The following is a 72,089-nucleotide window of genomic DNA, read 5'->3' on the forward strand; positions in this document are numbered from 1 at the left end:
ATGCCGACTGGTAACTCCTGCAACACTGCTGGCACCAGACTGTATGGGTCTGTGCAGTTCATCAGCTGCAGGGAGAGGAGGAGCGGAGCCTGCCACATGGGCAGCACCTTGCTCTCCATATCGTACTGCCTCGGCTTCTGAATCACATAGACAGCTGGCACACAACATGCATGGTCAAGTCCAACCAATGGAGGGCCTCAACATGAAGACTATTCAGGAGAGCAGTACTGATGGGGAGACTCTTTCAAAGTTCTGACTTACAGTGGGTATAAAGGTTGGACTCACTGCCTCGTATGCTGGAGGGTTTGCATGCCTGAATAACCAGCCGTCCAACGGATCTGTCTATAGCAGAGGGGCTGCGTGTGACATTATGCCAGCCTTTCATGTCTTGTCCAGGCAATCTGGCCCTGACTGCATCAGTAATTTAGTGATGTCATGATCAAAGGTCAAAAGATCTTGTAAAGCTGTAATGTCACTCTGCTAGTGAACCCTAAGTGGGGGATTCTGGATCTCCCACTCTACTCATTGGCTTCAGACAGGTTTCTAGAAATCTGTCTTACTTTTCTGCATTTCCCTTTCCTCTTAAGCATCTACATCTTTAAGAAATGTGTCCCTAATCTTGGTGTTCCTCTTTGGTTTAATTACACTTGTTTTGAGCATTTGGGACATCCTACATAAATGCAACTTTTTGATGCTTAGTGAGTGACCTGCCCTTAACAATGTCATAACCGTAATTCCCTCTGTCCCCTGCTTTGATGAAGACATGCCTCAGATTTTTTTTTTGAATCTACATTTGTGACAGGTTTTCTCTGTGCGAAAACGTTTTATTCCCAGGAGCTACACAAAGCCAAAGCTACGCAATCAACTTCAAGGATCCCGATTCTCACGACCTTTTCTAACCTGCAGACAGAGAGATGCATGCTTATTTATAATTGAGCTGCTTTCTCTAGATCAATGTGCTCAGCTTGTGCCTTAGTGGGTGGGACTGAGAGAGAGAATCACGCACAAAGTGGGCCACCAGTCCCAGTACAAACGGAAGCAAAGGGACAGTCAGAGGTTCTGGTATCAGCAGTTTGTGAATGATCTCATTGAGTTCATTTGAAAAGTAGCAGGAGAACTTTCTCCCTTTTTTTTAACCAATAGCTGTACCTCTAAAATAGATTATCTGACCATTATCACATCAGTATCATCTGGCTGTGCATAAACTGGATAGTTTCCTTTCCTCAATCAATACAATTTCATAGACTGGAAAGCCCTTCGGGATATCCTTAGACTGTGAAAGGTTCTATAGAAAGGGAAGCCTTCTCCTTTCTCAATAACGGTTGGTGTGTGGACTACACTTGCATTACTCTCGGAAGCTCCTCATTTCAAACCTTCTCAGTTCTAGGAGACTGGTGAGAATTCGATTACTTGTATTACTATGGACTCAGCAATGTCCTTTCCCCTGCCCTGACCACCAGGTGAAATAGGGCTGGTGACTCTCAAAGAAAGGTTTGAAAGCAGCTGAGAAGTCTACTGCCCATCCGATGTGAAGCTGACTGCTGATTAGCTCTCCCAGCTCACTGCTTGACGATGTCAGACAAAAAGGAACTATTTTTGTTTTCGCCGCATGGTCTCTGCTCTTTTGACTCACTTTCCTCCAGGCTTGCTGAGTTTGCACTGGTTGGAGCATCTTTAGCTTCCTCCTATTCTGCACAGCTGTAAAAGCCACCATCTGGTAGCTATACACCAGAACAGAACCTACTGCAGCCGTGATGACAAATGTTTTTGTAAGTAGAGGATGAAATGGTAATTGTTACTATTGTAGATGACAAGTCTTGGGGAAAATAAAGCCCCATTGCAATTATTTCATCATGGTACTGCTCTCAGAGGAACTCTTAGTTAACCTGCTGTGACACTTGTGCTCTGCTCCATTTGTTTTATTGTTGTTGGAACATTTGAAACCAGCATGGGGCGAGCCCATGTTGCCTCTTCTTTAAAACTGCTGAGAGTCACTCTATTCAAGAATATTTAAGGGATGTTGTTATCTCTTCATAACTCTATTCAAATCTAATGGGCTGCACTGAGTTCCTGCTCCAAATCGTTCTTTGCCTGCACTTCAGTACTGTTGATTTGATGTTCCCATTTGCAAGCTAAAACACAGATCATCATTTCTATGTTTTGGTTTATGCTGTGGGTTTAAGGAGAGATCATTTAGCTAGATAGGCTCTAAACTCTGGAATTTCCTTCCTAATCTTTCTATTATCTGTACTTGTCTCCCCCTTTTCAAGTAAGCGCTATATAATTAGCACTTTGACCAAACTGTTCATTCATTGGTTCTATTATCCAAATGGAACAGCCTGAAACCTTATGTTTAGACTACCATGCAAACGCACATGATTACTGCTGTTTCTGTCTCGAGTCTTTACAACTAAGGCTTGTAACTCTTGGGGTACAAATTCGCTAACCAAAATGCTGGATGAACTCAGCAGGTCAGGCAGCATCTATGAAAAGGACTAAGGCTTCAAAATTTTGGGCTGAGGCGCTTCATCAGGACCGATGAATGGTCTTGGCCTGAAACATTGACTCTTTATTCCTTTCCAAAGATGCTGCCTGACCTGTTGGGTACCTCCAGCATTTTGTTTGTGTTACTCTAGATTTCCAGCTCTGCAGAATCTGATTGGTGTTGTCCAACCATCATTTGGTTTGGTCAACACTGATAACAATTCCCCATTCCCTCATTAAAGACCAAAGTAAAGCAACCAACTTTAAACCAAAGACAGCCTTAGCATTTTAGCCAATCATATCGGTGGTCCACACTATTAGGGAGTCAGTGTTAATCTGGCAATGGAAGTTGCCTTTTCACATTCAGATGTTTGCCCAAGCAATCAGGATGAATTCCTTGTTTCCATCAATACCCACTGAACACCTTCTGAAACATGTGAAATCTGAAACTGAGTGGGGACTGAGTTTGTGTGAAATATTATCCTTCACCAAGGATCAACAATCCTCATCACAGTGGTGTCTAGAATGATGAATATGGAAGTACATTAAAAATTAACAAGGAAACAACAAGGTTGTAAATATTTAAGCAACAGGATGGAGTGGAAATTGTCCTCAGTCACCAATACTAAATGCACATCAGTGGAAGCAGATTTGGGAAATAGAGTGCAGTATGTAATAGTTTTAGACTTTGCCATCAATACAAATGACTGGGAGGAGGGTAGCCAGAGATCAGCTCATCGCTGCAGGCAATCAGATGGTGACAGCCAAATCCTTTGAGAAATTTGTGTAATGGAACCCGTCAAAGCCTTTTTGGCCCAGCTATTTTGTTGGTCACCTGTACCAACATGTGGCTCTACAGTGCTTACTGTTTTTGCAGTGTTAAAGATACTGTATATTTACAAATAAAAGTAGGAAATATGAACTCAGTTTCTCTCTCCACAGATGCTGTCTGACCTGCCGACTATTTCCACGTTTTCTGCTTATATTTCAGGTTTACAGTATCTGCAGTGTTTTAGAATCACAGCATAGAAACAGGCCCTTTGGCCCATCAAGGCTATGCTGATCTTCAAGCATTCATTTACAATGATCATACATTAATCCCATTTTATTTGCACCTTATTGGGGGACTACAGTCAGTATGGTTCGGTAATAACATCTCCTCCTTGCTGATTATCATCTCAGGCACACCTCAAGGATGCCCACTGCTCTACTCTCTACACTCATGACTGTGTGGCTAAGCACAACTTAAACACCATTTATAAGTTCACCATTGACACCACTGTTGTTGGCAGAATCTCAGATGGCGATGAAGAAGCTTAGTGGAGTGAAATAAATTGGCTGGTTGAGTGGTGCCACATCAATAATCTTGCACTCAATGCCAGAAACTGATTGTGGACTTCAGGAAGGGAGAGTCACACCAGTCCTCATTGAGGGTTCGACAGTGGAAGGGGGAGTAGCTTTAAGTTTCACAGAGTCAGCATCTCAGGGGATCTATCCTGGGCCCAACACATGATGAAGAAGGCATGCCAGTACCTCTACTTCATTAAGAGTTTGATAATTTTTGGTATGTCACCGAAGGCCGCTGGAAATTTCTATAGCTGTACAGTAGCGGGCATTCTGATTGGTTGCAACACAGTCTGGTATGGAGTCTCCGGTGGACAGGATTACAAGAAGCTGCAGAGGATTGTAGACTGGGCCAGTTCCATCACAGACACAAGCCTCCCTATGTCGAGGAAACCTTCAAGAGGCAATGCCTCAAGGAGGCAACATTTATCACTTATAACCTCATCATCTGGGACATGCCCTCTTTTTGTTAACCAAAGAGGAATTTCTTTAGCCAGAAGTGGTGAATCTGTGGAACTCATTGTGGAACAGCTGTGGAGGCCAAGACTTTGGGTACATTTTAAGTAGAGGTTGATATGTTCTTAGTTAGCAAGGGCATCAAAGGTGCAGGGGGAAGGGGGCTGAGAGGAAAAATAAGCAGACTCGATGGGCCAAATGGCCAAATTCTGCTCCTATTTCTTATGGAACTATGATTTTCTCATTAGAGAATCTCATCTCATCTCATCTCAGGGAGGAGATATAGGAGCCTCAGGAGCCATAATCATTGATTTAGGAACATCTTCTTCCCTCCTCCATCTGAATGGTCTGTGAACCCATGAATACTAACTCATTATTCCTATTTACACTGTTTATTTCTTTTTTGTGATTTATTGAATTTTATGCCTTTACACTATCGTGCTACTGTGAAACAACAAATTTCACATCATATGTCCGTGATACTAAATCTAATTCTGATTCCACGTTTATTTTGTATTTTTTTTCTCTCCTACATTATGTATTGCATTGAACTGCTGCAGCTAAGTTAACAAATGTCATGTCACGTGCTGGTGATAATAAATCTGATTCTGATTCTGGCATTCCCATCAACTGCCCCCAGATTCAAAAGACTCAACTATACAAAAAGAACAATGTACAGTGGCCAACTAATGCAGCAGCTTGCCTTTGTGACGTGTGATGATACCAAAGCACCTGGAGAAAATCCACACAGTCACAGGGAGAGTGTGCAAACTCCAGGCATGAAGTACCTGAGGTTAGGATTGAACCTGGGTCACAGAAGCTGAGCAAGCAGTTCTACTCACTGCACCATGGTGCCATCTTCAGTTTCCACCAGTCCACAGTTCCAGTATTGTTCTCTCTTCTGCTTTTCTTTATTCTCTTCTATTCACATCTCCTCCAGGCAGATCATAGAAACATAGAAAACCTACAGCACAATACAGGTCCTTCGGCCCACAATACTGTGCCGAACATGTACTTACTTTAGAAATTACCTAGGATTACCCATAGTCCTCTATTTTTCTGGGAGTCTTGCACAAGGACACCTAACTCTCTGCACCTCTGATGTTTAAACCTTTCCCCATTTTGATAATAGTCCGCACTATTGTTCCTTTTACCAAAATGCATTATCATACATTTCCCAACACTGTATTTCATCTGCCACTTTTTGTCCATTCTTCCAATTTGTCTAAGTCCACCAATTCAGGCAACATCCTTGTAAATCTCCTCTGCACCCTTTCTATAGTTTCCACATCCTTCCTGTAGTGAAGGGACCAGAAATGAGCACAGTACTCCAAGTGGGGTCTGACCAGGGTCCTATACAGCTGTAACATTACCTCTTAGCTCTTGAACTCAGTCCCTCAGTTGATGAAGGCCAATACATCATATGCCTTCTTAATCACACAGTCAAACTGTGCAGCAGCTTTGAGTGTCCTATGGACACAGACCCCAAGATCCCTCTGATCCTCCCACTATCAAGAGTCTTACCATGAATACTATATTCTGCCATCATATTTGACCTACCAAAATGAACCACCTCACACTTATCTGGGTTGAACTCTATCTGTCACTTCTCAGCCCTGTTTTGCATCCTATCGATGTCCCACTGTAACCTCTGACTGACCTCCACACTATCCACAACACCTCCCACCTTTGTGTTATCAGCAAATTTACTAACCCATCCCTCCATTTCCTCATCCAGGTCATTTATAAAAATCACAAAGAAAAGAGGTCCCAGAACAGATCCCTGAGGCACACCACTGGTCACCGACCTCCATGCAGAATATACAATTAGGAAACCTTCTCCACCCTCTTTCAGCCAACCCCGCCACCACCATCTGTCATTCAGCTTTTCTTGGTCTTTGCTCTCTCCTGGACATTCCCTATTCTCTCCATCTTTGCCTTTTTCTGCAGCTTAAACTTTCCCACTTTTCCATTTGTGATTAAAGGGCATTGATCTGAGATCTTAACGGTTTTTTTCTCCATGGATGCTGCCTGATCTGCTGAGCATTTCTAACATTATCTGCTATTATTTCATATTTCTAGCATCAGCATTTAAAAAAAATCCATGTAATGACAGGTTGTTGGCATTCTTGCAACAGATGGCTGTCCAAAATTCTAAAGAGGCAAAGATTGATGTTAACCCTGGATGTTGTGCAGGACTGGTGGGATCTAGTATGGTGTGGCACCTACACAGGAAATAATAGCAGGGGTAGGCCATTCACCCCCTCATAGTTGAACCATTATTTCATATAATCAGGACTACTGTTTTAGCTTGGCACCACTTTTCTGGAGCAACCTCTCATCTCTTGATTCCCTTGGTGTCTAAATCTGTAATGATGTGTGGTCCTGACTGTTCATGGTGTCATGATTCACATTACTTTTAATTTATAGCAAAGGGAAAAGAGGGTATGGGTGATGAGGAAACCAGACAGGGTGGAATATTGAAAAAGAAAAAAAGTGTGGATGGATTTTTCCTTTGAACACTTGCAAACAAATGGTTACAGAGAAAAATAAATGATGCATCATGCAAACTATATCCTGCACTTGGTTGCAACTAATAATCCACTAGGCAAACACAGCTCTGGGGCAGGTCAGGCAGTATCTATGGAATTGTTGATGTTTTCTTTCCTCCCACAGATGCTGCCTGATCCACCGAGGTTTTCTGGCAGATTGTGTTTTGCTCTGGATTCCAGCTTCTGCAGTCTCTTATGTCTTCATTCTGTTACCTGTTTTCCTTTTTATTACCTCAATGCCCTTATGTATGGGATGGTCTACCTAGACAGCATGTAAACAAAAGCTTTTCACAGTATCTCAGTACAAGCAACAATAATAAACCAATTCCTATACCTGCCTGAATCACCAAGGTGCAGAGATCTAGGACCAAGTCAGAGGCAGATGGTAATGGTCTTTTCTGCATGGTAGGGGAGGATAGGTTTCGAGTGAGATGGGAAAGATTTAAAAAGGACATAGGGGAAAAGTTGTCATGCATGTGGTGGTGAATATGAGGAATGAACTACCAGATGAAGCAATGGAGGCAGATGCAATAGTATCAGTTAAAAAGCACTTGAACAGTTACAGGAAGGGTGGGGCTTAGAGGGATAGAAAATGAAGACATGAACTAGGACTAGCAGGGTGGCGACAGGCTGAATGGCCTGATGGCCCTGTGTCTGTGCTGTGTTACTCTGTGATTCTGAGTGCTGGCAGAAGAGACTCGCATATATGGGCATTTGATGGGATGACATGGACCAATTGGGCTTAAGGGCCTCTTTCAGTGCTACGCAATTGAGTCTATGACTTGGAGTTATTAGCATATTATGACATATTCGGAAGACAAAGCCCCCCAGTTTCGTCTCCTGGCTCAGTTTGTGCTGACAAGATCCCATAATTTTATCATTTATTGATAACCCACAGACCTTACGCATGTCAGTAGACATTAAAATAAATGCAACAGAGGGAACAGACTGTTCTGCCTGAAATGTTCAATTGTGTGTGTTAAGCATTAAAGATATATAATGTGGGTTCCTGGAATTCCATTGCTAGGGAAGTTCCCATGGCAATATGATCTGGTTGATTTGTTTCAGAGGACTGCTAGCAAGGCCAGCATTTATTGGTCATCCCTAATTGCTCTTGAGCTAAATGCCTTGCCAGGCCATTTCAGGGCAGTTATGAGTTTGGAGATTGGATCTGACTGGGTGAGGACAGGCAGTTTCTTCTCCATGATGGTTCAGAGGTTTTATGGTCTGTGCTACAGATTTATTATTAAATTTCAGTTTTATGAATTAATTGAATTTAAATTGCTCAGCTGCTGGGTTTGGTTTTAAAGCTGTTGTTGAAATTCTAGCCCGGTAACAGAACCATGATGTCACTTTAGACTACACTGTGTTTTGTATGTACTTGGTACTCAGCTGGAATAGATTCAGTATTGTGTAATTTTAATTAGGTATTCTTTACCTCCACAATGTTTAAAAGTTTAAACAAATGAGTCAAGAGTGTGTGTATAATAAACATCCTGCCTTCTCTGCATCACCTGTTTGGTAGGTTTGAACATAAGAATTAGCACCAGGAGTATGCCTTTCACCCCCTCCCCCCTTGTGACTGCTCTGTAATTCAAGAAAATGGCTGATATTTTACCTCAGCACCACTTTCATGCACTAACTCCTTATAGCAAATAATCCCCATTAACAAAAGAGGTTCCATGGCCCTCTATGGAAAAGAATTCCAAAGATTCATCTCCTTCTAGGTGAAAGAGTTTCTTCCCATCTCTGTGTTGGGAAAGCCCACCCTTTATTTTGAAACTGTGACCTCTGGGTCTGGATGACTGAGTTAAGGGAAATATCCTCCCCACTTCAATCAACTATTTCATGCTTCATTAAGAGAACCTCTCATCCTAAAAGGTCCAGTCTCCTATCATCTCAGAAATCAATCTGGTGAACCTACAGTGCATCCTCTCTGTCACATGGATAACACATGCGATGCAGGGAAACCAGACCTGAATACTAAATTCCAAGTGTGGTCTCACTAGAGCCCTCCAAAATTGCAAAAAAAAACATCTTTAATATTGTACTGAAATCCTCTTGCAGTACAGGCCAACAAACCATCAGTCCTCATAAATACTTAGTCCGATTTCATATCAGCATTCAGTGCTTCAAGTACAGGGACACCAAGGTCCCATTGAACACCAGCACCTTTCCGTCTCTCACCACTTAAATGATCCCTGTCCTTTGAAGATCCTCAGACAAGGGGACATTGTTACAGTTAAATGGGGCCAGTCACTTAAAACTGAGTTGTGTAGGAATTTCTTGCAGAAGTAACACGTTTCTGGGAATTCTCAAACCAGAGAGTTGTAGAGGTTGGAGCTTTTGAAATATTTTAAGAGGAGGCAGACCGGTGTTAAAATAATGGGGAATTGAAGTAATGAGGAACTGGCACATAAGAAAAGCCAAGATCTGCAACAGGTCAGCCATGATTGTGTAGAATGGTCGGGCAGGTTTGAGGAGGTGATTGGTCAATTCCTGTTCCTATCTTCTTGTGTTCTTTCTACATTTTTAATTAATGTGAATGATTTCATATTCTTCCGTATTTTATTCTATCTCTTGTGTTTCGCCAGTTTACTTAATCTGTTCTGAAGTCCTCCTCAACATTGTTGCTAAATGATTTTATACTGTCTATATCTAATCCGAAACCTTTAGGATTCTTGTATTGTGATTGTGATACTTGCCTCTTTTTTTCTGAGTTACACCCTGCATTGCCATGGTTTGGGACCAATTGATAATTCTTATCAATGCTTCCTATACCTTTTTCTTTCTTTACTCCACTCCAGCAGATTGATTTTCTGATCTATGATCCTTGTTCTCTATAACCATTATCACATCTTTTTATTATTAGAGCCACCCTTCCATTCGCCTACTTCTTCTAAAATGAATATCCTGGAATATTTAGTTCTCCATCTTGGTCACTTTACAACCTCATCTCTGTGAATGTAATGAGATTATATGTATATCTGTGCCATTAATTATCCTGAAGAAGGGCTCGGCCTGAAATGCTGACTGTTTATTCTTTTCCATAGATGTCACCTGACATGCTGAGTTCCTCCAGCATTTATTTTGTGTATGTTGCTTTGGATTTCCAGCATTTGCAGATTTTCTGTGTTTGTGATTAATTATCCTATCTTGTTTAAGTGCCATATGCATTCACATAAGCTTTAGTTTTGGCTGTTGACCATTTGTTCTTGCACTGACTGCAGGTTAATTGAAGGTGTTATCGGATGTTAGTTATGCTCTGTGTCTACCTGGTACTCTCTGACTATCCCTTCTTTATTTACTTATTGAGATACAGCATGGAATAGGTCCTTTCAGTCCTTCTAACCACGCTGCCCAGCAATCCCCCGATTTAACCCCCTAATCATGGGACAATTTACAGTAGCCAATTAATCTACCAACCAGTATATCTTTAGATTGTGGGAGGAAACCAGAGAACGTGGAGGAAACCATGCGGCAATGGGCAGAATGTACAAACTCCTTACAGTCAGCAGCAGAAATGAACCCTAGCTGCCTGTACTGCAAAGCATTGTGCTAACCACTACACTATCATGCCATCCTAATCAGGACCCACCAGCATAAAATCTCCGACTTCCCTTCCCACTCCAGATTCCTTTCTGAGGAGAAGTATCCTTGACTTTGGCATTGGCTAGGTGAGTGGCAAATCCAGAAAGGAAAGAGACTGAGAACATTGTTCTGTGGGGAGCTGCCACGGCCCTGATGGGTCAGCTGGCTCTCTTCTCCAATTTAGTTGGTACCTATACCCTCTATGTCCACTGTCCCCTGTTGGTTCTACATTCATTTTAATTCTCCAAAACTTAATCCGAATGGTTGATTGATTCTTGAAGGAAGTGTCCAGGTACCCTTCTCTGGAATGTCCAAGTCTCAGAGTTTAACTCAACACTCTAAACTGAAGTCCGTTGAGCTGCAGACTCTTATTACAGATGTTTCAATCAGTTAGCACACAAAGCAGCTACAACACATCACCTATTTTGTCATACCAATTTTAACTTATCTTTCCATAACTTTAGTTATTTAATTATTTTATCTTTACGGATACAGCTGCAATGTGTAACTTTACTGAAGTCCCCTCACTCAGCAAAATCTGCACTGTTGACTTTGTACTTAGTGGGCCCTGCCTGATTTATAGTAGCAGCACTTACTGACTTAAATTCTCAGTCGAAGGGTGCTTGAGAGAGGAGTGGAGAGCATATTGTAGGTACCTTCAGGCTATTTATGATATGTATCTGAGTGGATAGTTGTGTGTGTGGGGGGTGGGGACAATGGGAGAAATCAAAGTAAAGAAGCAGGAAACAGTATCAGCTTGTTGTCTCACATTCCCAATGTGGTTCACCTGAAACTTCCACAGGCTGGACTTGAGTCATTACATGATCATCACCCTTCACCCAGCAAGGAATGTCTGCCAAACAGAACTTCTTTCTACAGGAGTGCAGGAGTCTACAGAGAGTGGTGGATTCTGCCAGTCTCATCATGGGTGCAGTTCTTTCCAGCATATCTCCCAGAAGATAATAACCTTCAGTCAGGTACCCCCACCATCTGGGCTTTGATCTCTTCTCAATACTGCATTCAGCAAGTTTACAGGAACCTAAGGACGACACCTCAAGGTTCGACAACTGCCTCTTCTCCATTGCCATCCAGTTCTTAAACTGACCCAGGAAACCGCAACACTTCCTCTGATTACTTTAGTTTTCTCTCTCTCAATCGTGCACTAGTGCTGTGATTTTTATTTTTTGGGGATGTATATATTATGCATAATTTATGTTAATTTAATTTTTTTAACTTATAAGATGCCTCAAATGAAGAAAATTTATGTTGTTGAGTGACCCAGTCAGAGTCCTGAAAGTAACCTGATCAACATCTCTGGAAAGAACCCAGGATTGATGTCCTCCACCACTCTCCAACTAACCTGGCACAGCCTGAGCAATTTGGCAAGGCAGAATGGGCAAATTTTGCTCCATCACCTTGTGCAAAGCTAAAAGAGACTTATCCAAAAAGACTACTGGCTGTAATGGCTGCGAGAGGTGGTTCGACTAATATTGAACAAAGGGGAATGAACGTGTTTGAACTGCTCACGTTACAGGTTTTGAATTTTTAGTTTTTCATGCTTTACAATTTTCTGTGTTTTTGGGCTGTACTGTAAAAAAAAGGTGCATGTGACTCACAAATAAAAATTCTCAGTTAAATTGATCAAAATACCTGTTTGTAATATTCATTTATGTGAACAAAGGGTTGGGGGCTGAATACTTTAATGAGTCACTGTATATTGTATATCCTGTGTATGTATTGTATACCCATAACAACAATAAAGTTGACTTAGACCTCCCTGTAGAAGCACTGTCAAAATATCAGTGTTTTATAAATGTTTCTTTTACCTCAAACTTTCTCTCTTTCTCTAGCCTCACTACTTTTTTTTTCCTGTGTACCTGTTGGCAGTACAGACCTTCCTCTCATTGAGAGAGCCAGCGAGTTGGACCAGCGGGAGCGCGACAGAAGAAACCATTCAGTTCGTTTTTTTTTGCCAGTCCAATTTTATCCAATGCTTGTGGTCAGTGGACATCAAACAACTGCTCTGTAAAACCCGCGATTAAAACCTGATACAAACAGGCGGAAAAACCCAGGAACATCATTGCAAATATAGAAATTTATCTGTACATAACTGCAGGGAGGAGGTGTTTTTACTGGTAAATATTACTGTACAATGCAGGGTGTGAGCAGCATGTGAGCTACAATGACACAGTACAGTCCAGTCACAGTGTGCACTGTACAACAATCAATGCCCCGTGTACACCACAGTGAGACACAGTCACAGGATAGAGTCATGCGATAAATAATATCTGATATTCCAAGGCTTCTGGGTGTCCTTATCTCCAACCGTCTATCTTCATAAATATATATTATATTCTTTTATATGTATGTATATATACATACATACATACATGCATATATCTAACTATCTATATATATGCATGTTTGTATACATATAATATATATTTGTAAAGAATTCCTTTATACATTTTAGATACCAATTTCAACAATATTTTCTTTCCAATAAAAAAGAGACACTTTTGAACTTCTCCATTGTTGTGCCCAATGTAGTCCCGGCAAACTAGGGATCAGGATTTATGTTGGCTGGAAACCCCTTTCCAGTAATCTAGAATATCATGCAAATCCTCGTCCGTCGCGAACTGGACTTTCTTTCTCAGCGCGTACCCGGCCGCCAGGTATTCCTCTTGCCTGCGCCACTTCTCGTGCGGTTTGTAGCGCTCCCACACGCCCTTGGAGGGTTTGCTGGAGTACTCGGGGCTGGAGGCGTAGCTGACGCTGTGGTACTGGGGGGAGAACTGAGTGTAGGCCAGGTTCCTGCGGGAGCGAGATCGCGGCGGCGCTTCGATGACACAGGGACTCGGACTCCTGGCTTGCTTTTTCTCCCCGGGGTGCAAGCCGGCGTAGAGGTGCGAGTGGTCACTGTTGGTTTGCATTTGGCCCGCTTCTACTCTCCCAATTCGGCACGGAGTCGCGCTCAGGACGGCACTACGTGCCGGAGAGGTCCTTTCAATATATTTACTTTCCGGCTTGTACCTGGGGCAAGCATAGATGTCGGAGCGCACTGATCTGGGACTGCGCACCGAGCAGTTGGACGCATTGCTGGGACACCTGGGCGCCGCGTCCATGCTGCTGTGCCTCTTTAGTGGGTGGTAACTCTCCCGGTACACCGGCGACAGGAACCCCGATTTGCCCAGGGCTTGATCGGCCCTCAAGAAGCCTTGTGATTCCACAGAGGGACCGGATCCGGGTCCGCAGAACGAGCTGCTCTCGGTCTGTAGAGCGTCGATGCAGTTATTGATGATGAGATTGACCTGGTCCACCTCCTTGGCTATGGTGGAGATCTCGGTCGCTGAGTCGTGGCTCTCTGCGAACATACTCTCCAGGATGTCCCGGTGGTACGGGTGCTCTCCTGTCCTCACGTCCATATAGCTACCCCGGCTGGTGTTGGGACTGTCGAGTTCCTCCTGCACATCATACTCGTCCAGTGCCCTTGGCGAGGGCAGGTACGGTAACCTAGAAGACATGATATCGGAAGGCGGTGGGGGTTTCTGCGCCATCTGGGTAATAGTGATTGTCTCCAACTCTGGGGCGTATTTCAGCTCAATGATTGTCTTCTTTGCGTCTCCTGGTCTTTTGTCCTTCACCCGCTCTTCCTTCTTCTTACGGAGACAGTAGTAGATCACACTGAGGAGGATCGCAGCTCCGAGCAGGCAGCCCAAGATGGTCATGATGTAGTGCGTGGTGCTGGAAGCGGCCGGTAGTGGTTTGCTTCTGATCCTAGCCCTGGTAGAGAAGCTAATGCACGTCTGGTTATAACGCAGGGAGTTGCGCACTGAAGCCACGCAGTAGGTGTAGTTGGTGTTGGGGGCTAACTCTTCCACTTTGATCTCCTCTTCCTGCGTATCAAGGCTCTTCACGTCCTTGGATGCACTGTTACTGTACTGAACCAAAAGGCTGGGCATAGCGGCGGAGGACGGGCTGCGGACCAGTAGGGTCACCGTGGTGTACGACACCTCCTTCAGCTTTAGCTCCGGCGTCACATCCATCGTGATGACTGGCGTCTGGAAGGAGATCAGTGGGGTGGACTCCTCGCCCGATGGACAGTCTTCGGCCTCGCACGGGCTCTCGGAAGTGGCGGTGGTGGCCGTGGGTTTTTGCGTGAAGAGGAACCTGGGGTCGATGGAGTGGAACTCCTCATTGCACAGGAGAAGCAGGGAGCTCAGGGCGTCCTCAGAGCCAGACTGACCCTGTCCCAGCAACGGGCTTCCAGCAAACTCGGCCGGAGTCGAGCACTGAGTGCGGTCATAGTTCCTAGTGGTGTTGTTGAACTGCACCAGCCACTTGAGGAAGCCCAGCAGCTGGCAGGAACAGTCAAACGGGTTGCCGTAGAGTTCGCAAGTCGAGAGTTTGCTAAGTCCCAGGAAGGTGGAACTTTCCAGCGACTGCAGCCGATTCATGGATAGGTCGATGTTCATCACGTTCGGGCACTCCCAGAAGGAATTAGGACTCACCACCTCGATGAGGTTGGCCTGGAGGTACAGGTACTCCAGCCTGCCGAGACCCCGCAGGATCCCCTCGGTGATATTCCGGAGCTTGTTGAACCCCAGCTGTAGGACGCGCAGGTTGTACTGTGCAGAAAAGGCTCCATCCTCAATGTAGGAAATCTGGTTTTTGGTCAGATTGAGTTCGGTCAGGTTGCCAAACCTATTGAGCGAGGAGTACTGGACGCTTCTGATCTTGTTCTCGTTCAGACGGAGGTCGACAATTGTGCTGTTGATGTGCTGAGGAATGGATTCGTAAGGGGGCTGGTTTTGGCTGCAGATTGCTAACCAGACAAATCCCTTCTCTCCTTCAATGAGCCAGCAGTCACCAGAAACACCAACAGCATTCATCAACGAGGCAAGGCAGATCCAGAGACCAAGGTTGTGTAGAGCCATCCCCTTATGCTCCAGGGGTTTGTGGGCAACGACGTTTTGAGAGCACCAAATGCCAAACTAGTGCAGACAAAGAATTCTGTTGACCTGCAGGGTGATGCACTCCTGAACTGCTAGCATTAGGACTGAATTGCCATTATTTCCCCGTCCATTCCTCAGCTCCTGGTTCGCCGTTGCTTGCTGTGTTCTCCCAGAACATTTCTTCAAATAATTTCATCCGCCTTTCTGGAAAACAAAACACCGAGATAGTTGGACATTTGTTTTCATTAGGGCACTTTGCTGGTTAATAATTCTGTCTAAGTAAGAGGCAGTACTCAGGTAGTTTATAGCCCACCTCAGAAACACAGTTACTAACCCAATTTATGCTAACCCTGACCTGCTTCTGTAAACACATCCCAACCACAACCCTTCTCCATAACCAGAACCCCTCTTCAAGCCTTTACTCGCCCTAACCTTTCTAATCATTACCCTAACCCTAATCCTATCTGCTTCCTAATCCTAACCTCTTTCCCTACCTTTTACTTGCTAAAACCCTAATTTTCTTTCCTACCATAACCTGCAACCCTCTTGCAGTGACCCTTCTTCTTAACCTCAGCTTTGCTTAGTCAACCTAGTCCTAAACTTCTCTTTATCCTAACAGGAGGCATGTTTATACCCACGGTGTCTGATGAGGTAAGCAAGGAGTACAGTTTCTGCTGCAGGGAGGGTCAGTAACTGGAGGTCACCAAGTGTTACATCACAGAATAAAGACAGTCAGCAAAAGATCATGAAAATTTCCGAGCACAAGGCGTGGCCTAAAAAGTGGAAACTTTCATAACTTTCAATAGAGAATCATAACTTTCAATAGAGAATTAGATTCAAATTATGACTACATCCAGGGTTATTGGTAAAGGAAAGTCGACAGTGGAATTAGATGGATGGATGGTTCTCTCAAAAAGGCAGTAGGTGACTTGTTTTTACAGAAGGTATGGAATCATATGTTTCTCTCTCTCTCTCTCACAATGTCTAACATTCCTTTGTGTTTAGGGTGAGTTTTGAATCCAGTGGCAGAGAGAATGATGATGCTGCCTTGCTTGAAGGGCCTGTGAGGTTTAACCTTGTATGTTGTTCTTTGTGAAGTATGAAATTGCTTGCATTATTTACCTGTCATGAAATGCCTGACCCTCTGTTCATTACTATCTCTGATGGAATTCTGCCTATCATCCCTGCACAGCACTGAATGCACATATTGTATCTGCGAAGGCTGCAGGTGAAGTCAGACTGAAACAGTGTGAAGGAAGGGTCAGCAAATAAAGTTATACAAATATCGCCACACCCCTGCTTATACCCCATACACCTGAATATAAGTTTGTCACATATTCTTGTGAAATTCCTGTTGTCTGTGAGCTTGTATGAGTGTGTGAGAGAAATTGTGAGTATGTGAGACAGCAAGTGTGTATAGACACACCTGTGAGTTGGTGTGGGTGATTCTGTGTATGTGAATGTATCTATGTATGAGTATGTGTCAATATCTTTGTGTGCATTTGAACTTTGAGCTGTGTGTGAGTGTGTGTGTAAATGTGAGCATGATTGTTTCTATATACAGATGTGTAGGAAAAAGAAAAAGAGAGCAAAACTCATTCCTCCCTCCTAAATGGTTTTGAAACTTGGACTATGCATTTCAGATGTCTCTGGAACAAGGGAGATACCACAACATCCTCCAGATTCACTGGGAAGACGAGAACTAATGCCATCACGCCAGCACTGAATTGCCAGATACAATTAATTGTCATGCTGGCAATATTGCTCACTGGACTCCTGAAACAGACATTTTATATTCTGAACTCTGTCATGAGAAGAGATTAGACCATAAGATATAAGAACAGAATTAGGCCATTTTGCCCATTGAATCTGCTCCGCTATTGCATCACGACTGATATATTATTTCTCAACCCCGTTCTCCTGGCTTCTCACCAAAACCTTTGTCACCCTCACTAATCCAGAACCTATCAACCTCCCCTTTAACTATTCCTAATGACTTGGCCTCCACGGCCATCTGGCAATGAATTCCACTGATTCAACACACTCTTGTTAAAGAAATTTCTCCTAATTTCTGTTTTAAAGAAACATCCTTCTTTTCTGAGGTTGTGCCCTTTGGTCCTAGATGCCCCAACTATAGGAAACATGCTCTCAGTAGGCTTTTTAATATTTGCTAAAATCTCCCCTCATTCTTTAAAACTTTAGTGAGTATTGGCCCAGAGCCTTCAAACACTTTCAATCCAGGGATCATTCTTGTGAGCTTCCTCTGGACTCTCTCCAACATCAGCACATCCTTTCTCAGAAAAGGGACCCAGAAGTCTGGTCTGTCGAATGCCTCGTAAAACTTCAGCCTTACATCCTTGCATTTATATTCCAGTCCTCTTGAAATGGATGTTAACATTGCATTTGCCTTCCTCACAACCGACTCAACCTGCAAATTAACCTTTAGAGAATCCTGCATGGGGACTCCCAAGTCCGTTTACACCTCTGCTTTCTGAATTTGCTCTCTGTTTAGAAAATAGTCTCACCTTTATTCCTTCCACCAAAGTACATGGGCAGACATTTCCCTACACTGTATTCCATCTGCCACTTCTTTGCCCATTTTCTGAATCTATCCAAGTTCTTCTGCAGACTCTCTGCTTCTGCAACACTACCAGCTCCTCCACCTATCTTTGTATTGTCTGCAAACATGGCCACAAAGCCATCAATTCCGTCTTTCAAAACATGAACATATAACATGAAAAGAAGTGATCCCAACACTGACACCTGAGGAACACCAACAGTCATTGGCAGCCAGCCAGAAAAGCACCCCCTTTATTCCCACTCTGCCTGGTGCCGGTCAGCCAATCTTCTATCCATGCTAGTATCTTTCCTGTAATACCATGGGCTCTTATCTTGCTAAGTAGCCTCATGAGCCGTACCTTGTCAAGGGCCTTCTGAAAACCTAATTAAACAACATACAGTGATTCTTCTTTGTCAATCCTGCTTGTTATTTCCTCAACGAATTCCAAACATTCCAGAATCTAAAGTTTCTTAAAATGCTTTCACAATCTCTTCAGCTACCTCTTTCAGAACCCTAGAGTGTAATCCATCTGGTCCAGGTGCCTTTAGATCTTTACAACCTCTCCAGCATCATTTTCCAGTAGCCTGATATCCACTTTCACCTCTCTTTTACTCTTTACATTGGAAGAAACCTTTGATATCCTCTTTTATATTCTTTCTAGCTTAACTTAAGAGTTCAACTTTTCTCTGTTTGTTGTTTTTTCAGTTACTTCTGTAGGTTTTTAAAAACTTCCCAATCCGCTAGCTTCACACAAGTATTTTCTATATTATGTCCGTCTCGTTTGCCTTTATACTGTCTTTGACTTCCCCTGTCAGCCATGGTTTCCCCACCCCCTCTTTACGATACTTCTTTGGGATGAATCTATCCTGTGCATTCTGAATTGCTTCCAGAAACTCTGGCCATTGCTGTTCTTCCATCATCTCTGCTAGTGCTCCTTCTAATCAACTTTGGTCAGCTTCTCTCTCATGTCTCTAGTTCCTTTTACTCCACTGTATTACAGATACATCAGATTTTACCTTCCCTCCCTCAAACTGTAAGGTGAATTCTATCATATTATGATCACTACTTCCTAAGATTACCAGCTAGTTAGTAGAAATGATTGAAGAATGGCGCAAAGTGTCCTGGAGGAAATGTGACAATGCCTCAAAAGAGCATTTGGGATGTATTGAGAACCTCCAGCCTTGCAGTAGTTAGTAAAAAGGCTGGACCACCTCAGAGATGACCCACTCAGTGGTCTGTCAAGTACCACCTAGCCCATTGTGAAGAAGTTAATGGTCTCACAGTGGCCTCATCAGCCACCCCAGACCCTCAAGCTCAGAGTGGAAACGTCATCTATGATCCAGAAAGAGCATGTGTAAGTGTGCATGTGCGAATGTGAGATTGTGACAGTGTGAGTCTGTGTGTGTAGATGTGTCTGTGGTTGTGTGCATGTGAATGTGGTTAAATGTATAAGTGTGTGCTTTCACAGGTCCAGGAGGCTGGCAGCCAATGGTTCTGTGTGAGCTGACTGCCTGCCCATCCTTAGGGGTTATGTCAATGCCCGGGTGTCCCTGCAGAAGGAGCATGCAATCTCTACGGGTACAATGGGGGATTTCTGGGAATGGTGGGAACCTTGGGGCTTGAGCATGTAGTAGATAGTAATAAGAGTATTTCCATTTGAAACTGTAAACAGTGTGTTTTATGTAGTCTAGCATGTTGTATAGAGATTTTTGTAGTGGTAGTGCAGTTTTTGAAAAATTAATTTTAAAAAGTGTGTGTGTGTTTCTGTATTTGTTGTGTGTGAGTGTGCCTGTGTGTGAGTGAGTGTGTGTGTGTGTGTCTGTGTGCACGTATGTGTGTTGTATGTGAGTGTGTGTGTGTTGTGTGTGTGTGTGTTGTGTGAGTGTGTGTGTGTGTATGTTTTGTGTGTGTGTAAATGAATGCTCAAAATTCAAAGTTCAAATTTATTATCAAAGTATATAAATTCCCCAACTGTAAATATGTAAGTTCTTCTTCTTGCAGACACTCACAAATCAAAGAAACACAATAGAATTCACTAAAAAACACACACAACAAAAGTGCCACATAACCAATTTGCAAAAGAAGACAAATTGGGCAAATAGTGAAAAAAAAGTCAAGGAAGCCATGGAGCATGAACTGCAGAGCCCCTGACAATGAGTCCACAGCTCAGTTCAGCACTCAGTGAGTGAAGCCCATCCAGGAGCCCGATGGCTGCAGGACAACAAATATTCCTGAATCCAACAGTGTGGAACACAAGACTCCATGAAACCATAAGACACAGGAATTAGGCCATTCAGCCCATCGAGTCTGCTCCACCATTTCATCTTGTCTGATCCATTTCCCTCTCCTGCCTTCTCCCCATGACCTTTCATGCCCTGACTAATCAAGGACCCGTCAGCCTCCGTCACAGATACAACCCAACGTCTGGCTTACACAGCTCCTTGTGGCAATGAATTCCACACATTCACCACCCTCTGGCGAAAGAATTTCCTCCTCATTTCCATTCTAAATGGACATCCTTCTATTCTGAGGCTGTACCATCTGGTCCTAGACTCCCCCACCATTGGAACCATTTTCTCCACATCCATTCTATGCCTTTCAACATTTATTAGGTTTCAATGATTCCCCACCCCTCATTCTTCTAACGGTTGTATCATCCTGCTTTTAGAACACTTCTTTTTTGGGATGTATCTATCCTGCGCCTTTTGGATTTCTCCCAGAAACTCCAGCCATTACTGCTCTGCTGTCATCCCTGCTAGTGTTCCCTTCCAATCCACTTTGCACAACTCCTCTCTCATAGAACATAGAACATAGAACATAGAACAGTACAGCACAGTACAGGCCCTTCAGCCCACAATATTGTGCTGACCCTCAGACCCTGCCTCCCATATAACCCCCCACCTTAAATTCCTCCATATATCTGTCTAGTAGTCTCTTGAACTTCACTAGTGTATCTGCCTCCACCACTGACTCAGGCAGTGCATTCCATGCACCAACCACTCTCTGAGTAAAAAACCTTCCTCTAATATCCTCCTTGAACTTCCCACCCCTTACCTTAAAGCCATGTCCTCTTGTATTGAGCAGTGGTGCCCTGGGGAAGAGGCGCTGGCTATCCACTCTATCTATTCCTCTTATTATCTTGTACACATCTATCATGTCTCCTCTCATCCTCCTTCTCTCCAAAGAGTAAAGCCCTAGCTCCCTTAATCTCTGATCATAATGCATACTTTCTAAACCAGGCAGCATCCTGGTAAATCTCCTCTGTACCCTTTCCAATGCTTCCACATCCTTCCTACAGTGAGGCGACCAGAACTGGACACAGTACTCCAATTGTGGCCAAACCAGAGTTTTATAGAGCTGCATCATTACATCACGACTCTTAAACTCTATCCCTTGACCTATGAAAGCTAACACCCCATAAGCTTTCTTAACTACCCTATTCACCTGTGAGGCAACTTTCAGGGATCTGTGGACATGTATGCCCAGATCCCTCTGCTCTTCCACACTACCAAGTATCCTGCCATTTACTTTGTACTCTGCCTTGGAGTTTGTCCACACTACACTATCTACAACACCACCAACCTTTGTGTTGTCTGCAAACTTGCCAACCCACCTCTCTACTCCCACATCCAGGTCATTAATAACAATCACGAAAGGTAGAGGTCCCAGAACAGATCCTTGTGGGACACGACTAGTCAAAATCCTCCAATCTGAATGTACTCCCTCCACCACAACCCTCGGCCTTCTGCAGGCAAACCAATTCTGAATCTACCTGTCCAAACTTCCCCGGATCCCATGCTTTCTGACCTTCTGAATAAGCCTACCATGTAGAACCTTGTCAAATGCCTTACTAAAATCCATATAGATCACATCCACTGCACTACCCTCATCTATATGCCTGGTCACCTCCTCAAAGAACTCTATCAGGCTTGTTAGACATGATCTACCCTTCACAAAGCCATGCTGACTGTCCCTGAACAGACCACGATTCTCTAAGTGCCCAGAGATCCTATCTCTAAGAATCTTTTCCAACAGCTTTCCCACCACAGACATAAGGCTCACTGGTCTATAATTACCCGGACTATCCTTACTACTTTTTTTGAACAAGGGGACAACATTCGCCTCCCTCCAATCCTCCAGTACCATTCCCGTGGACAACGAGGACATAAAGATCCTAGCCAGAGGCTCAGCAATCTCTTCCCTCGCCTCGTGGAGCAGCCTATGTATTTTAACAACTCCAACACCTCCTCTCCCTTAATATCAACATGCTCCAGAACATCAACCTCACTCATATTGTCCTCACCATCAAGTTCCCTCTCATTGGTGAATACCGAAGAGAAGTATTCGTTGAAGACCTCGCTCACTTCCACAGCCTCCAGGCACATCTTCCCACCTTTATCTCTATTCGGTCCTACCTTCACTCCTGTCATCCTTTTTTTCTTCACATAATTGAAGAATGCTTTGGGGTTTTCCTTTACCCTACTCGCCAAGACCTTCTCATGCCCCCTTCTTGCTCTTTTCAGCCCCTTCTTAAACTCCTTTCTTGCTTCCCTATATTCCTCAATAGACCCATCTGATCCTTGCTTCCTAAACCTCATGTATGCTGCCTTCTTCCACCTGACTAGATTCTCCACCTCACTTGTCACCCATGGTTCCTTCACCCTACCATTCTTTATCTTCCTCACCAGGACAAATTTATCCCTAACATCCTGCAAAAGATCTCTAAACATCGACCACGTGTCCCTAGTACATTTCCCTGCAAAAACATCATCCCAATTCCCACCAGCAAGTTCTAGCCTTATAGCCTCATAATTTGCCCTTCCCCAAATAAAAATTTTCCTGTCCTCTCTGATTCTATCCTTTTCCATGATAATGCTAAAGACCAGGGAGCAGTGGTCACTGTCCCCCAGATGCTCACCCATTGAGAGATCTGTGACCTGACTCGGTTCATTACCTAGTACTAGATCTAGTATGATATTCCCCCTAGTCGGCCTGTCCACATACTGTAACAGGAATCCGTCCTGGACACACTGAACAAACTCTGCCCCATCTAAACCCTTGGAACTAATCAGGTGCCAATCAATATTAGGGAAGTTAAAGTCACCCATGATAACAACCCTGTTATTTTTGCACCTTTCCAAAATCTGCCTCCCAATCTGCTCCTCTGTATCTCTACTGCTACCAGAGGGCCTATAAAATACCCCCATTAGAGTAACTGCTCCCTTCCTGTTCCTGACTTCCACCCATACTGACTCAAAAGAGGATCCTGCTACATTACCCACCCTTTCTGTAGCTGTAATAGTATCCCTGACCAGTAATGCCACCCCTCCTCCCCTTTTTCCACCCTGTCTATCCCTTTTTAGGCACTGAAATCCAGGAATATTCAGAATCCATTCCTGCCCTGGTGCCTGAAATCCAGGAATGTTGAGAATCCATTCATGCCTGTGTAATTTCTTTTACTTCAGTGTAATACTGATACATCTGACTTTAGCTTCTCCCTCTCAATTTGCAGGGTGAATTCTATCATATTATGTTCACTGCCTCCTAATGATTACTTTACCATAAGCTCTCTAATCAAATCTGGTTCATTATACAATATCCAGTCCAAAATAACTGATCCCCTGGTGGGCTCAATTACAAGCTGCTCTAAAAAAACATCTCATAGGCACTCTACAAATTATCTTTCTTGGGATCCAGCACCAACCTGATTTTCCCAATCTATCTGCATTTCGAAATCCCCCATAACTATCGTAACATTGCCCTCTTGATATGCATTTTGTATCTTTTCTATTTATAGCTCACATCCTGGCTATTGTTCAGAAGCTTGTATATAACTCCCAGCAGGGTCTTTTTACCCTTGCAGTTTCTTAACTCTACCCACAAAGATTCTACATCTTCTGATCCCATGTCACCTTTTTCTAAGGATTTGATTGCAATTTTAATCAACAGAGCCACGCCACCACTTTCGCCCAACTGCCTGTGCTTTCAGTAAAATAGGTATCCTTGGATTTTAAGCTCTCAACTATAACCGTCTTTCAGCCATGACTCACTGATTCCCATAATGTCATACCTGCCAATCTCAAACAGTGCTACAAGATCATCTACCTTATTCCATATACTGCGTGCATTCAAGTATAATACCTTCAGTCCTGCATCAATCACCTTTTTGATTATGTACCCCGTTAACACAGTAACTCATCCCATTGTCTATATGAGGGGTGATTGATATGTTCGTGGCCTAAGGTAGGAGGAGTCAATTTTAGAAAACCTAGTACATTTATTTTTCAACATAGTCCCAACCTACATGTACACACTTAGTCCAGTGGTCGTGGAGCATACGGATTCCGTGTTTGTAGAAGTCTGTGTCTTGGACCTCCAGAAGTGGTTGACAGCTGGAGTGATTGATAAGTTCGTGGCCTAAGGTAGAAGGAGATGAGTTATGCAGCTCTCATTACATGCACGTGCAGTTCAACTCTTTGAGTGATTATGCAGAAAGTTTGAAGTTAATAACTCATCTCTTTCTACCTTAGGCCATGAACTTATCAATCACCCCTGCTGTCGAAACACTACTGGAGGTCCAAGACGCCGACTTCTACAAAGAAGGGATCCGTATGCTCCACGACCGCTGGACTAAGTGTGTAAATGTAGGATAGGACTATGTTGAAAAATAAATGTGCTAGGTTTTCTAAAATTGGCTCCTTCTACCTTAGGCCACGAACATATCAATCACCCCTCGTAATTTTGCACTATCATCTGCCTGTACTTCCTGACAGTCTCGCTACACACTGCCTCTGCTTGTAAACCAACAGGCCTATCCTCAAAACTACCACTTCGGTTCCCATTCCCCTGCCAAATTATTTGAAATCTTCCCCAAAATAGCCTTGGCAAATCTATCTGCAAGGAGTTTGTCCTCCTCGGGTTCAGGTGTAACCTAGCCCTTTTGTACAGGTCGTACCTTCCCTAATTATCCCAATGATCCAGAAATCTGAAACTCTGTCCCCAACATCAGTTTCTCAGCCACACATTTATGACTGTAAGACCCATGGACAGAGGAGCAAAATTAGGCTATTTGCCCATCGAGTCTACTCCACCATTTCAACATGGCTGATCATTTTCCCTCTCAGCCCCAATCACCTGCCTTCTACCCTTATCTCTTCATGTCCTGACTATCATCCTTTGCCATAAACATATCAAATGACTTATCCTCCGCAGCTACCTGTGGCAAAGAATTCCACAGATTCACCACTCTGTGTAAAGACATTCCTCCTTTTCTCCATTCTAAAAGGATGGCCCTCTATTTTGTGGCTGTGTCCTCTAGTCTTAGATTCCCCCACCATAGGAACCATCCTCGCGACACCCACTCTATCGAGGCCTTTCAACATTCGATAGGTTTCAATGAGATCACCCTCATTCTCCTAAATTACAGTCAGTAGAGGCCCAGAGACATTGAACGCTCCTCATATGACAAGCCTTTCGATCCTGGAATCATTTTTGTTGAATTTCCTTTGAATCTCTCCGAGTCAGCACATCCTTTCTTAAATAAGGGGCCCAAAAACTATTCACAATACTCCAAGTGAGGCCTCACAGTGCTTTATAAAGTCTTAACATTACATCTTTGCTTTTATATTCCAGTCATCTTGAAATGAATGCCAACATCGCATTTGCCTTCCTCACCACAGACTGAACCTGCAAATTAATCTTTAAGGAATCCTACATGAGGACTCCCTATGGAAGGGTTGTGGATCTTGGGTAGGAGGTAGAAACGGGAGGTGCAGGTTGAGGGAACTATGAAGTTGGTGGCTGTGGATCTTGGGTAGGAGCTCATCTACTGATGTCTATTATAAACCCACTGACTTTCACAGCTACCTGGACTATACCTCGCCCACCCTATTACTTGTAAAGGTGCCAGCCCCTTCTCTCAATTCCCTCATCTCTGCTGCATCTGCTCTTAGGACAAGGCTTTTCATTCCAGAATGAAGGAGATGCCCTCCTTCTTCAAAGAAAGGGGCTTCCCTTCCTCCACCATCGACACTGCCCTCAACCGCATCGCTTCCATTTCACGCATGTCTGCCCTCACCCCAACCTCCCGCCACCTCATCAGAGATAGGGTTCCTCTTGTCCTCACCTACCACCTCACCAGCGTCCTCATCCAGCACATAATTCTCCATAACTTCCGCCATCTCCAATGGGATCCCACCATAAAGCACATCTTTCTCTCCCCCCACTTTCTGCTTTCCACAGGGATCATTCCCTATGTGACTCCCTTGTCCAGTCGTCCCTCCCCACTGATCTCCCTCCTGGCACTTGTCCTTACAAGTGGAACAAGTGCTACAACTACCCCTACACCTCCTCCCTCACTATCATTCAGGGCCCCAAACTGTCCTTCCATGTGAGGCGACACTTCACCTGTGGGTTTGTTGGAGTCATCTACTATATCAATGCTCCCAGTGTGGCCTCCTATATATCGGTGAGACCCAATGTAGATTGGGAGACGGCTTCGCCAAATACCTATGCTCCGTCCACCAACAAAAGCGGGATCTCCCAGTGGCCACCCATTTTAACTCACATCCCATTCCCATTCTGACATGTCAGTCCATGGTCTACTCTAATGTTGCAATGAGGTCACAGAGGAGTCTCCATCCTGATGGCATGAATTCGATTACTCAAACTTCTGGTAATGCCCCCACCCCTTCACCATTCCCCATTCCCATTTCTCTCTCTCACCTTATGTCCTTACCTGCCCATCACCTCCCTCTGGTGCTCCTCCCCTTTTTCTTCCTTCCATGGCCTTCTGTGCTCTCCCATCAGATTTCCCCTTCTCCAGCCCTGTATCGCTTTCACCATCAACTTCCCAGCTCTTTACATGGCCCCTCCCTTCCTGGTTTTATTTATCATCTTGTGCTTCTTCCTCTCCTCCCCCCATCTTCTTACTCTGACACAGCCTAAAGCATCGACTGTACTCTTTTCCATAGCTGCTGCCTAGCCTGCTAAGTTCCTCCAGCATTTTGTGTGTGTTGCAAGGACTCCCAAGTCCCTTTGCACTTCAGATTTTTGCATTTTCTCTCCATTTAAAAAAAATACCCTGCGAGATGCATGACCACACCGTTCGAACACTGTATCCCATCTGCCACTTTTTACCGATTCTCCTAATCTGTCTGAGTTCTTCTGCAGCTTCTCTGCTTCCTCAATACTACCTTCTCCTCCACCTATCTTCAGACTTGGCCACAAAGCCAACAATTCCATCATCCAAATCACTGACAACTAATGCAAAAAGAAGAAGTCCCAACACAGACCCCTGTGGAACACCACTAGTTACCAGCAGCCAACCAGAAAAGGCTCCCTTTATTCCCACTTTTTGCCTCCTGCTAATCAGCCATTGCTGTATCCATGCTAGAATCTTACCTATAATACCATGGGCACCTAACTTATTAAGCACCCTCGTGTGGCACCTTGTCAAAGGCCTTCTGAAAATCCAAGTACCCAACATCCACTGATTCTCCTTTGTCTATCCTGCTTGTTATTTCTTCAAAGAATTCCAACAGATTTGTCTGGCAAGGTTTTCCCTTGAGAAAACAATGCTGACTACGGCTTATTTTATCATGTGCCTGCCTCCAAGTACCCTGAAACCACAGCCTTAACAATTGATTCCAACCACTGAGGTCAGGCTAACTGCCCAATAATTTCCTTTCTGCTGCCTCTCTGCCTTCTTGAAGAGTGCAGTGACATTTGCAATTTTCCATTCCTCTGGAAGTATGCTAGAATCATTGATTATTGAAAGATCATTACTAATACCTCCACAATCTCTTCAGCCACCTCCCTTCGAACCCTGGGTTGTAGACCATCTGGCCCAGCTGATTTCTTTACTTTCCAACTTCATGAAGGGCCTTGGCCTGAAATGCCGATTGTGCTCTTTTTGATAGATGCTGCCTGGCCCATTGAGTTCCTCCAGCATCTTGTGTGCATTGCCTGGAGATCTGCATCTGCAGAGTTTCTCTTGTTTACCTTCAGTCTTTTCAGTTTCCCAAGCACCATCTCCCGAGTAATGGCAACTTTACTCAGTTCTGCTCCCTGACACTCTCAGACTCCCAGCATATTGCTAGCATCTTCCACAGTGAAGACTGATGCAAAATACTTATTCAGCTTATCTGCCATTTCCTTGTCCCCCATAACTACCTTGCCTGCATCATTTTCCAATGGTCCGATATCTACTCTTGCCTCTGTTTTACACTTCATATACCTGAAGAAACTTTTGGTATCCTCTTTAATATTATTGGCCAGCTGGCCAGCATGCCTTTGTACTCCATCTTTTCCTTCCTTATGACTTATTTAGTTGCCTTCTGTTGGTTTTTAAAAGCTTCACAATTCTCAAATTTCCTATTAATTTTTGCTCTATTATATGCCCTCTCTTTGGCTGTTAGTTCCTTTGTCAGCCACAATTGCCTTCACCTTCCTTTAGAATACTTATTTGTCTTTGGGATGTATCTATGCTGCACCTTCCAAATTGCTCCCAGTAATTCCAGACATTGCTGCTCTGCTGTCATCCCTGCCAGTGTTCTTTTCCAATCAATTCTGGCCAACTCCTCTCTCATGCCTCTGTAATTCCCTTACTCTACTGTAATACTGATACACCTGACTTTAGCTTCTCCTTCTCTAATTGCAGGATAAATTCTATCATACTATGATCACTGTTCCCTAAGCTCTCTAATCAATTCTGGTTCATTGCACAACATCCAATCCAGAATAGCTAATTCCCCAGTGGGTTCAACCACAAGCTGCTCTAAAAAGCCATCTCAAAGGCTTTCTGGAAATTCCTGCTCTGGGGATCCAGCAAAATGGTTTTCCCAGTCTATTGAAATCCACCTTGACTATTGTAACATTCTCCTTTTGACATGCATTTTCTGTCTCCCATTGTAATTTGCAGACCACATCTTTAATATTGTTGGGCCGACTGTATATAACTCCCTACCCTGCAGTTCCTTAGCTCTACCCACAATATATCAACACTTTCCGATCATATATCACCTCTTTGTAATGATTTAATTTGATTTTTTACCCACGGAGTCACCCCCCTCTGTCTACCTGTCTGTCCATTCAGTACAATGCGTATCCTTGGACATTAAGCTCTCAGCTACAGTCTTCTTTCAGCCATGATTTAGTGATGCGTACAACATCATATATGCCAATCTGTAACTGTGCTTCAAATTCATTGACCTTATTCCGTATATTGCGCACATTCAAATACAACACCTTCAGTCCTGAATTCACTCTTCTTGATTTTGTCCGCTTTTTACGTTGCAACTCATTCTGGTGATAGCAATTTTCCCTTTCATAGCCTCACCTTGCTAGCAGTATCACTACACATTACCTCTGTTTGTAAACCAACTACTCCATCCTCTGCACTATCACTCCAATTCCCATCCTCCTGCCACATTAGGCTAAGCCTGCCCAAACAGCTCTAGCCAACCTTCCCACAAGGTTCAGGTATAAACCATCCCTTTTGTATGGGTCGTACCTTCCCCAGAAGAGATTCCAATGATCCATAAATCTGAACCCCTTTCCCCTGCACTAATTCTTCACCCATGCATTCACCTGCCAAGTCATCCTATTCTTACCCTCACTGGTGTGTGGCACAGGCAGCATCCAGAGATTACTTCTATTTCTCAGCTTTCTACTGAGCTCCCTTGTATCTCTCTTCAGGAGCTCCTCACCTCTCCTGCCTTTGTCGTTGGTGCCAACCTGTACCAAGCTCAGCCTTCCCCTTTAGAATGCTGTGGATCCGATCCAAGACATCCCTGACTCTGTCACCTGAGAGGCAACATACCATGCAGGGTCTCTACTGTGCCCACAGAATCCCATCTCTGTTCCTCTGAATGTGGAAACTCCTGTCACCACTGCAGTCCTCTTCACCTCTCTTCTGAGCCACAGCACCAGACAGTGCCAGAGCCCTGGTTATCTGCCAAATCATCCTGATTCTACCCTCACTGGCACGTGACACAGGCCACAGTCCAGGAACTGTTACCCTGGAGACCCTGCTTTTCTGCTTCCTAGCTATCTCCCTAAATTGTCCCTTCAGGACCTCCTTGTTTTTCCTGCCTATTGCATTGGTACCAATATGTACCAAGCTTTCTGGCTGCTCACTCTTGTAACTCCTGGTGGTAGTGAAAAGAGAGGGAGATCAGTCAAGCACAGGCAGACATCCCTGTTTGTTTCTCGCTCCTGTCCTTAACAATTTTAATCTTGATTGAACCTTTAATCAGCACGGAGTAATGGAGCCAACCACGGATTCATCTTCCACTATCAGTCTTTGATGCAGCATCTACCCACAGTGATGGCTGCCCTGATTGTACCTGCATTCTAGTTCACCAAAGTACCCAGTGGATGGCAAAAGCGCCATATTGTTTACATGCATGTTTGCATGTAGTGTGTGTGTGTATGTGCATTCACATATGTGTGTGCACGCGCGCGAGTATGTGCGCATGTGTGTGTCTGTGTGTGTGTGTGTGTGTGTGTGTGTCTGTGTGCGTGTGTATGTGTGAGTGTGTGTGTCTGTGAGTGTGTGTGTGTGTGTGTGTGTGTGTGTGTGTGTGTTTGCATGTGTGGGAGTGTGTGTGTGTGTGTCTGTGAGTGTGTGTGTGTGTGTCTGTGAGTGTGTGTGTGTGTGTTTGCATGTGTGGGAGTGTGTGTGTGTGAGTGTGTGTGTGTCTGTGAGTGTGTGTGTGTGTCTGTGTGCGTGTGTATGTGTGAGTGTGTGTGTCTGTGAGTGTGTGTGTGTGTGTGTGTGTGTGTGTTTGCATGTGTGGGAGTGTGTGTGTGTGTGTGTGTGTGTGTGTGTGTGTGTGTGTGTGTATGCATGTGTGTGTGGTGGGACAGCCTGTCACTGATTGCTATCCAACATGATGAGTAATTTCTCCGGTCCTGGTGGTCAGGGTCACCTCTGCACATTGTCACAGAGCTGGAACCAGGAGAGAGTTGGGGAGTGGGCACAGGGTGGGCTGGCCAAGTTACTATCTTAAACTACACACCTGTTTCAGCGTTACCATATCAACTTTCCATCACCCACTACAGCTTTGTGCTTCCACCTGCATGACTCCAAATTCTAGGATTCATCTCTCAACTCCCTCCTGGCCCTTTTCTGGCCCATTTTCCCTGTAGTAGCTGTTAGGATGATAGAGCTGTTATGGCCATCCTTCCCCACTGAGTTCCAGCTAGACTCTATGGCCTGGACTTGGCTATGTTTGATAGCTCAAAATGCTTTAAAATATTTTATCTTCTCATAGTTGCTATAGAAACGTAAGGTTTTGTTGTTGAAATATGTCTTGCCCCGTGGGCTCTCCCTTCTCTCTGCACCATCCTGAAGGCATTATACATAAGCCTTCTATCTGAGGAACTTCGTATTTTGTCTCCCTTTTCCTTGAACAATATTCAGTCCGTTAAATCCAAGTGGGTACTATTCAGTCCCCTGATTTACCTGCATTTCTTTATCATTTCAGCCCCTTTCAACCCCTGCCTTGGCTCAAGGGCATAGCATTTGTTTGTGTAATTAGTAGTGGGACTGAAATGAGCTGCTGTCAAAATAAGGCTGTCACAAATAAATGGAGGAGTTTATTCAGGATGAAGCCGTCTTAGTAAGTTATCCAAATGTTGACTTCATTTGGATAGAGCAGAACTCCAAATGATGGTTATTAATTCAACTTTGTTGCAGGATTTCAATTAATATAATTTGCCTCTTAAAAAATTTGTTCAATGAAAGCTGCTTGCCACAAGAATGTCTGTGTGTGAGTGTGAGTGTGATTGTATGTATGAGTGTATGTGTGTGTGCATGTGTGTGTGTATGAGAGTGTGCATGCAAGCGTGTGTGTGTCTGTGTGTGTGTGTATGTGTGTGTGTGTTTGTGTTTGTGTCTGTGTCTGTGTGTGTGGCTGTGTGTGTATATGTGTATGTGTGTTTGTGTTTGCGTCTGTGTGTCTGTGTGTATGTGTGTGTGTGTCTTGTGTGTTTGTGTGTATGTGTGTCTGTGTGTGTGTGCCTGCGTTTGTGTGTGTGTGTGTCTGTGTGCGCCTGTGTCTGTGTCTGTGTGTGTGTGTGTGTGTGTCTCTGTGTGTGTCTGCGTGTGTGTGTGTGTGTCTGTGTCTGGGTGCGCCTGTGTGTGTGTGTGTGTGTGTGTGTGTGTGTGTGTGTGTGTGTGTTTGTCTGTGTGTGTACATTAACCTCCATGCAGCAGAGCCTGATCTCCAGTTCTCTGGGTCTCCTGATCTACAGGACAAAGACGTCACTCTTGTCCTGAGACAGCCACCCCGTGCTGGTATTTGTGTTAGTTTGTTATTGTCACATGCACTCAGATACAGTAAACACAAAAACAGAATGTCAGGTATATTGTCACAGTTACAGAGAAAATGCTGTGTAGGCAGACAAATAAAGCACAGGGCCTATGGCCAGCTAGATTAGGAAATAAAGAGTTGCAAAGTTCCCCCTTTAGCTTATGTGAGGTCCTTTCAGAAGATTGATAACAGCAGGACAGGGACTGTGCTTGAGTCTGGTGGCATGTGATGTTAGCCTTTTATATTTTCTGCTGGATGGAGAGGGAAGAAGAGAGAATGAGTAGGATGGGTGAAGGAAGTGAGGGAAGAAGAGAGAATGAGTACGATGGAAGGAGTTTTTGATTATGAAGGCTGCTTTTCCAGACTTGGGGGAGGTGAGACAAAGTCAATAATGACCGCGAAGCTGACGGACTGGGCCATGTTCAGAACTCTCTGTGTGATTCCTTGCAGTCTTGGGCAGAGTATTTGCCATACCAAACTGTATTTCATCTGGATAAGATGCTTTCCATGGTACACCTGTAGAAAGTAGTGAAGGACATCGGAGACATGCTGAATGTTAAAAGAACTTGGGCATCTCGTAATCTCCATGGCAGTTCTGACAGTGACAGACCTGAACGCAGCTTGGCATCTGGTTTGGAAACTCCTGTGTTCTCACTGACCCATGTGAGATCCAACAGGCAGGTGATACAATAACACAGTCGATGCACCTTCAGCTTTAAGAGGAAGTGGTGATTTTTGCTGTCAGGAATGAGCGAACCAGAAGAAACATCTCATGACTCTCTCATTCACTTCAATGTGCCACAGGCAACAGCCCATAACCCCCGTATTGGAAACTACACAGAGGCCTATCAGGACCTTGAGGAAACCCTGGCCCATGTCCCAGAGGAAGACAACCTGACCTGCCCTGGGAGACTTCAGTACTAGGTTCAGAGAGGATGCAACCCTTAAGCAAGTGTGATTGGCAGGGATGGAGTGGTGAATGGTAACTTCAGTGGAGTCCTTTCTTTAGAGCTCTTCAGAGAGGATGGAATTCTCCAGCAAAGTGTGATTGGCAGGAAGAGAGTTGTGAAAAGTAACTTCAAAGGGTCGTTTTCTTAGAGTTCATTCTTGTCATACCCTGTTTCCCAGACAGACGAATATGGCAGCACCTTGGGACCTGTAAGACTACATCATGATCCAAATGAGAGACAGCAGGAGTGCCCTCATCCATGCCATGACAGCTACTGATGACTGCTGGCCTGACCATTAACTAGCCTTGTGGTTAGACACATTGACAAGCAAATCACCAACCAGGAGAAGCCATAGTGTCCATGGCGACTGGACCATCCTGAAGCTCTCCATCATGAGCAACTCGGAGGACTCTGGCTTCTCCACCAGAAAACTCAAAGAGTGGTTTGATGAGAATGAGCTGGAGATCCAGGAGAAACTTAACCAGAATCACAAGGTGTTCTTGGATTGGAGGCTCCACCAAACCTCTCATAGAGAGAAACAGACAGCATCCAACAGGTGGAACAATTCAATGAACAATACAATCCCAGTTCCATCCTCGGTATCAGTGTCGTTGACACCATCCTGCAGCAAACGAACTACTAGGTCCAGCCTTCCAACCACTCCACTTCCTCAAGACTGGAGAACAGATACCAACTAATTGTGTAGACAATATTGCCACTGTCATAACATATGGCAGAGAGGAGCTATGGTTATAAATCCACATTGTACCTTTCACATCTGGGTAGGCAAAGAAATGCCAGAGGACCTCAGGATGTTGTGATTGTGATCATATTTGAGATATCTATCTGTGGTAATTAAGGAGGGGTCTGTCACAGGGAAAGTCATTGCCAGAGTCCACTTCAACCATTCGCTCCTTGGAGTGAAACTCTCTGAAACCCAGTGTGGAGATACTGTGGACCTATTCTTGAGTTGGATGATCAGCCATGATCATAATAAATGGCGGTGCAGGCTCGAAGGGCCGAATGGCCTACTCCTGCACCTATTTTCTATGTTTCTATGTTTCTATGTAACACCAAGGGAAGTGGAACAACAGTACCAGCCACCACTTCACATAAGAGCAAAAAACCTGCAAGGGACAAAATTGGACCTCCGGAAGATCAGAATGGTAACCCACTTGTGGAGTCAAAAGAGATGTGGGAGATCTTAAATGAATTTTTTGCATCTCTGTTTACTCAGGAGATGGACACAGAGTGAGGCAAAGTGACTCAACTTCATAGACCTTATATAGATTATAGAGGAGGAGGTGTTTGCTGTCCTGAAGCAAATTAGGGTGGATAAATACACAGAGCCTGACAAGGTGTTCCTCGGACCCTGTGGGAAACAAATGCAGGGATTGCTGTGGCCCTAGGAGAGACATTTACATCATCGTTAGCGATAGTTGAGGTAACAAAAGATTGGCAGATAGCCAATGTTGTTGCTCTGTTTAAGAAAGGCTCTAAAAATAAATCAGGAATTTATGGGCTGGTGAGCCTGACCTCAGTAGTGGGAAAGTTATTGGAAGGTATTCTAAGGGGCCAGATATATGAGTATTTGGAAAGACATGGACTGATTAAGGATAGTTAACATGGCTTTGTGAATGGTAGGTTGTGTCTAACCAATCTTATAGAGTTTTTCGAGAAGTTACCAGGAAAGTTGATGAAGGCAAGGCAATGTATGTTTCTAAGTGGACTTCTCCAGGGCATTTGACAAGGTCCCGCATGGGAGGTATGTCAAGAAGGTTCAGTCATTTAAGATGCTGTAGTAAATTGAATTAGACATTGGCTTTGTGGGAGAAGCCAGAGAGTGGTAGTTGATGGTTACCACTCTGACTGGATGCCTCTGACTAGTGGAGTGTTACAGGGATCAGTGGTGGGTCCATTGTTGTTTGTCATCTATATCAATGTGGTTAACTAGATCAGCAAATTTGCAGATGACACTAAGATGGGGGTGTGATGAGCAGCAAGGAAGGCTATCATGGCTTGCAGCAGGATCTGGTCTAGCTGGAAAAATGGGCTGAAAAATCGCAGATGGAATTTAATGCGGACAAGTGCGAGGTGTTTCAGGGTAAGTCTTACACAGAGAGTGGTAGGGCACTGACGAGTGTGGTAGAACAAAGGGATCTGGGAATACAGGACCATAGTTCATTGAAAGTGGTGCCACAGGTAGATAGTGTTGTAAAGAAAGCTTTTGGCACCTTGGTCTTCATAAATTAAAGTATTGAGTACAGGAGATGGGGTGTTATGTTGAAGTTGTATAAGATGTTGGTGAGGATTTACAAAGGTGTTGCTGGGCCTGGAGGAACTGAGTTAAAAGGAAAGGTTACTACGTTAGGAGTTTATTCCTTTGAACATAAAAGACCGAGGGGAGATTTGATAGAGGTATAAAAATTATGAGGGGTATAGATAGGGTAAATGCGAGCAGGCTTTTTCCACTGAGGTTGAATGGGACTACAACCTCATGGGTCATGGGTTAAGAGTGAAAGGTGAAAAGTTTAAGGGGAACATGAGGGAAAACTTCTTCACTTGGAGAGTTGTGAAAGTGTGGAATGATCTGCCAGTGCAGGTGGTGCATGTGAGCTTGATTTCAACGTTTAATAGAAGTTTGGATAGGTACATGGATAGTAGCTGGAGGAGGGCTATGGTCCTGGTGCAGGTCAATGGGAGTAGGCAGGTAGATGGTTCAGCATGAACTAAGTGGGAAGAAGGGTCTGTTTTTGTGCAGTACTTTTCTATAACTCTATGACTCGAAATCCTTTGAATGTACCCATTGAGCCAGAACAGGGTACCCTTTCTAAATTAGACTGGCCTGAGAAATTTCAACTCTGTCCAGCCACAATTTTAACTAACAGATGGGATCTAAGTTTCCCACAAAGCTTCTTCACTGCCCATGTAATTTCTCTAACTTTCTCACCACACTTCTGCTCCTCAGCTCCAACCGGCTTTCCACAGGAGTGGTAATGATATGCAGAACAAATGGTAAACTGGGAAACTGTTCAAGCGATCATACCTCCACTCCAGAGCTGAGGTCACTCCAGCCTCAGTTATCAAGCTGCTGGCTTGTGTGCATATTTGGATGCAAAGCTCTAAGCCATTGTTGATGTTTACTGAAAAACATGAAAAAATTGGTCTTACACTTAACAACCAAATAACAAAGATCATCCAACAACTTGCCCCCTGCTAGCAATTGCACCTCCATGCCTTGACCTTGGGAAACATGGATCATTTCCTATATCTTGGGTGCTATCTCTTGACAAAATGATGAAATTTACTGCTGCTTTCAATGCACCAAAACAGAATTTGGTGTGTCTGAAGGAAAGATCCTTTGAAGAATAAGTTTTTCAATCTAGTAGAAAGCTTAATACAGATCCCTTCCTCATACGTGCTTCTGAAGCCCGAACTACCTACAGAAAGCTCCTCCAACAGTAGAAAGATATCACCAAAGGATGTCCGTGCAAAATCCTCCGATTTCATTGGAAGGATAAGCAAACCAATGCCAGGGTCTTCAGCCCAGCACGGAGATCCTGGTCACACTAATTATTGTAGGCCATGTTGTTTTGAGACTCAATACCAGTTCTCTAAAACAGGTGTTCTATTGCAGGCTCTGTGACAAAAATGGATTACCTACTAGTCAGAAGAAAAGATTGAGGGATGGTTGAAGAACCTTTGAAAGCTGCAACATTCCCACTGATTCCAGGAAATCTTTGGCCCACAACTGCTTAAAGTAGGAAAGGTTTCAGCTTGAGTTCATACATTAGGAGCACACAGAAGTCCAGTGTTAATGGTGGAAGAAACAGGCCATCTCACAAACTACCTCCTCATCCATCTTGTCAGGCACCTTTTGCTCCAGCTGTGACAGATTCTGTCAATCTCACATCGACCTCAATGACCACCTCAGATATCATAGAACCAGAGTGGAAGCCAGTCATCCTCAGTTCTGAGGGATTGACCAAGGAGAGTTGGCAACTATAACAGCGGTATTCCCTTAGTACTGCATGAAACTGACTGACTGAGTCAGTGGTCAGTTAGGGGAGACTGGTGTTCTTAATGCTTTGTGTGATAGGGAGATGAATTTCCTTTCTGATCCTAGACTTTTGGAGTGGGGTGTGGTGTGGTCTTTCTATTCAGTTATTGCTGATCAATAGCCCACCCGAAAGTTGCATGTCTTGTTTGCAGGGATAGCCCCGCTGACAGTGCAATCTAACCAGCTCTGCTATGCCTTGGGCAATATGTCTGTTGACATTCACTTGGTCAATACAGAAGACAAATTATTAGAGGTTGATTTGCACTGCATGGACTTGTCCTTCAGCCAGCAACTTGAGGAGGGAAAAGAATGCTGTCTCTGGAGGTTGCAATGGTTTTCTGGAGTACTGGGGGAATGCAGCCGTGACCTTGGCTGAATTTGAAAATGCTGAAGCTTTGAAGCATTCATTCCTGATGGCTGAGGCTTTGTAAAGTGTGAATGGAGATGGTAATACTGAATCAAAGCTGAAATTGCAATGTTAGTCCAGGCCCTGGGAGCTATAGAGTTACCCTCATGAGAATCTGCATGACTCAGGTGTCAGACTACGCCGAGGAAGAAGGACTCTGTTACTGGTAGGTAGTCAATGTCTGCAGGGACACACTCTTATCACTTTTTAAATGTCTTACTTAGTGAGATATTAAATGAGGAGTTAATGCTCCAGTACAGAACACCCTCTGACTCTGAAAAGATAAGAGAACACAACACAAAAAGTTTGCCTTAATCTGTGACTTGCAAGAAACAAAGTAAGAATTTGCATTTATATTCATCATTTTAGGATGTCTCATGGCTTCCACAATCATTGAAGTTCTTTCGAAATGCAGTGTTGTGATGTACAGAAACCCAGCAGCCAATTTACACACAGTGAAATCCCAGGATACACTAACAGAGGCACTGAACAGATCAGGCAGGTCTAGGAGCACATGTCAGTGGAGTTCTGATGAAGGATACCAGATCTGAAACATTAACTGTTTCTCTTTCCATGGATGTTGTCTGACCTGCTGTGTGTTTTCAGCAAGTTCTATTTTTATTTGGGGTTTCCTGCATTTGCAAGGTATTGCTTTCTGAAATAGTAGTGGTGGTAGGGGTGGGGGGAGGGTGGTAAATGACCAGAAATCAGTTTTGGTGACTTTGGCTGAGGATTAATGGGTGGCTGGAGCCTCAGGACAACTCACTTATTTTCCTTTGAATTAATACTGTGAAATCCCTCGAGGTCAAGAGCACAAGTCCACCACACTTGCTTCAGAATAAACGAAGGCAGACCTGGCATGCTGAAATACGGAGAGTATGGAAATATGGAGGCTTTCAAACTATGAGTTTCAGTTTTAGAGGCAAGAACATCGCCCACTGAAGCAAGGCACACAGAAAAGGAAAGGGTCTAATACTCATGAAATCCTGGAAAATGAATGAACCTAGTTTGCTCGTGTTAAATGCATGGAGCTATCGACCAAAGAAGAAATGTTCACCCAATTCTGAAGAAGGTTACTTGACCTGAGACATCACCTCTTTCTTTCTCTACAGACGTTATGTGACCTAATAGGAGTTTGTGACATTTTCTGTTTTATTACACATTTCCAACATTACCAGTTTATTTTTTGTGTTTGAGATGCTCACTTGAATTGGGACATGAAATGGTACTGGATGAGGAGACTGGGTAATGAAACTAGTCACAGAGAGTCAGAGCAAACACTGAACTGGAAAAGGCAACTAGGGCCAGAAGTGAAAGAGGGCGTTTAGTCTCTGAAAGGTACTGGGTAAGTGGTCCAGCAGGGTCTGGAGGAAAAGAGTGAGGGGAAGTGCTAATTAAATACACTAGCTGTAAACCTTAAAACATATTCAACTTCATACATTAAAACAAAATGGGAGAAGGAAGGAGGGATAATAATATCTGAGGAAGATTGGACAATAATATGGAGGTATCAATGGAAGTGTACCAGTTCACAGAAATGGAGGGAGTTCAGGTGGAAAAACTTGATAAGATATTTTATTACACCCTCTCAGAAATCCCATTATGATAGTAATAACCTCCCTGTTTGCTAGAGAAATTGTGGAAATCAAAATGCAAATCATTATCATATTTTCTGGGAATGCCCCGTTATCAAAGACTATTGGAGTGGGATACATAATGCCCTACAAGACATCTTTAAATGTGAAATACCCTTAGAGAGTAAGCCCATATATTTTGGGTATATACCTCAAGAATGGTTGAAAAGAGATAAATATTTAATGAATATACTGCTGGTGGCTGGTAAAAAGACCTTTACCAGGAAGTGGTTATCACAGGAGAGCCCAACTTTAAATGTATGGATGGGAATTACAATGGACATTTACAAAATGGAGAAGATAACAGCATCTGTTAATCATAAGTTGGAACAATTTGATTCATACTGGGAAAAATGGTTTAACTACATAACACCTCATAGGCTTGATCTTGTTCTCACAAGTCAATGAATATGTTGTAAAAAAAAATCACTCCCTATTTTGTACATAGTTTTCTTCTTTTGATTGTTCTTTCTTTCCTCTCCTTTCCATAAGTGTATACCTCAGATAAATATTATGTGGAGATTTGTGACAAATATGATTATATGATATATATGTACAGTATCTAAAATACATCTTATGGAAATGTTTGTTTGATGATGAACTTCAATAACAAATAAATTACAAAAAAAAGTACACTAGGTGTTTCAAAAAGATAGAATGAACATGTTGGGATGAATGGTCTCATTCTGTTCGATAAGAATCTTTGACTACAAAGGTTTATTTGGGGTATTATGGTAAATGTGTCTGAAGAGGCACTTTGGGAACATTCTCATTGCCAAAATCCCTAGCGAACAGCCATATATAGAGGATTATCTGAAAATACTGTATGATTTCAAAATCATTCACTGACCTGATCCATTAATTTCAAATGACCAGCTTTATGGATGGACCTGATCGCAGGGAATACCTCTTTAAATTGGATGTTTTGGTTATTATTTATACAAAAGGATTACATTATGATTTCATTAAAAAGAGTGCTTTCACAAGAGAATAGGCAGATTTAATAGAACCCATCAAGACTCAAGGATGCAGGAACATGACCAGAATTTGTGCTCATAACCACTGAAAGACTGAGTTTCATTGATCCAACATTTGCACAGGGGAAGGCTCTGAGGACAGAACTCAGACACAATTTGACGAGCTGAGCATGTATATTTAATCACATTACATGCATATTCATGAACTGCTCAGATTGCAGGCAGTAATGTATGCAGAAAATAAGAAATTGTAACTGGGAGCTGATTACAAATTGCGCCTATGTAAAGCTGTTACATAATCAAGCATGCACATTTAGATGAATGCCTAGGTTCAAGCTAGATCTAGATTTTGCTGCGATTTACACTAATCTACTGACATTTTCATGCAGTGCAGTATTCATGTTCCTGCCACAGTCTCTAGCTTGAATGGGATTCACCACACTAACCTAGAAGAAATGTGGAATTGTTTCAAATGAGTACCACTGCCACAGAGGCAAATGAATATGACTGACTGCCAGATTAGCAAAATCATCTTTCATTGTCTCTGACATGGTTTCACTTCAACCTAATTCCTAACAGCCAACTCAAATGTCCTGTGAGTGTAACTTTTTGGAAGTTGGGAACTTATCTGTGGCATCACTGACACTTATGTGTCTGGGGTTCTGGAGTGGATTAAAGGTGACTGGGTTGAAGGTGGTAGGGTTGTGAAAGGACTTTTTCCCCCAACATTACAGCACAGTACAGGCCCTTTGGCCCCATGATGTTGTGCTGACATTTTAACCTACCCTAAGAACTCCCTCAGTACATAGCCCTCCATTTTTCTCTCATCCATGTGCTTATCTAAGAGTTTTTAAATGCCTCTAATTTATCTTCCTCTACCACCACCCCTGTCAGGGTGTTCCACATACCCATCACTCTCTGTGTAGGAAACTTACCTCTGACCTTCTTGCTATATAGTCCTCCAATCACATTAAAATTGTGGCTCATTGTATTAGGGATAAAGTATCTGGCTGTCCACTCTTACTATCTTGTAAAGCTCTATCAAGTCACCCCTCATCCTCCTTCACAAAGAGAAAAGCCCTAGCTTGCTCAAACTTTCTTCATAAGATATACTCTCTGGATCTGTTTTGTGCAGAGTACCCAGCATCAGTGCATAGCACTGTCAATCATTTGTCATTAACAGCAATAATTTCCAGAGACCCTTATGAATCTTTGACTGATTCTGGACAAAAGCATGAGAACTCCAAGAGGGACTGGCTGTTGAAAATGTCTGTGTACTGCACTGAATCTTGGCACAGCTCTCAGTCCTGCAGTATAGAGTTATACAGCTCTGCAAATTCACACCAACCATTAAACATCCCTCTACACTAATCCCTCTTTATTCTCGCCACATTCCCTTAGGCTCCTTGCAGATTTTGCCACCCACCTACGCTCGGGCTAATTTACGATGGCCAAATGAACTACCAGCCTGCACTATTAACTATTAAACTGCAGTGCCAACAGGAAGCAGAACACAGAGTGGTGCTAAAGGTGGAGTAGAAATGAAAAATGCAGGCGCCTCAGTGCATGAATACGCAGAGAAGGAGGGAGAGCAGAAACAACAGAATATGGGCAGAAACAGGACTGCGCGTGGAAGCTGATGCAGTCACAGGGAGACTCCACACAGACAACACCCAAGGTCAGGACTGGACCCAATCGCTGAGCTGTGAGGTGGCAGCTATACTAGCTGCCCTGCAGTACCACCCCAGCTGCACCATTCTACCACCCTGTGTGCAGACCTCTTCCAAAAAGTTTTGAAGGGTGCATCTCTTTCTATTTGTGTGTGAATGAACATGATCTAGAAGCTTTAACTTGTGAGTATTTGGTAACATACAAAGTTTTTTCTCTTCTTGGTGGCAATAGAATGTGATTAGAGATTAATTTTTAAACATGGACCACACAGTAGTGACTAAACTGCAAGTTTTAAGACCATAAGACCAGAAGACAAAGGAGCAGAAGTAGGCCATTTGGCCCATCGAGTCTGCTCCGCCATTTTATCATGAGCTGATCCATTTTATCCTATTTAGTCCCACTGCCCCACCTTCTCACCATAACCTTTGATGCCCTGGCTACTCAGATACCTATCAATCTCTGCCTTAAATACACCCAATGACTTGGCCTCCACTGCTGCCCGTGGCAACAAATTCCATAGATTCACCACCCTCTGACTAAAAAAATTTTTTCGCATTTCTGTTCTGAAAGGGCGCCCTTCAATCCTGAAGTCATGCCCTCTCGTACTAGACTCCCCCATCATGGGAAACAACTTTGCCACATCCACTCTGTCCATGCCTTTTAACATTCGAAATGTTTCTATGAGGTCTCCCCTCACTCTTCTAAACTCCAAGGAATACAGTCCAAGAGCGGACAAACGTTCCTCATATGTTAACCCTCTCATTCCCGGAATCATTCTAGTGAATCTTCTCTGTACCCTCTCCAACGTCAGCACATCCTTTCTTAAATAAGGAGACCAAAACTGCCCACAGTACTCCAAGTGAGGTCTCACTAGCGCCTTATAGAGCCTCAACATCACATCCCTGCTCCTATACTCTATTTCTCTAGAAATGAATGCCAACATTGCATTCGCCTTCTTCACTACCGACTCAACCTGGAGGTTAACTTTAAGGGAATCCTGTACGAGGACTCCCAAGTCCCGTTGCATCTCAGAACTTTGAATTCTTTCCCCATTTAAATAATAGTCGGCCCGTTTATTTTTTTCTGCCGAAGTGCATAACCATACACTTTCCAACATTGTACTTCATTTGCCACTTCTCTGCCCATTTTTCCAATCTATCCAAGTCTCTCTGCAGACTCTCCGTTTCCTCAGCACTTCCGGCCCCTCCACCTATCTTCGTATCATCAGCAAACTTAGCCACAAAGCCATCTATTCCATAATCCAAATCGTTGATGTACAATGTAAAAAGAAGCGGCCCCAACACTGATCCCTGTGGAACACCACTGGTAACCGGCAGCCAACCAGAATAGGATCCCTTTATTCCCACTCTCTGTTTCCTGCCAATCAGCCAACGCTCTATCCATGTATGTAACTTTCCCGTAATTCCATGGACTCTTATCTTGTTAAGTAGACTCATGTGTGGCACTTTGTCAAAGGCCTTCTGAAAATCCAAATACACAACATTCACTGCATCTCCCTTGTCTAGCCTACTGGTAATTTCCTCAAAAAATTGTAATAGGTTTGTCAGGTAGGATTTTCCTTTAAGGAATCCATGCTGAGTTCTGCCTATCTTGTCATATGCCTCCAGGTACTCTGTAACCTCATCCTTGACAATCGACTCCAACAACTTCCCAACCACCGACGTCAAGCTAACAGGTCTATACTTTCCTTTTTGCTTCCTTGCCCCCTTCTTAAATAGCGGAGTGACATTTGCAATCTTCCAGTCTTCCGGAACCATGCCAGAATCTATCGACTTTTGAAAGATCATCGCTAATGCCTCCGCAATCTCCACAGTTACTTCCTTCAGAACACGAGGGTGCATTCCATCTGGTCCAGGAGATTTATCGACCTTTAGCCTATTCAGCTTCCTGAGTACTTTCTCTGTCATAATTGTGACTGCGCACACTTCTCTTCCCTGCCACCCTTGATCGTCCGGTATCCTGCTGTCTTCCTCAGTGAAGACTGATGCAAAATACTTGTTGCTCTGCCATCTCCTCATCTCCCATTACAATTTCTCCAGTATCATTTTCTATCGGTCCTATATCTACTCTCACCTGTCTTTTACCCTTTATATACTTGGAAAAGCTTTTAGTATCCTCTTTGATATTATTTGCTAGTTTCCTTTCATAGTTAATCTTTTCTCTCTTAATGACCTTCTTGGTTTCCTTTTGTAAGGTTTTAAAGACTTCCCCACCCTATTACTGCTATCTTTGGACTACCTAAAATTTCTAGTAATCTTTCCCCTTCAGCCCGTAGAATGATTGCATTTCTTACTTTAATGGCGAAAAGATGTATTTTACAACATTGGAAAGAGCTTAATGCTCCAACTACCTTTTTTTGGTTTTCTCAGACGATTTTATGTTTGAATTTGGAGAAAATTAGAAGTAACCTTTATGATTCTTCATTTAAATTTGAACAGATTTGGGGACCTTTAATTCGATATTTTCATTTAATGTAATATTTACCCTTCTTGTTTTTTTTTCACTGTTTTTAATGGAGGTCGGGATTGAGGACGTGATTTGAAGTTTAACTCTGTTTGGTTTCAAGTTAGCCCATTGCTTTGCCTTGCTTTTAGTTAGTTGCACGGTGGGTTTTTTTTGGGGTTTTTTTTTTTCTTTTTTTTCCATTGATATATATAAAATTTAGTATACTATTATGTTATCTTGGTTTCTTATGTTTAAATTACATTGTTTGTAGTATTTTTTTTTGGTATTGATACCTTTTGGAATTTTATTATACTTTAACATTGTATTAATGTTTATATGGCTTACCTTTTTTGTATACTTACTCAATAAAAAGATTTAAAAAAGTAAAAAAAAGACTTCCCAATCCTCTGTCTTCCCACTAATTTTTGCTTCCTTGTATGCCCTCTCCTTAGCTTTAACTTTGGCTTTGACTTCTCTTGTCAACCATGGTTGCATCCTTTTTCCACTCGAAAATTTCTTCTTTTTTGGAATATACCTGTCTTGCACATTCCTCATTTCTTGCATAAACTCCAGCCACTGCTGCTCTGCCGTCTTTCCCGCCAGTGTCTCTTTCCAGTCAACTTTGGCCAGTTCCTCTCTCATGCCACTGTAATTTCCTTTACTCCATTGAAACACCGACACATCAGATTTCGGCTTCTCTTTTTCTAATTTCACAGTGGACTCAATCATGTTATGATCACTGCCTCCTAAGGGTTCCTTCACCTCAATCTCTCCAATCACCTCCGGTTCATTACACAATACCCAATCCAGTACAGCCGATCCCCTAGCGGGCTCAACAACAAGTTGTTCTAAAAAGCCATCTCGCAGACATTCTACAAATTCTCTCTCTTGAGATCCAGTGTCGACCTGATTTTTCCAATCTACTCGCATGTTAAAATCCCCCACAATTATCATAACACTGCCCTTCTGACAAGCCTTTTCTATTTCCAGTTGTAATTTGTAGTCCACATCCCTGCAGCTGTTTGGAGGCCATCAGCGTCCTTTTACCCCTGCTATTCCTTTGCTCAACCCATAAAGATTCTGCACCTTCCGATCCTATATCATCTCTTTCTAATGATTTAATATCATTTCTTACCAATAAAGCCATGCCTCCCCCTCTGCCTACCTTCCTATCCTTCCGATACACCGTGTATCCTTGGACGTTCAGCTCCCAGAGACATGCATCCTTTAGCCAGGTCTCAGTGATGGCTACGATATCATACCTGCCAATCTGTAGCTGTACAACAAGATCATCCACCTTCTTTCTTATGCTGCGTGCATTCAAGTACAACACCTTAAGACCAGTATTTGATACTTTTCGCTTTGATTTCACTGCAACTTTATTGCACTGCAACTCATCCCAATGGCTACACATTTGCCCCATCACCTGCCTGTCTTTCCTGACATCTTTACTGCTCACTATCTTAGATTTATTTCTGTTTTCCCCTTCCTCCGCTCTATCATTCCGGTTCCCATCCCCCTGCCAAATTAGTTTAAACCCTCCCTAACAGCTCTATTAAACTTTCCCGCCAGGATATTGGTCCCCTTCGGGTTCAGGTGTAACCTGTCCTTTTTGAACAGGTCATACTTCCCCCAGAAAAGATCCCAATTATTCAAGAACCTTGGTATTTAGTTATATACATTATCCTAATTTGCTACAAGCAACTGAACAAATGGTAACGTCTGTGAAGTATCGCTCAAAATGCTACCAAGACTGTTTAAAATTTAAATGAAAGTGATCTGTCAGATGTGAAGTGTGCAAGCTCTCAGGAACAGATGGATAGAGACTTTGAATTGGCCCATTTGGCAATGCAAGGAAGGCAGTGCTGACAAGAAGCAGGAGAACACAGAGTGGTGATAAAGGTAGGGGAGAAATGAAAGAGACAGACACATCAGTGCAGGAATGCACAGAGGAGGAGCGACAGCAGACACCTTAGGAGAATAGCATGAAAGAGTTTACAGTCCCGCTCTACACCCCACCATCTCAGCACATCCCACACCACTTTATGCCCAATTACGTACATGTTCCTTGGAAGTGTATTCACTGATGTAATGCAGGAACCACAGCAAGATTCCAAAAAGGGGATCATGCTGATGGTTTTCCTGTTGGTAAAAGGAAAATTATTGGCCCCAAGGCAAGCTGGTCAGATCAAAGTGCTGTGAATCCCAGTGTGAAAAAGAAGAGGATGAATGTATTGGAATCTTACAGCAGAACGAAGCCTCTTGACCCATTGTGTCCATGACAGTGCTTTTGTAGAGCTGGAAATAATCTCACTTTAGTCCCTAATCCCACAAATATTTTGCATTCAGACGTATATCCAATTGCTTTTCAAAAGTTACACTTGAATCTGCTTCTGTTACATTAGCAAAATATTCTATATTATAACAACTCACTGCAGTTGAACAATTCTCCTTTACCCTCTTCACTTTCTGCACATTATCTGATATCTGAGACCTCTGGTTTTAGATCCTCCCAATAGACAAAGCAAAGTAGAAAATGCTGGAAACACCCAGCAGGTGAGGAGCAACAGGAGATGGAAAAGGTAAATTAATGTCACCTGAAATTATCCTAAATATTACGTGGGAGGCAAGTGCAGAAATTGTGGGGGACCAAACAAAGATATTTGACATCCTTAGCGGCAGGTGAGGTATTGGAGGATTGGAGGATAGCTAGTGTTGTTCTGCCATTTAAGAAAGGCTGTAAGAATAAACCAGGAAATTATAGGCTGGTGAGTCTGATGTCAGTTGTGGAAAATTATTGGAAGGTATTCTAAGGGACTGGATATATATCTATTTGGATAGACAGGGACTGACTAGGAGGGATAGTTAACATGGCTTCTTGTGTGGTAGGTCATGTCTAACCAATCTTATAGAGTTTCTCAAGGAAGTTACCAGGAAATTTGATGGAGACAAGGCAGTGGATGTTGTCTACATGAACTTCAGCAAGGTACTTGACAAGTTTCTGCATGAGAGGTTGGTTAATAAAGTTCAGTTGCTTGGTATTCAAGATGAGGTAGTAAATTGGATTAGACATTAGCTTCACAGGAGAAGCCAGAAATTGGTAGTAGATGGTTTCTTCTCTGACTGGAGGCCCCTGACTAGTGGAGTGCTGCAGGGATTGGGTGTTGGATGCATTGATGTTTGTCATCTATATTAATGATCTGAATGATAATGTGGTTAATTGGATCAGCAAATTTTTGTGGCTGACACCAAGACTGGTGTTGTAGTGGACAGCGAGGAAGACTATCAAAGCTTGCAGCTGGAAAAATGGGCTAAAAGATGGCAAATGGAATTTAATGCAGACAAGTGTGAGGTGTTGCATTTTGGAAGGACCAACCAGGGTAGGTCTTACACAGTGAATGGTAGGGCACTGGAGGAGTGTGGTAGAGCAAACAGATCTGGGGATACAGGTCCGTCATTCAGTGAAAGTGGTGTCTCAGGTAGATAGGGTCATAGAGAAAGCTTTAGCACATTAGCCTTCATAGATCAAAGTACTGAATACAGGATGTTATTTTGAAGTTGTATAAGAAGTTGGTGATGCCTAATTTGAAGTATTGTATGCAGTTTTAGTCACTTACCTACAGGAGTACAGAGAAAATTTACAAAGATGTTGTTGGGTCTGGAGAACTTGAGTTATAAGGAAAAATTGAATAGGTTAGAGGTTAATTCCCTGGAATTACGGAAGATTGAGGAGAGGTTTGATAGAGGTGTACAACATCATGAGGGGTAGAGATAGGGTAAATGCAAGCAGGCCTTTTCCACTGAGGTTGGATGAGACTTCATCTAGAGGTCATAGATTAAGGGAGAAAGGTGAAACGTCTCAGTGGAACATAAAGGGAAACTTCTTCTTTCTGAGGGTGGTGAGAGTGTGGAATGAATTGCCGGGGCAATGGATTTTGATTTCAATGCTTAAGAGAAGTTTGGATCGGTACAGTACGTGGATAGGAGTGTGGAGAACCCTGTGTTCAGGTTAATTGGACTAGGCAGCTTTAATGGTTCTCCATGGGCTAGATGGGCTGAAGGGCCTGTTTCTGTGCTTTACCTTTCTATGACCCTATGAGGATGGCCAGACTGGTTCAAGCTAACAGGAAGGTGACAGTAACTCAAATAACCATGCGTGACAACAGTGGTGTGCCGAAGAGCATCTCTGAATGAACCACAGTAGCACAAGACCATGAACATACACTCAGTGCCCAGGTTATTAGGTACAAATGGCAACATCCTAGTAAATCTTTTTTTAGTTCAACAACCTCTTTCCCATAGCAGAGTGACCAAAGCTGTATACAGTACTCTGAGAGTGGTCTCATCAGTATTGTGTACAACCACACCATGACTTCCTAGCTTCAATTCTGATTGCCCTGACTGATGAAGGCCAGCTTGTTAAAAACCTCCTTCACCCCCCAGTCTACCTGTGCCTTCACTTTCAGGGAATTCTCTGTTATCTTTCCTTATTATTCCTTATATGGAAGAGTCTGCTATTCCACCTTGTCGCTCACAGAAGCAAAACACTGGAGTGGAAGCAGGCCATCCACAAAGTCGAGGAATTGCTCAAGAAGGACAAGTGACGTGGTGGATGATCCTAGTTGACTGGGGATGTAAGATTGAAACATTATTCAAAGCTCAATGCTGTGGTTACTGACAGCTAGAGATAGAAATTGAAAATGTATGGAGCTTGTGGTTTGACAGACAAAGTGTGATGAATTATGATGCAGTGAGGAAACTGATATAGAAAATGCCTATATTCCAGATGATTTAGAGCCATAGTTGCCTAACCAGTTCTTCAGAATCTTAATCTAATCACAGAAATGCTTCAGGTGTTTTCTTTACAACCTTTGATGCTCTGGAGGCCCCACTGACAGATGGTTGAGTCCTGTTTATTGTCAAGCAATTGTCTGGGCTGGTGATCAGTGGACAATTTGTGAACTGAACAATTGAACAATAAGAGTGGGAGTTGATTTTCTGTCATTAAACACATCAGATGTGGCCAGTCAAGTTCATAGCTGGTAGGCAGTCGTCTGAGAGAGGAAGAGAGGTGGAGAGAGCACGGAGGGGGAACCAGGTGAGGTTAAGAGAAAGAGGGTCTCTGGCAGAATGGGGTAAAATGAAACACAGAAATAGTGGAGCACTTACACTTAATGACTGTGTAAGCAAATGTGTCTTGCATAATATAATGGATAGTACTAGCAGTGCCACATCTACTGACAGAAAGTAAATCATTCACATTTTCACTGTCTTTCTATATTCTGGGATATGTCAATGCATAGACCTAGACTGTTCACTGGAAATTTTATCACCAGCCTATTGCTGTCATGTCAATTCCTGTAATTTGCTTCCCAAAAACACTGTGAGATCCACTGCAATTCACAAAAGTAGCTATCTACCACCTTTTCAAGAGACAATTAGGTCAGGGCCGTGACCTTGCTAGTGACTCCCACATGTTGAAATATTATTTAAAATATCTTGTTTTCCACAGATGCTACCTGAACTTTCTTCCCCATACTCTCAGCATAATCTCAAAGTGCTTTATGGCCAGTTGATAACTTTGAGCTGCAGCCAATTTGTGCATAGTAAGCTCCCAATAATAATAGGCATCTGTTAGTCTCGTGAGACCATGGATTTGTGCCTTGGAAGGTGTCCAGGGCGCAGGCCTGGGCAAAGTTGTATGGAAGACAGGCAGTTCCCATGCTGCAAGTCTCCCCTCTCCACGCCACCGTTGTTGTCCAAGGGAAGGGCACTAAGGCCGATACAGCTTGGCACCAGCGTCGTCGCAGAACAACATATAGTTAAGTGCCTTGCTCAAGGACACAACACGCCGCCTCAGCTGAGGCTCGAACTAGTGACCTTCAGATCACTAGACCGACACCTTAACCACTCAGCCATGCACCAACACACCCACAAATGATAATAACATTAATGACTTTAAATGCCATTAACTGAGGGTTAAATATTGGTCACTTACATAGAATAGTACAATACAGTACAGGCCCTTTGGCCCACAATGTTGTGCCGACCTTCAAACCCCGCCTCCCATATGACACCCCACCTTAAATTCCTCCACATACCTGTCTAGTAGCCTCTTAAATTTCACTAGTGTATCTGCCTCCACCACTGACTCAGGCCGTGCATTCCACGCACCAATCATGCTCTGAGTGAAAAACCTTCCTCTAATATCCCTCTTGAACTTCCCACCCCTTACCTTAAAGCCATGTCCTCTTGAATTGAGCACTGGTGCCCTGGGGAAGAGGCACTGGCTATCCGCTCTATCTATTCCTCTTAATATCTTGTATACCTCTATTATGTCTCCTCTCATCCTCCTTCTCTCCAAAGAGTAAAGCCCTAGCTCCCTTAATCTCTGATCATAATACATACTCTCTAAACCAGGCAGCATCCTGGTAAATCTCCTCTGTACCCTTTCCAACGCTTCCACATCCTTCCTATAGTGAGGCGACCAGAACTGGACACAGTGCTCCAGTTGTGGCCTAACCAGAGTTTTATAGAGCTGCATCATTACCTTGCGACTCTTAAACTCTATCCCTCGACTTATGAAAGCTCCCATGTGAGGCAACTTTCAGGGATCTGTGGACATGTATCCCCAGATCCCTCTGCTCCTCCACACTACCAAGTATCCTACCATTTTTTTTGAACTCTGCCTTGGAGTTTGTCCTTCCAACGTGTACCACCTCACACTTCTCTGGGTTGAACTCTATCTGCCACTTCTCAGCCCAATTCTGCATCCTATCAATGTCTCTCTGCAATATTCGACAATCCTCTACACTATCTACAACACCACCAACCTTTGTGTCATCTGCAAACTTGCCAACCCACCCTTCTACCCCCACATCCAGGTCATTAATAAAAATCACGAAAAGTAGAGGTCCCAGAACAGATCCTTGTGGGACACCTCTAGTCACAATCCTCCAATCTGAATGTAGTCCCTCCACCACAACCCTCTGCCTTCTGCAGGCAAGCCAATTCTGAATCCACCTGTCCAAACTTCCCTAGATCCCATGCCTTCTGACTTTCTGAATAAGCCTACCGTGTGGAACCTTGTCAAATGCCTTACTAAAATCCATATAGATCACATCCACTGCTCTACCCTCATCTATATGCCTGGTCACCTCCTCAAAGAACTCTATCAGGCTTGTTAGACACGATCTGCCCTTCACAAAGCCATGCTGACTGTCTCTGATCAGACCATGATTCTCTAAATGCCCATAGATCCTATCTCTAAGAATCTTTTCCAACAGCTTTCCCACCACAGACGTAAGGCTCACTGGTCTATAATTACCTGGACTATCCCTACTACCTTTTTTGAACAAGGGGACAACATTCACCTCCCTCCAATCCTCCAGTACCATTCCCATAGACAACGAGGACATAAAGATCCTAGTCAGAGGCTCAGCAATCTCTTCCCTCGCCTTGTGGGGCAGCTTGGGGAATATTAACTTATTAAATTACAATATTAACTTGTGTTGATAGTGCTGAAAATCTTTACATCTACAGGGCAGATGGGTCTTTGGTGTAATCCTGTACCCTAACATGCCGATGTTAGGCTATCTTTAAGGAGAGTGAACCCTCGCAAGGCGGAAGGTCCTGATGGAGTACCTGGTAAGGCTCTGAAAACCTGTGTCAACCAACTAGCAGGAGTATTCAAGGACACTTTCAACCTCTCACTGCTAAGGGTGAAAATTCCCATCTACAGTATTTCAAAAAGGCAACAATTATACCAGTGTCTTAGAAGAATAATATGAGCTGACTTAATGACTATTGCCCGCTAGCACTCACATCGACAGTGATGAAATGCTTTGAGAGGTTGGTCATGACTAGACTGAACCCCTGCCTCAGCAAGGACCTGGACCCATTGCAGTTTGCCTATCACCACAATAGGTCAATGGCAAATACAATATGTCAGGATGCTGTTCATCAACTCTAGCTCAGCATTTAATACCATCATTCTCACAATCTTCATTGAGAAGTTGCAGAACCTGGGCCTCTGTACCTCCCTCTGCAACTGGATCCTCGACTTCCTGACCGAAAGAGCACAGTCTGTGCGGATTGGTGATAACATATCCTCCTCGCTGACGATCAACACTCGCGCACCTCAGGGGTGTGTGCTTAGCCCATTGCTCTAATCTCTATATACCCATGACTATGTGGCTAGGCATAGCTTAAATACCATCTATAAATTTGCTGACAATACAACCACTGTTGGTAGAATCTCAGGTGGTGACAAGAGGGCATACAGGAGTGAGATATGCCAACTAGTGGAGTGGTGCCCAGCAACAACCTGGCACTCAACATCAGTAAGATGAAATAGCTGGTTGTGGACTTCAGGAAGGGTAAGATGAGGAACACATACCAAGCCTCATAGAGGGATCAGCAGTAGAGAGTGAGCAGTTTCAAGTTCCTGGGTGTCAAGATCTCTGAGGATCTAACCTGGTCCCAATATATTGACGCAGTTATAAAGAAGGCAAGGCAGCGGCTATAACTTATTAGGATTTTGAAAAGATTTGGTATGTCAACAAATACACTCAAAAACCTTTATGATGTATTCTGACAGGCTGCTTCACTGTCTGGTACGGGTGAGGGGGGCTACTGAACAGGACTGAAAGAAGCTGCAGAAGGTTGTAAATCTAGTCAGCTCCATCTTGGGTACTAGTCTACAAAGTACTCAAGACATCTTCAAGGAGTGGTGTCTCAGAAAGGCAGCATCCATTATTAAGGGCCCCCAGCACCCAGGGCATGGTCTTTTCTCACTATTACCATCAGATAGGAGGTACAGAAGCCTAAAGGCACACACTCAACGATTCAGGAACAGCTTCTTCCCCTCTGCGAACCAATTCCTGAATGGACATTGAATCCTTGGACCAGGGGTGGCCAACCTTTTACGTTCCATGTGTCAATTTTTTCACTCATGAGTTCAGATGTTCCATACAACTCTTGTACCTCCATTCAATTCTTGTAAAACTATGTTAATATAGAACTCGTGCGTGTAAAAAAATTGCATCTTAACTTGTGCGTGAAAAAATTGACGCATAAATTGTAAAAGGTTGGCCACCCTTGCCTTGGACACTACCTCACTTTTTTTTAATATATAGTATTTCTGTTTTTTGCACATTAAAAAAAAATCTATTAAACATACGTATACTGTATAAAGTATAGTGAATAAGATTTACTTCTTGATTTATTATTATTATTTTATTTTTTTCTTCTATATTATGTATTGCATTGAACTGCTGCTACTAAGTTAACAAATTTTATATCACATGCCGGTGATAATAAACCTGATTCTGATTCCGAACAGTGCAATGCCTCCTCAGTCCTGTCTGCACTTTGTGTGCAGACTGCTGGAGGGCAAAGTCACAAACTTTAGGCTAAGAGACAGGAATTGTCCAGTTGAGTCACAGCTGATCCCAAGCAGAAATGAAAAGAATTAAAACCTTCCTTGATTGTCTTCCACCACTGAGATGCTGGCAGATCCACAGCCTAATTCCATTTTGCATTTCATCTGTTCTTACGTTGAAATTCATTAATCTCAGCCTGTAAAACTAATTGATCCGGTATCCACTGCTTCCTGTTGCTGGAAGGGGGTAGGATAGTGCTCTACTTTCAAAGATTTCAAAGGTACATTTAATGTCAGAGCAATGTAAACAATATACATCCTGAAATGCTTTTTCTTTATACTTGGTATGTAAATGACACTTGCCGGATTTGCTCCTGCTCTTTTCTTCATCATTGTGCCAAAAATATCTCTGTGTCAATGTTCTTCACAGTAAGGATTCCTACTCCTGTCTCTCACTGAGAAAATTAATGGCAGTGGGGCTTCAAGATCTAAGAACTTACGGAAAAGAGGTCTGTACAGTGAAGATGAAAGAAAGCAGATGGGTAAGGAGAGGTGAGTAAGCAGATCAGAACTCTCTGACTGTGGGTCCCAGGTTGCTACAAAGGAAAGTATCCTATTCTGAGCTGTGCACAGACTGGTGTGTTTCCAGTCTGTTATGTTCTTACCTTCAGTGGAAAAGATAACTAGGTGGATGTTGTGGGGGATGGACGGTGCTGGCGTAGGAGACCAGGAACAACTTCTGCTGTTGGACTGCTGCTGAACTTGGCCTCACGGCCATACTATGGTATCATTGACAACCAGCTTCATTCCCCCAGTAGTCTCAGAAATACTTCTACAGCACAGTGATCCCCAAGTAAGGCACTACAGAGACCGAGATGCCACTTGCAATACTTGTAGTGTTTGGAGAAGGCACAATGGCTGCAAGTACATAACATTTTCCCAGTATTTTAGTGCAAGCTAGTGCATAAAAATACACTCACAATACAAAATAGTTACACATTACAATAACATATAATGTCTTTAATAAAATAATTAATAAAGTAGATACAAGTATTACAGTAAATACCATGGGGACAGATAACTTCCCTGGTCGGGTACTGAAGACCTGCACTCCAGAACTAGTTGTGTCTTTAACCAACTGTGCCAGTACAGTTGCAACACTGGCATCTCTCCGTCAATGTGGAAAACTGCCCAGGTGTGGTCTGTTCACATAAAACAGGACAAATCTAATTTAGCTAATTACTGCCTCAATAACCTCAAGCGTCAGCAGAGTGATGGAGTGTGTTGTCAGCAGTTCTATTAGGCTGCATTCACTCACTAATAACCTGATTACTGGGGCCCAGCTTGGGTTCCACCACAATCACTCAGCTCCAGGCCTTGGTCTGAACACAGACCAAAGAGCTGAATGAGTGAGAGTGACAGCCCATGATATTGAGGCCAAGGAGTCAAATTAGCTTCACTTAAAGCTAATAAGATAAAAGTAAAAGCATGCCATTGCTTGGAGTCTTAGCAACAAAGGAAGATGGCTGAGGTTGTTGAAGGTTGCTGGGCAATGTCCTGGATCCAAACATATTGAGCTGCTTCATCAGTGATCTTCCTTCCTTCAGAAGAGAAAAATACTGCACAATGTTCATTTCCTTTTGCAACTGCTCAGCAAATGAGACAGCCTATAACTGCATGCAGCAAGAAGCAGACAATATTCAGGCGTGAGCTGATGGGCAACATTCAAACCTCAACGAGAGAGAATTTAACCACCTAACCTTGACATTCCGTAGCTTTACCTTTGCTCCCACCTTCAACACCTCTTGATAGCCCAAGTCCAGAAGTATCCAGAAATGTGGTGGAGTAAGTACAACTCCAGTGACTCAGAACAAAGGCAGCACTAGCCGAGCCAGGTCAAACCATTAGGGTGGCACACCACCTACCACTCTAAACGTTCACTCTGATGCAGTGCTTACCATCTACGAAACATGCTGCAGGTACTTGCCCAGTCTAGCCCTTACATTTGCTCCAAGCCCACAAACAAAAAAACAACAGCTGCAGCAGGCACATGGGAATACGAGGACCAACAGGTTACCCTCCAAAGTGAACACCATCCAAACTTGGGAATTCAGTACACTGTCTCTCCTCATTGTCACTTGGTTGAAATCCTGGACTCCCAACAGCCCTTTGGGATGCCAGCATTGGAATGAATGCAGTGATTGAAGAAGGCGGCTCACTATCACCATCTCAAGGCCAGTCACAGATGGACAGTAGGTATTTGGATAGAGATTAAGAGCCTCCTTCAATAATCGCAACAAGCCCACTGATTACAATGAATTTCTGGACCCTAACTGGTCAAAGTGGAGAAGGGGCTTTTAGGATGGTGTTGAGAATCTTCCCTTGTGTAGGAAGCATAGAGAAGCCTGGTGTCGAGGGGAGAAAGAAGGTATCACCTCACAAGTTACTGACCCACCCTGCCCATCTACAAGCAGGTCTGCACTTCCCACATCAATCTCCTCCACCTCAGAACCAACAGAACAACACAGCAGCAGACTAGTCTGATTTCCCTCTTTATAGCTCTGACCAATTGCCACAACACATACAAAATTCGAAATCTATCTGTTAATTCTAATGATAAAATATTGGAGACATACTTACTTCAACCGATTTCTTTGATGAAAGGACTTCATTTTTAATTACAGTATTAAGGTTTCTCCTCCCCTCTGATTGTATAATTTCCAATGTTTATGAAATGGGACCTCTCTCTGACAACACATTGGATCCACTTTAATACAACTCTTATCCTTGTACTGATCTGAATATTATTCCAGATATTACAAACTTTCTTTAAACACAGAAGACTACAGAGTTTGTAATCTGGAACAACAAATAATCTGCTGGAAGAACTCAGCAGGTCAAGCAGCATCTGTCAGGGAAAAGGAATTGTTAATGCTTAGGTCAAAATCTTACATCAGGACTCATAAACTATTATAAACTTTCTGTCATTTAATGTGCCTTTGGCTCTGCAGCAAAGATCTCCTCTTGACTCTTTGAAATGCTATTGGTTTCAACAATTGGATCCTTCCCCTCCTTCTCATTTCATTTCAAGCTGGTTTGAGATGTCTTTCATCCCAGCACCATGTATAGTAGACTGTGAACCTCTCGACCTTCTGCTATCTATCTGATCTGCTCTGCTAATGATGACAACTCTCACAACTACCACACTGGACTATCAACACTTCTCACTCAATTGCAATCCTAACCCAACACACACACACACACACACACACACACACACACACACACACACAATCATACAAACACACACACACGCACAATCATACAAGCACACACACACAATCATACAAACACACACACACGCACAATCATACAAGCACACACACACAATCATACAAACACACACACACGCACAATCACACAAGCACACACACGCACACACAATCACACAAACACACACACACGCGCAATCACACACACACACACCCACACACACACATGTGTGCATGACTACATACGCACACACATACAAACCTACCTACATACATACACAACTGCACATATTCAGGCACAGGTGGACAAGCACACATAGGCAACCATAAATATATACACACATACAAACACTTGCAATATCTCTTAGAATTAACAAGGGCAGACCAGACTAGGTTTAGTAATGAACCACAAAAAGTCGAACTTTAATACTGTGTGTGCATTACTGACTATATGATTGAGTTCACTGGTTAAAAGCGAGATATCAGTATAAGCTACTACAATTCTAGATTTGGGTCAGGAAAATCTCAATTTGACAGCAAGCATCCACCACAAATTGTGCAAATCTGCCCAAGGTTAAAATGACAGAAATTCAATGGGAGATTTTCTAAAAGAACTCATCATGGTTTCTATGCCCAAGAGACAATAGCTCTCGTTACTCTTAAGGCATGGGACAACATGCTATTACAAGAAAGAGCTTCCAAAGATGAAAAAATTGGCACTGATTTCAGTGACTGGGAAGGAAACCAAAAATGACAAAAACTGCCAAAAGACATAATAAGAGCTACAAAAAAGAGCTCCAAGTGTTGTCAACAGCAACCTAGTATTTACAATTAGATTAAGCAAAAGAATGTCCTGAGTATAAAACTGGATATCCTGGACATTGACAGCAATGATATTGAAACCAAAAAGAGTAACAAAATAATGGACATTTCATTGTGTCCGGTTTCACAGTAGATGATGCTGTAACATCTCAAAGAAGTTGGTATGTAAACAGACAATGTTTATAGTGCTGGGTTTGGAAAAAAATGGCAGCACTAATGGGTGACAGCTCACCAAGACAAATTAGTTTTTATCTCCAGGTTTTAAAAGAACTAATTCAAGATTTTCAGGACATCTTGTCAATAATGTCTAATGTTCTCTTCACTTGGGAAGCGTCCTTTGAAAAGATAGATATGCCACCGTATTGTTTAATGAAGGTGAGATGAGCAAAGCAGAGAATTACATCTGTAGACGAGGGCCTGAAACTGATAAAGTAAATGTCCATCTTGAAAAATTTCAGCTGCTCAGCAAACGGAAGTATGAATTTGAAAAGTAGCAGCCAAGCTTCACAAATCTGATTGGGTGTTTGAATGAATTGTCTGATGTGCTGGGAAGAGGAATGCCAATGGTTGTTCATCCCATGGATTTCCAGAAGGCATTTGATCAAGTCTTCATTAGAAGTTGTTACAGAAAAAAAGTAGTGCCATCAGATTGTGAGTAGGGATAACGGGCAAGTGTGACTGGGGATGCATTGTGAACATTTCTGTTGAGATGTCAATAATTGACTACTTTTATAAATGACTTTGATTGCAGGAGACATATTCAAGTTTGGCATTAACACAATGGTAGGCAGCACTATAAGTAACATAAATAGTAAGGAATAAGTCCATGAATAGATTCAGTAAGTTGGCCTTGGAGGGAATGTTGTAATAATAATGAGACCCAGTTCCAAAGTACTGGATTTCAAGGAATTTGGAAGTATAAGTGATCATTTGCTTGGGAGGCTGGAGAGAAGCTGTTGCCATTGGTTGTAAAGTCCAGGACCAGAGGCTTGGTCTACCAGGTAGATCCAAGCCTCTCAAGAACCCTCAGTGAAAACTGAAACTAGAGATTTCAGCCAGCCCGTAATTGCTCCATGCCGGCAAACCTCAGGACTATATTCCTTGCATCTTGGCCTGATAATGCTGTCGCTTCTTGTCTTTGCTCTTCTTTCCTAGTCCTAACTGGTACTGAAATGGTCCTATCAAAAACAAGAGAAAATCTGCAGATGCTGGAAATCCAAGCAACACATACAGAATGCTGGAGGAAATCAGAAGGCCGGACAGCACCTATGAAAAAGAGTAAACAGTCGACATTTTGGGCTGAGACCCTTCATCAGGAGTCCTGATGAAGAGTATTGGCCTGAAACACCTACTATTGACTCTTTTCCTAGGTGCTATCTGACCTTCAAAGTTCCTCCAACATTCTGTGTGTGTTGACTGAAATGGTCTTTGTCAGATTCGCTATGTGACCAAGAGACATGACATACCACTTTCCTCACTGGGACCCCATACAACAAATGTCTTGGATCATTGTCCTCTATTGCCCCTTGATGTTTATCCAGTTGTGTGATGTGCATTCTCACTGAGCCAGGGAATCACCACAATGGCTTTTCCCTCTGCTCCTTCATGGTTACCTCACTGCCTCCAAGTACTCATCCTTAGCCTCTTCTTTCTCTCACCTCAGTTCACCTCTTTGCCTTCCTCATCTGAAATCAAGCCCCCAATGGCATGTGCACAGTGATCCTGTTCATTGCCATTCCCCTTGACTTCTGCACTGTTACTCGTTGTTCTTCAGACAACAAGATTAGCTCTGGCAATATTGAGGCCACATGACAGAATCTGTTCCTAGCCACCAGCTCCATTCTCTTCCCAGGCAACTGACTGAGGCTGAGATGGGAGATGGGAATGGGACCAGCCTGTTCTCACACTTTAGTTGACCATATCGTGTTACCCCAGTTCCTTCCCTCCTCCCTTCCATCTCAACCTCATTAGATTCTGGAATAGTTATGGAGGACGGGAAAATTGCAAATATCACTCCCCTCTTTAAGAAGGGAGGGTAGCAGAAGAAAGGAAATTATGGGCCAGTTATCCTGACTTCACTGATTGGAAAGTTGTTGGACTCTTGTTAAGGATGAGGTTTCAGTGTACTTGGAGGCACATGATAAGACAGGCAAACTCAGCATGGTTTTCTGAAGGAAAAGTCTTGCCTGACAAATCTGCTGGAATTCTTTGAGGAAATAACAGGGAGGATAGAGAAAGGAGAGTCAGTGGATGTTGAGTATTTGGAAAGCCTTTGACAAGGTGCTGCACATGAGGTTGCTTAACAAGATAAGTGTCCATGGTATTACAGGAAAGGAACTAGCATGGATAGAAGATTGGCTGAATTATAGGAAAGATGTCAACAAAATAGAGAGAGTGCAGACAAGATTTACTAGCATGTTACCTGGATTTCAGCACCTAAGTTACAGAGAAAGGTTGAACAAGTTGGGTCTTCATTCTTTGGAGCATAGAAGTTTGAGGGGGGACTTGATAGAGGTGTTTAAAATCATGAGGGGGATAGATAGAGTTGATGTGGATAGGCTTTACCCATTGAGAGTGGGGGAGAATCAAACAAGAGGACATGAGTTGAGAGTTAAAGGGCAAAAGTTTAGGGGTAACATGAGGGGGAACTTCTTTACTCAGAGAGTGGTGGCTGTGTGGAACGAGCTTCCAGTAGAAGTGGTTGAGGCAGGGTCAATATTGTCATTTAAAGTAACATTGTATAGCTATATGGATAGGTAAGGAATGGAGAGTTATGGTCTGAGTGCAGGTCGGTGGGACTAGATGAGAGTAAGCATTTGGCACAGACTAGAAGGGCCGAGAAGGCCTGTTTCCAAGCTGTAATTGTTACATGGTTATATGGTTATATTGTTACAGGGCGCAAAGAGTGGGAATAAAGGGGTCTTCTTCTGGTTAGCGGTCAGTTATCATTGGTGTGTCACAGGGGTGTGCGTTGGGACCGCTTCTTTTTACATTGTATGTCAATGATTTGGACAAAGGAATTGATGATTTTGTGGCCAAGTTTGTGGACAAAACAAAGGTAGGTGGAGCAGCGGGTAGTGTTGAGGAAGCAGGCTGTCTACAGAAGGACTTAAACACATTGGGGGAGTGGACAAAGAATTGGCAGATGGAAAATAGTGTAGGGAAGTGCATGGTCATGTACCATCGCACAAGGAATAAAGATGTAAACTATTCTCTAAATGGGGAGAAAACTAAAAAATCAGAGGTGCAAAGCGACTTGGGATTCCTCATGCAGGATTCCCTAAATGTTAACTTGTAGGTTGAGTTGATGGTAAGGAAGACAAATGCAATGTGAGTATTCATTTCGAGAGGACTAGAATTTAAAAGCAAGGATGTAATGCTGAGGCTTTATAAGGCATTATTCAGACCGCACTTGGAGTATTGTGAGCAACTTTGGGCCCTGATCTAAGAAAAGACGTGTTGGCATTGGAGAGGGTCCAGAAGAGATTCATGAGAATGATCCCAGGAATGAAAGGGTTAACATATGAGGAACATTTGATCAATCTGGGCCTGTATTTGCTGGAGTTTAGAAGAATGAGGGGTTTCTCACAGAAACCTTTTGAGTATTGAAAGGCCTAGTTAGAGTGAATGTCGAGAGGATGTTTCCTGTAGTGGGGGAGTCTAGGACCAGAGGGGACAACCTTAGAATTGGGGGATGTCCATTTTTAACAGAGATGAGGAAAGATTTCTTTAGCCAAGGGTGGTAAATTTGTGGAATTCATTGACACAGATGTCTGTGCAGGACAAGTCATTGGGTATATTTAAAGCAGTGGTTGATAGGTTCAGGGCATCAAAGCTAGGAACATGGGGTTGAGAAGGATAATAAATCAGCCAAGATGGAATGGCAGAGCAGACTCAATGGGCCAAATGGCCTATTTCTGCTCCTATATTTTATGTCTATGTCTTATGTCCTATGTCTAAACTCTTCTGTTTTTGCTACTCCAAAAATGGTTTCTTTCACTCCTCTCAGACTGCAAGGTTCAATTCATTCCTCATTCTATTCCTTCTAAAAGCCTCTTCCCCGTATCTCCAACAACACCGTATATCCTCCACACCCCAACTGCAGAATTGCACTCCCTTCCAGACATTGCTCCTCCCAGCTCCACAAACATTTGAGGTCTCTGCTCTTTGAACCATCTTCTCTCGATCATCCCAAAATTTAATTTATCTCTTGTTTTGCAGCCAAGCCTTCAACTGTCAGGATCTGGCATTTTCTCCCTAAACCTATATTTGCTATTCCAAGGCACCTTACGGCCCATTTCCACCTGCCTTGTATGATTCACTTTCAACTTTTGATGACTAACTCTCCACAGAACATATTGATAATTGGGTGGCACTCTAATTAGAGTTGTTGTTGATGGTTGAATACCAGGAGTTCCATGGGACCTTTGAATGTCCACCTTTGAGGGCAGGTGGTAGATTAGTGCTATCCCTCTTCCAAACGATGGCACCTCCATTAGTCCAGGACTGATTACATGCTCAAGGGTTAAGCTTGGGGACCTGCACTGATAAATGGCCAATACAGCAGTCAGATGGCTGCCAGCCAACTGAAACAGATGCCTGCTGGCAAGTTACCTTCTGGCAGCCTGGTGAAGCTGACAGTAGCTGAAACCAATGAGAGTATGTTGGCTCAGAGTTAGGAAAGTGTTGCATGGGGCGTGAGAGAAATGGAGATAGAAAGAAATGGGATATGATAAAATCAGCAATCAGGAAAGATAATGAAAGAATAATTATATAGCTCTCTCTAATTACGTCACAGATCTACCCGATGAGAAAATAGTTATTTACTTCAATGAAATCTCCGACAATTGACTTATGAATTTGTAGTTATGTTCATTACTAATAAAACACAAGGTTTCTTGTGTCATTAACTTGAGTGTTCCATCCAAGTGCACAGTTTAATAAAGCTTACATAAATGGCTCATTAATAAAATATATGCAATGTATTTAACAGCCTTTGCTGAAATTGACACAAGCATGATTTAATTTACTGAAGGGCAGTTGCAGCTCTAACTGATGGATGTGAGTTAGAAAAAACTTCAATTTCTTTCATTCACCATTTCAAGCCTTCCTCCCCCTGCTCTGATGGTGTACAGATTAGGTTAATGAGTGCAGGCTGCTCTCTGTTACTGAATGTGGCCGCCTGGCTTCAGTTTTTGGCTCCATAAATTGCATTCTTGCCTGAGTCAAAGGACTGTATAGAATGAGTGCAGTCTGTCTTTCAGGGGAGACATTGCATCAATGCCTGTCTACTGTCTTGGGCAAAAGGAGTCCTGGCCTAAGTTAGTGCATTTCAGAACATCACTGGGATGGATTTTCTGTTTGGTTTCACTTGCTACTGGCTTCATTGCAACAGTGACTTTGCTTGTATTATTAGATTTGGAACAAGTTATGATGGAGAAAGATGAGACAGAAATGTTATGGTCTTACTGTTAAATGAAATGCAACAACTGTTTATCTAACTGGCATCGATATCAAAGGCAGTATCACCCAAATGAGATCTACACTAAAGCACTTCCCAGCTGCAACCATAAAATTACTGCGAGTGTACAGCTCTGAAACAGACCACCCACCCATCCGTGTTTTCGACCTACATAAGCCTCCACCCATTCTTCTTCATCATATCTGTATCCTCCTCTCTTCCTCAGGCATGTGCCCCATATCCCCTGAATGAACCTAAGCTACTACCAGTAGCAACCATTTAATGAGTAAAGACATCTGTACTGAATTTATTTGTGACAGCCCCAGACTTTTTCCCTCTCTAACTTATTAAATAAATTCATATCTTTAGAGACACCCATCAGTTACCTTCAATATTTTTGAGAATTTTTTTCTGATTAGGCACCCCAGTTCTTTCATTATTCCAATCATGCAGCGATAGATTCCAGGAATTCTCTTTGAGCTAAGTTGTGATTGCTACAAGTGAGCAGTTGGACCTAGGAATTCCACATCTGCTGTGGCTGGCTTCAAACTGAACAGTGTGCAGACCTTTGATCTGGGGATCTTTGAAATGTTTTCTGAATTCTCAACAGTCTTTGTGAACATTACTTTTGTGAAGGGATTTACAATGTCTTGGTCTGCAAGTGACTGAGTGCCTTTTCCATAATCAGCCCTGGCCTGTAAATGTCAATGGGACTCAAATAAGTGGTAATTACGCAACAGACCATCTCTATCTCTCATCTAATGCATTATGCTTGAAAATATACACTGTCTGCTTCTAGGACACCTTCTATCCTGCTTTATAAGGCTCTTGAACTGGCCTTTTGTACAATATAGATGAACTCTTGACCTCTCGATCTACCTCATTATAGCCCTTACACTTCATTTGACTTTGGCCTTATGATCTTATGGTCAACCTGCACAGCACTTTCTCTGTAACAGTAACAAGACTGTATTCTGTTTTTGCTTTTTCCTTTGTACTACCTTATGTTTTAGAATTATCCGTATGGACGGGACGCAAAATGAAGTTTTACACAGTATCTTCGTGCATGTGACAGCATTAAACTAATTACCAATTACTCATGCAAAATTTTCACTGGCAGAGCCCTGATAGCTGGCTCATCTTCCTTAACTAATACGGGACATCACAGATGAGAAGCAGTGGAAATAGTGAAGAGCAAGATGTTCAGTTCTATAAACAGAATATCAGAGGGTACTGATCTAATGATAGTAGATCAGTAATAATAGATAGTAGATCTAATAATCTAAGGATAGTGAGACCCGGCAGATCAAAAGCAATCTACACTGTCAGAGATACTTCCTGGTTTAAGTAATTTTCCAAAGACTTCATAAAACAATGCAGAATATTTCCAGAATTTCTGCATTGAGATAAATGATGTACCTAGAAAAGTGTCAACTTCCACAGGTCACCTATCAATGACTGATTTTCTGATATTGAAAAGAAGGCTCGGAGGATGAATGATAGTTACTGGATGAGAGACTAGATAGTTCATGTGACTTGACCAACTCCGAGTCCCCAGTGTTACCAGTTGTGATGAGCAAGCCTGCGTCATACCTGAAGCGATGGGCCAAGTGTAAGACCAAGGGCAGGGTACATGGACAAAGACCTTGCAGAAATGTGACATTTGAACAACGTTCCTCCGTACTTAATATTCCAAAGCAGATAAATTAGATGGAATTTGTTGGGGTGGGGGTTGGGGCTGGAGCAAGGAGCTCTCCAGGTCCTTCTCAGAGGGAAAAGCTCGTCAGTCAGGAAAAGAAACCTAAAGATCTGGCTGCAGTGCTAGAAGAAGTGCAATAACTTAAGTCGGGATGAATTCCCTTTTCCCCTCAGACTCTACATCATGTGGTCATCATCTCCTTAACAACAATTTCCACCAATCAGGTCTTACCCATTACACCCTTTTACATTTTCCATAGTCATCCTCACCCAGCCATTGATCTACAGTACACAGGTCTCACCTGTGAATGAATACGTATGAAGACTGAACTCCAAGTTGTGCAACAATGAACCAATACCAATACCAATGCCAATACAAGTAATCCTCCAAATCTGGACAAGTGAACCAAAGTTCATGTCCTGTTCAACATCAAAATCCCCAGTGACAAAGCCTCAGCTCATCCCAGCCACCATCAGTGCATGGCCCACATACTTGGATTTTTGGCATAAGACTCCAAAAATAACACTCTGACCTTTGTCACAGTAAAGGACTTCCAGGACGACAGTGAAAACTTGTTGGTGTTCTCAAAGTCTTCTTGGGGAAAAGAATGTAATACTCGCACTGACTGATGGGGATCCCAGACCCATGACAGCCCACACTGCAGAAGGAGCCTTTGGGTAGTCAGTGAGCACCTCAAGACAATCAATGGGAGCTCATGGTTGCCATTTGTAAAGAACAAAAGGGGTGCATAAAATCACAAACACTCACAAGGAAACAGGAGCAGGAAATGGCCTTGTTCCCTCAAGTCTCTCTTACCATTCAATATGATTTGATCTTGACCTACCCCAGCCCTCAGCTCTTCTTCTGTACCCTTTCCATATAAGCCTCAATTGCCCGATCTTTCAAACATATACCTAGCTTCTCTTTAAATATATCCAAAGATCTGACCTCCATCATCCTCCACTGCAGAGAATTCAAGAGAATTACCACTCTCTGTGAGAAAATGTTTCTATACACCTGTTTTAAATGTCTGGCCCCTTATCTTGAAACTATGTCCACTTATCTGTGATTCTCCCACTGCTGAAAACATCCCAACAATACTCTGTCAAATCCCCTGAAGATCTTACATGCTTCAATTAGGTTATCACTCATTTTTCTAACCCCCAAAGAGAAGCTAAATCCAGCCCACTTAGCCTCTCTTGACAGGACAACTTCTCATCCCAAAAACTAAGCTAAATGCTAAACTACCAGGTGTGTGTGTTTATCATGTGGTTCACAGATTCTATTCACAGGTAAGTCTTCTCTTTCTACACTTGCTTTCACTCACAGGATATGAATAGGCCTACAGCTGTACTGCATGATTTTTGGACTTTGCCAATCTTTCTCTCACAGACAATACAAGGAGGGTCCTGCAGCATGGAATGAGGCCCTTAAGCTCAACTCATCCATGCCAAATAAGAGGCCTATCTCAGTTAGTACTGTTGACCTGTACTCCTTCCCCTCCCCCACCCTATTCTAGCTTCTGCTGCCTTCCTTTCCAGTCTCGGTGAAGGGTCTCAGCTCGAAATGTTGACTGTTTATTCTTCTCCATAGATGCTGCCTGACCTGCTGAGTTCCTCCAGCATTTTTTGTGTTGCTCTGGATTTCCAGCATCTGTAAACTCTCTTGCGTTTATGATTAGCTGTGTGTTTATTCATATTGGTCTCCGATGTTACTTTCCTGTTTTTATATGTAAGAGGACCAAAACTGTACTGTATTCCAATATTCCAGGTGTACGCGAAAATTTGTAACAGAACTTCTCTACTTCTAAGCTCCAATCCTCTGGCAATAAAAGTATATCTGCTCTTTCTCCTTGTAACCATTTGCTGCATCATCAAATCCCTGCTGTCTCGTCTGCTCCTCCCATCTACGGCAGAGACTGTAGCTGCTCCTCAGCAACCCGAGAACCCAGAACACTGGAGTGAAAACAAATTAGGCTCACTTCCAAGATATCGCCCAAGAATAGGCAAAACAAATCTAGCACTTTGTATACTGGGCACGAGGAACACAGGGATGCACACATATTGACATTTGTTCTATTGCATACACTTGCATTGGGATGTTGAGTTTCTCTGGGCCAAGAGGATGATAATCAACAAAAGGTTGTTGGCCTAAAACATTAGCTCTGTTTCTTTCTCCACAGATTCTGCCCAGTACTTTCTGATTTGAATTCAGGTTTCAAACATCTGTGTTATTTTTGTTTTAAGTTAAGTGTTTACATTATTGATAGTGTAGTTAGACGTGTTTGTGTTACCTTGTTGCCTTGTCATGTAAGTATCTGATCTCTCTTGTTTACTGGCTCCTTGTCGTTTGTTATTTGCAGTTTATTAGTAAAGTCTTGTTTACTGCTAAATCGTCTCCACTGCTCTGCTTTTGGGTCAAGACTCCTCTACATTTCCTGACAGGTACTGAAATGCAGAAAGTCTTTACAGGGCATGACAGGTCTGATATGAAGTTTGTGCTTCCCATGGCTGGGATGTTCAGAACCAGAGATCACAGACTTAAGACAAGGAATTGGCTAATCAGGAGAGAGATGAAAAGGGATAACTTCACTGAACCTTTGGAATTAAGAGAGCTGTTAAATTTGAGGCCCTGCTATTTGCACAATAGTTTTGTAGATGCTTAGATATTAAGGGAATCAAGGGATATGATTTTCATAAGAGAACATGGCTCTGATCATAAGAGAACACTGTCCATGATCTCATTGAATGATGCAGGGCTGAAGTGTTCTTCCTCCTCTTTGTCTTCCAGTTTGGTGGTTGTTGGGGTACTTGTCCTGGTCACGTTGTGCAGGACACGGAAGATGACCATGGAGACTGAGTTTCTGCTCAGACATTGTGAAGCTCAGACAACAGTCATTGTCTGATCAGTCTTAAAGTGTCATGCACTCACTGCGGCTAACTTGATGTTTTGTTTGTTGGCAGTGTTAAGAACATTTCACCATGGAGCTATCCTTGTTACCCTTTAGCCACTCTTTGGAGTTAGGTAGCAAAGGACTGCCATGTGATCAAGACTGCTGATGGGTTACTGGGAATTGAATCAGAATCAGAATCCGGTTTAATATCATTGGCGTATGTCATGAAATTTGTTGTTTTGTGGCAACAGTACATTTCAATACATAATAATAAAAATCATAAATTACAATAAGAAGTGTATCTAAAAAATAAATTAAATAAATAGTGCAAAAATAGAAGGAAAAATACTGAGGTAGTGTTTATAGATTCATTGTTCATTCAGAAATCTGACGGCAGAGTGGAAGAAGCTGTTACTGAATCATTGAGTGTGTGGCTTCAGGCTCCTGTACATCTTTCTTGATGGTAGCAATGAGAAGAGAGCATGTCCTAGGTGATGGGGGACATTAATGATGGATGCCACCTTTTTAAGGCATCACCTTTAGAAGGTGTCCTGGATTCTGGGAGGCTAGTACCCATGATGGAGTTGGCTAAGTTTGCAACTCCCTGTAGCTTTTTCTATTCCTGTGCAGTGGCCCCTCCATACCAGATTTATATGGTCACATACTAGCCAGGCATGTGATGAAAGGAATCTTTCCACAAGGGCACTACACATCATCCCTATGTTGTTCAGTGGTACTCTCAGAATGCCACCTGTGCATTGTGCTCTCCTGGAGTACAGAGTATCCATGACATTCCACATGTGAAAGGGGAGATAATTCTCTGACCATTCCTGGTTTTGCCTGAAAGGAGGTCAATGCATAAAGGTGGCCACAATGGTCCTGGACCCATACTGAAGTTGGCCTGGTGACTGGAGCAGATGGCATATTTCAGTGGGCAAATCCCCATTGGATGGCATATGCCTCAAAAAGGTTTCTTGCTATGTTCCTGTGGGAGAGTTCTTCCCCAAAGGGTCTATGTGGATGTTACTCTGTTGACAATATATATCCCTCCATGCTTCCTCAAATATTCCCCTCTTACTCCTTCTTCCCACCACTCTGACCCCCAAACAACCCTCTTAATAGAGAATTCCAAAGGCCACTGAAGTCTAAAAGCACTTAATTATTGAAGGGATCGGATAGTAATACTAATCCCTCAGAATGGCTTGAGAAATAGAGTTAAATAATAGCCAATATGAATCAATCAGCAACGAAACTGCTAATAGTTGATGCAGCTCTTTAGGTAGCCCTGGTGGAAGGGATGGGATGGATTAGGGATTCTTCCTGCTAGAAAGCTTGTGGTCAGCCGGGTGAGGTTAATACAGTGTATGGCATGAGCAGGGCAAAGGGCTCCAATGTGTCAGTACCTGGCAGTGCTGTACTTCAAGTGGTATCACTATCTGCCTGTTGCTCCAGCAGGCATGACGATGTGGCAGTCGGTATAACTTGCACTACAACTGTCAATGAATCAGAACCAATTTACAACTTGTGGCATCCAAATTATAAGGATTAGTCAGCCAGCTGTTGTAGCCTTCACACTCTCCACTTCCGAATGTTGCTGTACACATATGAAGCCTTTCACTCCTCCCTCAATCCCACCTTTTAAGTCTTACAGCAGTTACGAGGGATAATTATGCAACATGAGATTGGACTGAAGTTTTGGGGGATCATTCAGACAAAAGTTTCTTATTCAATCTATTTCACTGGAGCAGCTTCACAATTTTATAAGAGAACTTGACAACAACTGGTTGACATTCTTCCACTGTTGAAACTTTAGTTCTCTGTTCTTTCCCTGTCATGGTTTCTGAACAGAATTTGCACAGTTATCTAGCTGTGCACACAAGCATTAAATCGAGTTTGCACTGTGGACCAATTTTCAGGGCTGTGCTTGTCTGGTGCCTGCGAGCCAAGTTGCTGTACATGGGTAATTTTTGCACTCCAGTAAGTGCATTAATTAAGGAATGTAAACATCCACTTTACCCATTACATGCAATTATCCAGCTTGAGTACAGCTCTAAAAAATTAGAGTCCTATTTAGACCAAGTCTTTAAACTGGGCATTCCATGCAAGATGTTCCTGTGGCAACAATTGTCCTAAGTAGTGACAAAATAAGGAAAAACTGAAAAAAAGTATTAATCAAAGTTTACCATGCAATCAAAGGCCATTTCAACTGGTTGGTATGTACCCCAGGGCCAGATGGTCTGCATCCTAGAGTGCTTAAGGAAGTAGCCCAAGAAATAGTGGATGCATTAGTGATAATTTTTCAAAACTCGTTAGATTCTGGACTAGTTCCTGAGGATTGGAGGGTGGCTAATGTAACCCCACTTTTTAAAAAAGGAGGGAGAGAGAAACCGGGGAATTATAGACCGGTAAGCCTAACGTCGGTGGTGGGGAAACTGCTGGAGTCAGTTATCAAGGATGTGATAACAGCACATTTGGAAAGTGGTGAAATGATCGGACAAAGTCAGCATGGATTTGTGAAAGGAAAGTCATGTCTGACGGATCTCATAGAATTTTTTGAGGATGTAACTAGTAGAGTGGATAGAGGAGAACCAGTGGATGTGGTATATTTGGATTTTCAAAAGGCTTTTGACAAGGTCCCACACAGGAGATTAGTGTGGAAACTTAAAGCAAACGGTATTGGGGGTAAGGTATTGGTGTGGGTGGAGAATTGGTTAGCAGACAGGAAGCAAAGAGTGGGAATAAACGGGACCTTTTCAGAATGGCAGGTGGTGACTAGTGGGGTACCGCAAGGCTCAGTGCTGGGACCCCAGTTGTTTACAATATATATTAATGACTTGGATGAGGGAATTAAATGCAGCATCTCCAAGTTTGCGGATGACACGAAGCTGGGTGACAGTGTTAGCAGTGAGGAGGATGCTAAGAGGATGCAGGGTGACTTGGATAGGTTGGGTGAGTGGGCAAACTCATGGCAGATGCAATTTAATGTGGATAAATGTGAAGTAATCCACTTTGGTGGCAAAAATAGGAAAACAGATTATTATCTGAATGGTGGCCGATTAGGAAAAGGGGAGGTGCAACGAGACCTGGGTGTCATTATACACCAGTCATTGAAAGTGGGCATGCAGGTACAGCAGGCGATGAAAAAGGCGAATGGTATGCTGGCATTTATAGTGAGAGGATTCGAGTACAGGAGCAGGGAGGTACTACTGCAGTTGTACAAGGCCTTGGTGAGACCACACCTGGAGTATTGTGTGCAGTTTTGGTCCCATAATCTGAGGAAAGACATCCTTGCCATAGAGGGAGTACAAAGAAGGTTCACCAGATTGATTCCTGGGATGGCAGGACTTTCATACGAAGAAAGACTGGATGAATTGGGCTTGTACTCGTTGGAATTTAGAAGATTGAGGGGGGATCTGATTGAAACGTATAAAATCCTAAAGGGATTGGACAGGCTAGATGCAGGAAGATTGTTCCCGATGTTGGGGAAGTCCAGAACGAGGGGTCACAGTTTGAGGATAGAGGGGAAGCCTTTTAGGACCGAGATTAGGAAAAACTTCTTCACACAGAGAGTGGTGAATCTGTGGAATTCTCTGCCACAGGAAACTGTTGAGGCCAGTTCATTGGCTATGTTTAAGAGGGAGTTAGATATGGCCCTTGTGGCTACAGGGGTCAGGGGGTATGGAGGGAAGGCTGGGGCGGGGTTCTGAGTTGGATGATCAGCCATGATCATAATAAATGGCGGTGCAGGCTCGAAGGGCCAAATGGCCTACTCCTGCACCTATTTTCTATGTTTCTATGTTTCTATCCTTTGAGGATGTCCCCATTCTCCTTTTCTCTTCATTAAAGAGTTTCCCCCTGAATTCATTATAATACCATACCATAAAACATAGGAGGAGAATTAGGCCATTGAGTCTGCTTCATTATTCAATCATACCTGATCTTTTTCTTCTGCTCCTCAGCCCCACTCTCTGGCCTTTGCCCCATCACCTTTAAAACTTGGCCAATCAAGAACCTATCAATCTCTGCCTTAAATACACCCAACGACCTGGCCTCCACAGCTGCCTTTGGTAACATAGTCCACAATTTCAGCACCATTTGGCTTAAGAAGTTTCTTCCACGTCTCTGTTTTAAATGGA

The 72,089-nt window shown here is 43.1% G+C and overlaps 1 protein-coding gene across 1 annotated transcript; it reads right to left on the reverse strand.

Annotated features, from left to right (window-relative positions):
- Positions 1-12,138: 12,138 nt before the first annotated feature.
- LOC134351846 (protein ELFN1-like) lies at positions 12,139-15,364 on the reverse strand. Its single transcript, XM_063058645.1, has one exon. The coding sequence runs from the start codon at positions 15,362-15,364 to the stop codon at positions 12,995-12,997; it is 2,370 nt and encodes a 789-aa protein (XP_062914715.1). The 3' UTR covers positions 12,139-12,994.
- Between the last annotated feature and the right edge of the window lie 56,725 nt (positions 15,365-72,089).

This window comes from Mobula hypostoma, chromosome 9 (assembly GCF_963921235.1).
Source record: "Mobula hypostoma chromosome 9, sMobHyp1.1, whole genome shotgun sequence".
Classification (NCBI taxonomy): Eukaryota; Metazoa; Chordata; class Chondrichthyes; order Myliobatiformes; family Myliobatidae; genus Mobula; species Mobula hypostoma.

Coding starts and splice junctions, on each gene's coding strand:
- LOC134351846 (XM_063058645.1), bottom strand. CDS start 15,364: ATGGCTCTACACAACCTTGGTCTCTGGATCTGCCTTGCCTCGTTGATG.